The 70,581-nt window shown below is 51.3% G+C and overlaps 1 protein-coding gene and 2 long non-coding RNA genes across 5 annotated transcripts; all 3 read left to right on the top strand.

The window, feature by feature from the left end:
- Positions 1-16,012: 16,012 nt before the first annotated feature.
- ARRDC4 (arrestin domain containing 4) lies at positions 16,013-30,578 on the top strand. The gene is made up of 8 exons (XM_066239045.1): positions 16,013-16,461; positions 20,913-20,979; positions 22,144-22,291; positions 24,276-24,378; positions 25,320-25,576; positions 26,097-26,259; positions 27,148-27,302; positions 27,845-30,578. Exons 1-8 carry the CDS (start codon positions 16,173-16,175, stop codon positions 27,899-27,901), a joined length of 1,239 nt encoding a protein of 412 aa, XP_066095142.1. The 5' UTR covers positions 16,013-16,172; the 3' UTR covers positions 27,902-30,578.
- Positions 30,579-39,681: 9,103 nt separating this feature from the next.
- On the top strand, positions 39,682-48,443 carry LOC136310508 (uncharacterized). 3 transcript variants are annotated; one of them, XR_010726577.1, is made up of 3 exons: positions 39,682-42,937; positions 43,413-43,630; positions 44,713-45,191. It is a non-coding gene; the product is annotated as an uncharacterized lncRNA (long non-coding RNA). The 3 variants fall into 3 exon arrangements; XR_010726578.1 differs by lacking the exon at positions 39,682-42,937 and adding an exon at positions 46,374-48,443 and having other exon boundaries at positions 43,313-43,630; positions 44,713-44,961; XR_010726576.1 differs by lacking the exon at positions 39,682-42,937 and adding an exon at positions 46,374-48,443 and having other exon boundaries at positions 43,313-43,630; positions 44,713-45,098.
- A 1,452-nt stretch (positions 48,444-49,895) lies between these two features.
- On the top strand, positions 49,896-54,674 carry LOC136310509 (uncharacterized). The gene is made up of 4 exons (XR_010726579.1): positions 49,896-50,027; positions 51,194-51,407; positions 52,308-52,360; positions 53,738-54,674. It is a non-coding gene; the product is annotated as an uncharacterized lncRNA (long non-coding RNA).
- The last annotated feature ends 15,907 nt before the right edge of the window (positions 54,675-70,581 follow it).

Raw genomic sequence — 70,581 nt, 5'->3', positions numbered from 1 at the left:
CGCGACTGGACGGGGCCTCCCAAGGAAACTCGGGTCAGCAGGATGGGTGACCAGGCTCAGCCCATAAAGGCCAGCTGGAATTCTTCCCAACCATGTGGCAGGAGACGGGTAAAGCAGGAGTAATAACAGTTTACAGGCATCTCAGGAGAGCAGGACACGACGTGAAGGGTTGGACTCCTAAAACTCGCCATTGTACTGGGAAGAGCGTACTGGGAAATGATGAGTTGGAAACCAGTTCTTCCCGGAATGGCTGTGTGACCTCCTGAAAAATATTTCACCTCTCAGAACCTCACCTTCCCCATTGGTAAAACGGGAGGGTGATCGTTGCCACACCGTCTTGTTGGGATAGTAAATACAAAACGGCCCTGCGACCTGGCAACCTATTCCGAGAGAAGTCCTGTCTGTGAGCGACAGTCTCGTTGGTGGCTTTCCGGAAGGACTTGTGAAATGGGACTCCGTCCGTCCTTGCAGAGGTGTCCCGGGAGGACCAGGGGAGCGGGGACACACGCTGAGCCCTGCGCAGTCCTGGGTGCTGTCCATGGTACCGGTCCGGTTGGGATCAGGGGTTGAGCCTCTCGGTACAGAGAAGGGACTCGGGGGAGAGGGCGGGATGCGAGAGGCTCCCTCAGGGGCCCTGCCCAAGAGGGTTTAGGAATGACGCATGATTAAAGCCAAGTATGCAAGGGAGAAATCTCCAGTTTTTGGCAAAAGATGTCACCAGGACGTCGGTTACTTCATAATACCCACTGGAAACGAGGCGCGGCACCGCCCCCTGCGGACGCTAGGTGGCGCCGCTCAGCCAGGCAGCCGGGGGCGGTGGCCCTGGCGCCGGGAAGGGGGCGGCCCCCTCAGGAACGGTTCTGCTGGGTCCCAGCCTGCCCGTGACTGTACGCTGGGTCCAACGCCGTCATTTCTCTTTCAACGCTTCTATTATCTTTCAACCCCCAACAAAGACGTACAGGCCAAACGGAATGCACATAAGGCTTCGATGCATTCATCAGTTTTTCCTTGGTTAAAATGGGAAGTTGAAGAACTGCTCACAGGGAAGCCAAAGCATTATGAAATCATTCTAAATTTTTGTGACACTGGCCTGTGGGCGAAGTCTGCATTGGGCAATGAAGGCTTATAAAGTGTAAATGTTTTCTTTTTGTTGTTGTTGTTGAGAACTGGATAAAATTCCCTAGATCTCTTTCCAATGCAATTAAACAACAGCCCTCCCTGGGAGCCGAGCATTCTATGTTCCTAGGGAGGAGCGCTGAGGCGCCCACTCGGGATGTGGTCGGAAGACGGCAAGCAGCTTCATTCATAGCAGCCCAGAGCTGGACGCCATCCAAATGCCTATCAACAGGAGGGCAGATGAACACATCGTGGTGCGTTCATAACATGGGATCACACCTGGCTATACAAATGGCTGATCTACTGATCTGTGCAGCCGCGTGCCTTTGCGTTGAGTGAGGGGACCCAGCAGCACCCAGCACTAACTACTCTAGAATGCCACTTCCACCGTGCGCTAGCACAGGCAAAGCAACCGCACTGATGATGGAAAACAGATGGGCGGTTGCCTCTGGAGGCACCGAGTACCTGGAAAGGGGCACGACAGAACTTTCTAGAATAATGGAATTGTACAAGTTCACGGAGCTGTACGCTTTGGCACAATAGGTGCGTTTTGGTATAGAAAATGGTACCTCAGTTCAGAGAAAGAGACAGTAGATGGAGCAGTGAAGAGAGATGACCCACACTCCTGCATGGCCTGTGTTGATTTCTGCTACTTCCAGAATGTCCCTCGGGTGAAATGGCCCTTGCCCCTTGTTAGAGGACAGGTTGGGAAGATGGGCATTTGGGTCAGGTAGCTGGGTGTCTCTGGGCAAGTGGGCCAACTGCTCTGATCTTTCTCAGCTAACCAGTGGGAGCAGTGAAGCCAGCCGAAGACATTGAGCCCCATGGAAACTGTCTCTTTACAGAAACAAGAGGTTGAGCTTGAACCACTTAGTGACTGCGAGGCTGTAAAACCCTCCTGCCCCTGTTCTTATATCCGTTTTATGGCTTGCTCTCAGCAAGTTTTTTTTCCCTCTGACGTGAAGAGTATAGCCCATTTCTGGAATCTTTCCCTCCCCTCCAATTTTTTTTTTTGTTTGTTTGTTTTGATTTGACTCATTTAGCTAAAGTCTTCATTCTTTTTTTTTTTAAAAGTGCTTATGCTCCCGGCTAATGAATGTCCAAATACCCGTCATAGAACTTGCATTCCACTCATTAGCTCCTTAATTGTCGAGCTGCTGCAATGTTTCTTATTGTTTATTCTAACTGCTATTAGCAAGGAGTGCCAGAATTATACATAATTATCAGTCACATAAAAATGATGAGGGACAAATAAAAGTTCTTTTCCCTGAAGTTGTTCACCAGGGTAGGGAAGGGTAGGGAAGGGACACGCATAAACCAGGCTGCTTTGTGTCGCTGGCGGGAGAAGCCCGTCCCTGGGCACTTGACTTGGCTTTCTTATCCGAATTGCCCTTTCCCGCGCTCTTCGGCCACTCGGGGCTTTCCGAGATGGCTCCCGTCTTTGCTCCTATCCAAACCCACTCTTGGAAGGATCTGGTGTTGGTCTGCATCTCTCCATGCCAAGGGCACTTCCACTGGCGACCTCCCCCCCCCCACATCAGTGGTCTGTGGTCTGTAAGAGAGATGAGGTCGCCGCACTCAGGGGCCAGGGGCCAGGAACCTGGAGCTCATGACCTCAGACTTCTGGCCGGTAGAGCTCTGAATGGGTGCACTGAACAAGGTCCTAGCGAGGGGTGATTGGGGGCCCAGCCCAAAGCCGCAGACCCAGGAGCAGGACTGGGCTGAGAACGTCCTCTCCTCCACCCACAGGGAGGGTGCCTTTTCCTCGTGCCTGCCACCCACACCCAGGGTCTGCGACTTCGGGCTTCACTCATGCACATTAATAACAGAGGTTGGAGGGGGGGGAGAGAGAGAGAGAGAGAGAGAGGAGAGAACCAGGGTGGGACCCAGACATCGGTATGGTCACCGGACTCTGATCAGGACTCATGGCAAGAAAATATTGACAATTGGCAGGGCTGGCTTCGTTAATACCCACTGTGCAATCAATTGAGGAGAAAATTTACAAGGTTTTGTGGGAAAGTAAACAAGGGTGGGTAGGTTTTATATCGGTAGGCACGTGACGATCATAGAGAAAAATGATCCCAACTCCTAGGCATCCACGCGCTATGGTTCTCTTGAAGCAAGTCTCGGGGACTTTAAGGAAAGGTTCTGAGACCCAGTACATGAGGGATTCTGGACAACAGGAAAGAAGGTGCTGGAAATAAAGAAAAACCCAGCTCACTGCAAGGAGAGCTGTCTCTCCCTGAACATCCGGTGTCATTCTGGTTAATCGGACAGAAGCAACCCTAGGACTATTAAAATACGAGTGCAGTTAACGTGTCCGCCACCAGAGGGTAGTCTAACATGATTTCTCCAAGAGTCCGGGATGCTCAAGGCTGGGAGGTGGGAACTACTTCAGGCTTCAGAACATTCCGAGTCCCACTTAGCGGGCTCTCTCTGGAAATAATGCAAATTACGGGGTTGGGGGACACATCCTTAAAAACAGCAATTGCAAGTAAACATGCAAGAGAAGAACACTGGAGGCCATGAGACCATTCAGTGATGAAGAAAGAGCAGGAAAATTAGGATGTGTGTGAAATCCTAGGCTTGCTTTCATCAAAAAACATTAAACAGAATGACCGCATTTAGTTTTAAATGCTGGGTTGGGTACGAGGAGCTAGACATGAGCACTAAATTTATTTGAATATACAATTAAAATGGCATTACTCTGGGAAATAGGGAAAGAAAAGATAAATATTATAAACCTTGATAGTATAAAGAATGAAGCCAGAGTGATCACACAAGACGTGCAAGGCAAGAACAACTGTAATACAGAGTCAGAAGTTTAAGTGTACATTAGAAGGGAAAAGTCAACCAACTAGAAAGTTTTGAAGTAGCGCTTCAATTTTTCCTGGTTGCTTTAAAAGCAGAGTGTCAGGAAGAAGAGAATGAGTTTTCCTAGATTTGTGGCATTAAAAATATACATAGCTAAATAAGGAAAAACGAATGACTACTTACATCTCATCTGAGAAAGTAAGAAAGAACAATAAAATATACCCATAGAACAGCTGGAACAAGAAAATAAATGTAAGAGCAAAGATGAAAGAAAACCAAACAGAAAAGAAAATGGAGCATTTTATACAAAAACAAAAAAAAAACCACACAAGGTACAAAGTTGACCACAAAACAGAGAAAGAAACCACAAATTAAACAATCAAAGTGGAAAAGCAACAACAAAAAAAGAAATAAAAAATTATTATAGTGTCCATGGAGAGTTGCATCCCTACAGAAGAAAACTCTGCAATACATTAAAAGAATAAAGTTGCTTTGAATAAGTTGCTATTAAAATAACTTGTTTTAAAAAAAGGAAAAAATGGGCCTTGGCTGGTTGGGTCAGTGGTAGAGTGTTGGCCTGGCATGTGGAAGTCCAGGATACAATTCCCAGCCAGGGCACACAGAAGAAGCACCCATCTGCTTCTCCACCCCTCCCCCTCTCCTTCCTCTCTGTCTCTCTCTTCCCCTCCCGCAGCCAAGGCTCCATTGGAGCAAAGTTGGGCCGGGCGCTGAGGATGGCTCTGTGGCCTCTGCCTCAGGTGCTAGAATGGCTCTGGCCTCAGCAGAGCAACGCCCCAGATGGGCAGAGCATTGCCCCCTGGTGGGCATGCCGGGTGGATCCGGTTGGACGCATGCAGGAGTCTGTCTCTCTGCCTCCCTGCTTCTCAGTTCAGAAAAATACAAAAAAATAAAATAAAAAAGGAAAAAATGCAAGGTGCAGAATGGCAGGTACGGTATGATCTCCTTTGAGCGAAATTTCAAGGCTCATGCAGACGTGTCTTAACACACGGCCCCTTTAGCTTAATATTGTGACACAGTGGTTCCCATCACTCATTTCGTTGCTCTCTGCCTTCTGCGTCCCCCCTGGTGAGCACCACGGTTCTGCGGGGCTAGGTCACCGGCGAGCACCTGCTTTCCGCCCCACACTTCTCTCCTCGGTCTCTGTGAATCTGTCACCTGCACCACGAATGATCGGCAGAAGGTGACACAGAGGTATCTCTGTGGATCAAACTCTTATTTAAACCGGATGGCCAAAGTCCAGTAGAATTCAGTTCCCAGGCATGCCCGAGGAAGTTTCTTTCTTACGGCGTCAGTCTGTGCGTCCAGCGCCACGAGCACAGGACGAGGCGGCCCCTCTTCCCTTCCACACGTACTGAGCGTGCTCCTAGCCAATGAGGATGAAACAAATTCCAAATCTATTTCAGCCTTCTTTCCTTGGCCGTTTTCTCCTCCAGATGGTAAGATCTCCACTCCCACGCCTCTGTCATAGTTAGGAATCTCCGCGTGACCCGGTTCAGACCCACAGGGTGGAAGGGAAGCCTGCTGATCTCTTCAGACCCCAACGCCTGCCGGCCTGGAATGTGGGGACACAGGCTGAGCAGCTGCCCCCGTGTAAACAACAAGCAAAGCCAAGAGAATTTTGGAGATTTAATCTAGCTATGTTTTTTTTTAATTCATTTCTCGGTATTGATTTTAGAGAGAGGGAGGAAGAGAAAGAGAAAGAAACATCGATTTGTTGTTCCACTTATTTATGCATCCAAGGGTTGATTCTCGTGTGCACCCTGACCGGGGATCGAACCTGCAACCTTGCACATTGGGATGATGCTCTAACCAACACAGGCACCAAGCCAGCGTCTCACCTAGCTAATGCTGAGCTGCTAGACCAACGATGTCAGCTGCCCACTTCTAGACTTCTTATAACATGAGGAAATCAAACTTCCTACTTAGGGCGCTTGCAGCCAGATTTCTGCTACTCAGAGCCAGACGCACGCCCTAGACTAGATTTTAGGCTGCAGTGACATGACCACCTGGCTTCCCAGAGTGAATAACACCTTAAGGGAGGCAGGTATCTAATCAATGAACTAAATAATGGAGCAGAATATAAAAAGTCCTAAATCAAAATTGGCAAAATTTCACAACACGGAAACAGAAAGAAGAATTTGGGGTTACCTGTGGAACCCAGGAAACCCCAGAAAGACACAGAAGCCAGACTCTGAGAAACTGAAGAGGATTTTTCCCATCCAAGGCAGGTTGGACCCTCTCCCTAGCCCCCCCCCCCCCCACACACACACCAAGGACCCAGCAGGAAGAAATGAATGGTGGCCTTTGACAACATGGTTGGCTTCAGAGTCGCCCCAGCTGCCTGGAGAACTGGACTGTGTTTAAGGGCCACAGTCAGGGCTGGTCACCCTCTGATCATCACACATCATCACAACAGGGCCCTGGCGGCCCTCTACCACCTCACACGCCTCCTCCTCCTCCTCCTCGCTCTGTGCCGGAGTCCTCTCCACCACAGGATCACCCACTGCGAGAACCCGGCACGAGTAATAGTTTCCAATAACTGCTCAGTGAAAACTTAATGATTCCTTTTATGGCAGCGGTTCTCACCCAGAAGTGACTTAATTTGTTCCTCCTGGAGGACATCTGGTCACTTCTGGAGATTTGCGTGGTTGTCACAGCTCAGGAGAGGAGCTAGGCGCATCTAGCAGGCAAGGGCACGGGGGCCCAGGCCAGCCCCCAACAAGGAACGGTCCAGTCCAACACGACAAGAGCGCCGCATTTGAGAAAGGCTGTTTTTGTATAATTTGATGGTGACGCACGGAGCGGCCAGCCCGTGGCTTTGTATCACCAAGCGAGTTCGTCGGAGGGATGTGAGTGGGCAGCGGCGTCATTCTGAGACGATGAGAAAAGGCCAGTGGCCACAGCACGGTGTGCCACTGCATTCTCCAATCAACACTGAACCAAGCCTCACTGACGGAAGCAGCTGATAATGCCGCTTCCTACTCCGGGATTCCCTTTTACATTGAAACCCCTCTAACGAGATTCGGTAATAAATATTTACTGTGTCGGCTAATGAAGAAACACGTGCCCATCGCACAGGGCTCAGAAGCATTTCTTTCATACTGAGGTTGGCTGGGGAGGGAGCCCAATAGATATGGTAGGTTACAAAAAATAGATAAAAAAAAAAAGGCCCTGGCCGGTTGGCTCAGTGGTAAAGCATCGGCCAGGTATGTGGAAGTCCCGGGTTTGATTCCCGGCCAGGGCACACAGGAGAAGCACCCATCTGCTTCTCCACCCTTCCCCCTCTCCTTCCTCTCTGTCTCTCTCTTCCCCTCCCGCAGCCAAGGATCTATTGGAGCAAAGTTGGCCCTGGCGCTGAGGATGGCTCCATGGCCTCCGCCTCAGGCACTAGAATGGCTCCAGCCACAATGGAGCAACACTCCAGATGGGCAGAGCATCGCCCCCTGGTGGTCATGCCGGGTAGATCCCAGTCAGGTGCATGTGGGGGTCTAATTGCCTCCCCACTTCTCACTTCAGAAAAATACAAATATAGATAGATAGAAAGATAGATAGATAGATGATAGATAAATAGATAGATAGATAAAATAGATTAAAAAATAAAAACAATAGAGTAAGGTTCCGTTTTATCAGCTCTGAAAAATTTTAAGCCTTTGCAGGGGGTGCTAGATTCAGAAAACAATTGTAAAGCCCACCTTTACTGTTTCATTCAAAAGAAACTCCAAGCCAAGAACGAGCGTGTCTTAACAAAAGTAGACTTCTTGGGATAATTTTTTCTAAAAACCGTGAATGATGGATTCAGCCCTTCGCAGAGAATGGCGTTCCGACCACAGATGGGATATGGAGAAGTGAGCTCAATCACAGATGGTCTATTTTTTCCTATATTTCACAAAACAGGCCGTTTCTACCACTCTTTTTTTCCTTTTACATTTTGCTCTTAGTAATCCTGTAAATTGAAAGAAGAAAAAAAATACGAAACCGAAAGGAAACATGGAAACATTTACTTTTTAGTGTTGTTTATAATCTTAGTCTTTTTGTGGCTAGAAACATCAATGAATAGTCTGTGCTGTAATTTACTTTAAAAAAAAAACTTCGAGTGTAATTCATTTTAGGTGAGCAATTTGTTTTATGAGCCATGTATGTTTATTTGGGGTTGCGTTGTGGTTTTTTTTTTTTAATTTTATTTTTATTGAGTGCAATAAAAACTCTTCTTATCAATTGATTTGTTGTATCAGCAAAGGAGTTCTTTCCAGACTGAAGCGTGGCAGCTTTTTCGAGGACATTACCCGGCGTATAATTCCACTGCCGATGTGAATGCGGGGTCATTAGGGCCCACGCGCACGGCCCACTGGGACCGCATTGTCACAATTCCTGCTGGATGGTGGCACTATCTCTTCCCGCATGCAGCCAGGCAACGTGGTTGTCAAATGGGTTCTCTCTTTGTGATGGTTCATCACAGGCACAGTTTTGCATTGGGGCGACGGTTTATTGCAGACTGCTGAAACCGCGAGTTCAAGAGTTCACTTCCAAGCCCGCATGATGTGGAAACTTCGAGTAGCAGAGAGTGTATGCTTTCCATAAATAATTCGTTGCAACGCAGGGCAGAGACTGGAGGGGTTGGGTTTCTATTTGGAGGGTGTGTTTTTTTTAAAAAAAGAACCTGTTGGGAGGGAATTCTTAACCCAAATGTGGGTTTGCACATGAAGCAAGCCACCCGCCTTCTAACTCACAGGGCTTGATGAATGCTGTCCATTCGGGCTGGGCTAACTCCCCATGACTCCCAGGTCCTGGGGCACTGTGCAGGGTCCGGCACCAATGCCCTCCTGTGGGCATGAGATCACGTTAGTGTGCATATTTCCAGAGCGAGAGTCGTGTCTCGAGATGTCAATCACGGCTGGTGCAGATCTCACAAAAGTGCCTATCAAATGACCAGGGAATGCTCTCCAGCACGTGGGCCTCGACACGCATGAAACAGGACCTGAGTGATTACTCCCGGCCCGCAAGCAGAGCCCTGGGATTGAACAGCTGTGCAAACAGGGCTGGAGACCCGCAGATCTGAAAGCTGTGTCTTTTAGAAAAGTCTTTCTTTGCAACCCCCCAAATGTCGCATCCAGCGGCATCGAGCTGTCACTATGACATAGTGTTTAAGATGATTTAACGGAGAAGGATCTCGGAGTCGACATAACGACACTGTCAGGGTAGAGGATGTCACTGTGTAAACCATGTTCTGACAGAGCAGATGCGAAGCTGCTCTTGATGTCAAATAACTTCCCAGACACCCTTTTTTTTTTTTTACTGTAGTCAGTATAAATAGAGATATTCGAACGTAAACAGACAATATAGAGAGGCAAACACGAAGAGGGGCTTTGTGACAGAAATTCAAAGTGAGCAGTAAACAACAAAACATAGGAAACTGTCCCCTGTTGAAAATGCGTGTGTATTGTGTGTGTGTGTGAATGTGAGACGGTCACATTGCGAATGTGTCCCTTATCGGCCACCTGGCTGAGCCTCAGCCAGCGAAGAGGTAGGCCCCCAATTTCACCGGGGGTGGGGGTGGGGGTGGGGAGGGTTCTTGGATTTGGCCACTTCCATCACATTACCCAAGTTGACCCTCTATAGCCACAAGCAGCTGCCAAGCATAGGCCAGAATATTCCATTTTCATTCTGAAGAACCAGGTGTCCAAGCAAAATCCTCTCATTATGAAAGAATGCCGCATTGGCCCAAAAGACAGGCATGCCAGTACTATTTCCATCCTTAACAGCTTTCTTAGGAGATTTCTTTTTTTAAAAATCTGTAATTTGACAATGAAGAGGTTAAGTTCTAAGTAGAACACAGGTTTCCACTAAGGGAACCTAATAATAAAGGGCAGGCTCAGAATTTAAATTTAGTGTGTTCAACAACAATGAGAAATTCTTTTCACTCCCCTGAGCAGTAATGGTATTTCTGGAGGGAGGGAGGGAAGAAAGGAAAGAGGGGGGGAGGAGGGAAGGAAGGAAGGAAGGAAGGAAGGAAGGAAGGAAGGAAGGAAGGAAGGAAGGAAGGAGGGAGGGAGGGAAGGAAGGAAGAAAAGAAAAAAGGAATTGTTCTCGTGATAAACTTTCTCGGATCTTTAAAATATTTTGGTGCAATGTGCTAAACACACACACACACACACACACACACACAGAAAGAGGGCAAAGCAATTGTTTATTATCTGACAAGCCTCTCTTCGATTTTTGAATCTTTCCGGCTAATCAATTTTCCGTGATGCCCAAACAAACCCGAGGGCACCTTCACTCAAGGAGCCTCACCCTCGAACACAAAGTGGGCTGAAAGGAGACCGACCAGGAACAGGGCTACCAATATGAGTTACAAAGAAGTTGAAACCCACCCGTGGTCTTAATTTCTTAATGGATCTGGGGGAAAGAATGATTTGAAGGAGAGAAAAAAAAAAAAGTGACAGCAAATTTTATCTTGCTTCTTTTTCACACCGTGCATGCAATTCCTGAAAACCTTTGATTAGACCTCTAAAAAAAAAAAAAAAACCACACTCGTAATTGGCAGGAAAAGGTTAATGGTGTTGTTACAACGATTATCCCATTTAAAATCATTATCCTCTTGGTTTTTATGGCTGTATTACCTTCACCCTTCCGTGAACCCACTTAACCAGCTGTTCCCCTCTGCCATAAAGTTTGCGCAGCGCCGGCGCAGGAGCGGGAGAAACGCCAAGTTTTATCCATCAGGCCTAAGGGGATCGGCAACGTCTTCTAACCGCAACTGTAAAGGGAGTTTACGGCAAGCCTCTGTTTTGATTTGTAAAACTGTCCTTAAGTAAAACACGTACCTGATGCCAAGGTACAGAACGCGCAAACGCCAGACGCTGTTGCCTCAAGGACTGACAGCGTCCTCAAGTTTGATGGGCTGAGGAATGAGACAGCTCAAGGCAGGCGAGGGGGGCAGTGCAGGCTCCGCCCCCTGATGGACCGCCCTCTCTTTTCTCTCCACACCAGCTCCCACCACGACGGGCAACTCGTCTTTTAAGAATTTGTTTGCACCCCTTTCCATATTTACTGTCAACGTGTGTGAATCCCTGGACAGTGTATTGCTCACATTTGCGCGTGCGCATCTTCTAGCGGTGGGCTCCTGCAGCTCGCTCTCGCTCCTTTGACCTTTACTTATTGACACGCAGCTGCCCTCAAGCCACTGCCATTGCTACCCGCGGCTCTGTGGTAGGACTTTATTGCATTCCTTCATTTTCCTGACCCTCGGAAGCCGCGTGAGCTGATAAATGTTAACTGCTGTTTTAAGCCTTTAAGTTGGGCCTCAGCTGGAACAACATGTCTGCATTCAACATGTGGGTCCGGGCTTGTTCACATGGCTGGAAGGGGTTCCAGGGACAGGAACACATGCTTATGAGCCCACCCCTCCCCCCTCCCCAGAGTCCTAGCCTCAGAAATGGCCTGCCACCTACCACAGGCTAAGCAAATCCCTGGGCCAACCCAGGTTCAAGGGTGGGGACACAGCCACTTCCCCCACGTGGAAAGAACTCACGTTAACAGGGCATGGATCAAGGGAAGGGGTGACTGGGTCATCTTGGCCTTCAAGCTGCCATGATAAGAGTGTCACTTAGAACTGTCCCCACTTCTTAGTCCCACGACTGGGCACTTGACCAAAGCTGGGAAAGTCCCTGTTCTCCGGCCCAGGAATCTCAACGGGATGACTCAGAGGAAGATGAGTGGCTTCTCTCTGACACGGAGCAGTTTGAGGAGGCAGAACTGTAGTTCCTGACACTGCGACTTCTGGAGCTTTCCTACCTCCTGTCCTGTCTGGCTCTTGGGCTTTCCCTTGTGTAAGCCCCCACAAGCTTTCTTATAAGCCCCCCACCCTCTCCTACTCGCGTTCTCTGTTGCTCGCAATGGAAAACCCAGGGACCTTGGCAGCACTCGGCTCCTGACTGCACGGTCCCCTTAGGAAGTGCCCCTCACCAGCACCGCTGCCCCCTGCAAACAGCTGGTGCCATAAGCAAAGCACCCGGAGTCCCCTCAGGTGGTTAACGGTACTTAAAAATACTTTTAAAAACTCGTGAAGCATCCTTAAGGACAGATGTCACACAAACACAAAACGACAGCTCTTCACACTGTAGAAACGGCCCTGGAAAGGCTGAACTGTCTGGAGAGGCCAGGGCTGTTGGCAATTGGAGCCAATGTTCACATCCAGGCTAGGAAGGCACCTGTCTCCTGCTCTCCGCCCACCACGGCAGCACCGGGGCTGCTGCGGCACTGGCTCGCCAACGGCGGTGTAGTCTGCTGTCGCTCTGGGCGTGCAGGGTGTAGTGATGGCCGCTTTCTGCTGGTCCTGTTTCCTCAGATTCGCTGTCCCAGTCGGGGGTGATGGAAGGTACCAACTCCCTTCTCGGGTATTTAAACCACGAGCAGTCAGTCACCTGTACGCACAAAATGTGGCCACGGATGTGTGAGAACTCCGCTCATGCAGAGCTTGAAGCACAAACCTTGCAGAATCCCCTGGAAGCCTCCCCCGAAATACAGTTACCCAACTTATGCTCAGCGGCTTCTAAAAGAAACTCATCAGTGACTTTTTAGATTGAAGAGCACAGCCTTTTAATCAGAAAACTGCAAGTTCCAATCTCAGCTCCTTTCTGGGCTTCCCTTTCCCCTTCGGGAACATTGTGTCTAAAATACAAACTATCCCATAGGGTTCTTCTGAGAATTAAATGTAACAGTATATGCAGCGTTAGTCCAGAGCCTGCACCACAGGAAGCACCCAGGACATGCTCATTGTAATTGTATACACTGTCACTGACGATGATGACTTACCATGCCGGCAGCTTCCAGGCCTGGGACAGCAAGGCCCAGCCCTCACGGGCTCACGGGCTCACCGAGTCGCAGGAGCAGAGCTAATGCTGGCCCCGGCAGCACCGCACCAGCCCCCAACGGCAGCCCTCTGGGAAGGCGGGGCCCGACACTGCCTCTAAGTTCCATCACCGGACTCTGTGTCGGCATGTCACCTTTACACTCCACCCAGGTCAAACCAGCCGCATCAGAAGCCCAGAGAGACTTCAGAAGGAAGAAGTCAAGGACAGGGCTGGGCCCTGGACCCCAGCACAGGCCTGGAGGCCGGGCCGGGAGGGGGCAAAAGACCCAGGAGCCTAAGGGCCGCAGACTGATTGATGCTCACAGACCACCCAGGTTCAGGTCAGATGGCACCGGCTGGGGCAGCAGGAGGTCCCCAGCCCTGGCAATCAGCAAAAGAGAACGACTTTTCACCCTGCTGCCACGACCGGTTCTCCGACTGTGGGGACACTAGCATCCCCTCTCGGAGCTGAAAGGAGTCAACTCCCCGATGCAGGGACACCACGGGGCCCACAGTGCACACGCGTGCAGCAAGTCAGAGCAGGGCTGGAAACCGGACACGCCCCATTCAGGGCACCCAGCCCTGAGGTCAGACACGGCCCATGCATCCCAGCCCCGGAGTCATTCGCAGTAGAACCTGCTGGGACCTTGCTGGGCGCAGCGGCGCTCAGAGGGAGACAGAGTCTGCAGTGTGGCCAGACGCCACGGACCACAGGCACATTCCCTGGAAGGAATTCTGTTAAAATGCTCTTTCTAATCGATTGGTGGAATCTTACTTGATGAGCTCAAACCTCTCAGCTCTCTCAAATCGAGGGGTGCTGAGGGCTTGGCTCGTGCCCCTCATTTCAGAAACGCCTAACAGTCTCTCCGTGGCCTGCTAGAGACATCTGGCTCGTGACAAAGTTCCCAGGTAGCCGCAACGCAGACAGCGCCAGCCAGGTGGAGAGGGAATTTGGAGAGGAAGCCAGTGAGGACATCCGGGGAACGAAACAGAAATCTGGAGCAGGAACGGGGTGAGATTTCCAGGATGCACCATTTGAGCCCTGACTCGGATGTGGATGACATAGCCTACTTCCTTCCCTGGTTGATCGTGTTGGGTGTCTGTTCTACTCCACCAGTCGTGGCTGTGAGAAGTCCGGGTTTGCTCAGCAGTGCTGTGGTGCACCAAGGGAAGGTGACCTTCTCTGCATCAGCATGGCACGCGGCAGCCTCCATGGGCCCCGGAGAACCGGAATGGGTGGCCCGAGCGGTTCGAGAGTGTGAGAGCAACAGGAGGGAAATGAAATGGACCCTCCCTCTGTAGGCTTTCTTGAACACTGTGTCTTTGGGCGGACATGAATTTCATGGAGGTGGTGGTTTTCCCGGCAGTTCCTAGAAGACTTTCTGTCACTGACTTCCTTTAAAAATCCCCTGAAAGGGAAGAGCCCTGTTCCTCCATGCCCCGAATGCAGAGACCCTCATATGCTCAAAACTTGGCCCCCAATTTCAGGGGCTTATGGAACCCTTAGGAGCCTGTGGATCTCTGATTAGGAACTGACTCCTGGCACCTGCCGTCACAGTATTATTAAGTGACAACTGGGCAAAGAGGGATGTGCAATTCTGCCCTTGGGGCACTGTGAGGGCCACTATCCCTTCCCAGCCACTTAATTTCGAGGGGGGAGGGATAGAGAAGGGCAGATGTCTAAAGAGGGTGAAGAGAAGTGGAGTAAGAGGCAGAATATGGCTTATTTACTGCAGAACCAATAACACTGCATGGGTTGGGAGTCAGTTAGTCAGCCAACAACCACTGATTGCACATGTATTTCAGGATGAACTCTGTGTGAGGTACCAGACGGAACAACAATGAAGAGAATAAGTTCTGTGGTTCAGGTGGGGGTGATGGACAATATGCAAGTAATTAGATACGGTCAGGCTGTGTTATGAAGGAAAGGGGCAGTGTGAGCACATGCTGGAGGCTATTCTAGATAAATAACACGGTTGGAAAACAGCTATTTCCGACCTTCACACAGGGCTGGACTTGTGGCCTCTTCTATGTTCTTTTGGAGGAAATAAGAAAACTTTGAACTTGTGAAGTCTAACTAAAGTTCCACAGTAATAACCTAAACTCAGAACAGTAGAGTAACTTTTCCTTTGGGGTCCTTAAAAAAAAGAAAAGAAATAGCTACACCAGGCAAGATTTTAAGAGATTACTCAATCTGTAACAGCTTGCAAACATGGAATTTCTGTACGGGAAGAATTTAAAAGGGTCAGAAAATGATGGTTAGATGGTGGCCACTATGCTAGATGGGCCAGATAAGGAATGGAAGATAAAGAAGAAAATCAAACCGAGTACGGGGCAAAAAGAGCCCTGGGCGTGGACAGGTCATTAAAAACAACTGGAAATCTCAGTGGACTATGACACTGAAGTCACGAAATCCTTTCCGGTGGGCAGAAACTAGGGTAGCCGGTGTTGCTTAGAAATAACCTGATTCATGACATGACCCATTAGCAGCAGGAAGAAGGGCCCTGAGCCATTCCCATCTTGGAGAGGCTGTGAGCCCAGGGGTCGAGCTCTTTCGGGGTCATACCTGGCTGAGAACCACAGCCTTATTCCCACTCTAAGAAAGGGTGAGGATGCTAAAACTCCAGAGAAGGGGCTCAGGACCCTGGAGATTAGGACATGCCAACTTGCCCATTAAAGTACCGAGGCGGCCGGCACCCAAATCTCACAAAGAAATATTGCTGAGTTCCATTTTCCTGGACATCTATTTCCTCTCGGGCATTGCAGATGTAATCACAAACTCAACCAGTTCAGCCACAATAGCAAGTTCTAGGACGAACCCAGTGACTTCTGCAAGCGATCCTCACTCTGCCGCAAACCCCGCCCCCGTCCGTAACCATAGGAACGCTGACACGCCGCCATCCCGGGATTCCCGCTTCCGCCCCCTCCCGACCAAACATTGTTTCCCACTATCTGTCCACATGGGCGCACCACCTCATTATTGGTCAGTGCTCTACGACTGTGCCTCGTCCCAGCCAATAAACGGCCTGTGCACGTGCGCAGCGGTGTGTCCCGATAGGTCACAACTGCCTGATCACGCACTGCCTACCTGCGCCAGCCGGCGCGTGGGGCGCCAATGAAATGACTCAGTAACCGTTTACCACCAATCGGCACCGGCTGGGCCTCGCAGACGACCTATGGGCGCGCGCCGGGGGTGGGCTGTCCCGGCCCGGTTGCAGTCCCGGCGGGGTTTGTTAAAGCGATAGGCCCCAAGGCGCGGCAGGGCTCCACCGGGCAGCTCACGGGGGCCGCTGCGGCCCTGGGTGTGCGGCTTGCGCCGGTGACAACGGCGCCGCTCTGCTTCCGATCCTGGGTCCGGGCTGCAGCCGGCGGGATGGGCGGCGAGGCGGGGGCCGCTGCTGCCGCGGGCTCCGAGGGTCGCGTGAAGAGTCTGGGTCTGGTGTTCGAGGATGAGCACAAGGGCAGCTACTCCGGGGGCGAGACGGTGGCGGGGCACGTGCTGCTGGAGGTGGCCGAGCCCGTGGCCCTGCGCGCGCTACGCCTGGAGGCCCGCGGCCGCGCCGCTGTCGCCTGGAGCCCGAGCGACAGCCCCGCGACCCCGGCCTCCGCCTCGGAGGTGGAGTACCTGAACGTGCGCCTGAATCTGCGCGAGGCCCCGGCCGGTGAGCGCGGCGACCGGGGTGGGAGGGGGCGCGGCACCGGGCGATGTCCGCCTGCCGGGGGCGCCGTGGGGAGGGGGCGCGCGCGGGGTGGCGGAGCCTCAGCCTGGCCGCTGGTGACGCGCAGGGAACGACGCGTGCGCCCCCAGCGCGCGGCATCGGGCGCAGGCCCCACCTGGCGGCTCGGGACCTTCCTGGACCACTCTGGGAGTGAGCCGTTGTCATGGGAACTGTGATACCCAGTCTGGAACGCAGCACGCGGGGATCCAGGTCTTGTCCCCTCTGCGCTGAGGACTGGAGGGTGGCACCGAGTCTGGGAAGTTCCGTCTGGAGCCCATGGTTCAGGGACCGCCCCGCATCCCCTCCTGCATCTATAGGCTCGTTCTGGTTCTCGGTTCATGATGAATTAGCGGCATCTCTAGGAAGAGGGTAGGAGCCCCTGACCGGTAGCGGTTCAGAGGACGTGTTCCTCGGCCATCATACTTGGTGTTACTCTCTAGGGAACGCGGGTAACTTAAAGAGTTCTCTACTATACATTCTTTTTATTTAATTTTTTTTTCTTTTGTTTTCTTTTCACCTGCTTCCATCCCTGTGGGGTGGCAGGGGTCTGGGCATGGTGACAGTCTTTGGAGGGAAGATCACTCTTGTGGAGGAGTCCAGTTAAGTCTGTAGGCTTTTCCAGAAGTCTCCATGTGAGAACCTGCTGCACTGAGTACAGTTAACATTAGGTGCAAACACCAATTTCCATTAGTCATGAAATTACTAAGTACACTGAGTCTTAGCCTTCTTTTGGTTCGTGGAAGCTGTCTTACCTTTGCGCCTCAACAGCTTCTATCTAAAATAATGGTGCAGCTCCGCCCTCCAAGAGTAAAATGCACTATGTTATTAACCCTTGCCATGTGCTATACACAATCAATAAACTGTGCAGTTTTGCTGTGTGTACCCAGGTGTAGACTGCCCGCAGTTCAGTCCTCAAGGTCAAGGTGTGTGAGAACAAAGTGATCCCAGAAATTGCAGTTAGGAAAACCATAATTGGAACCGAAGCTGTCTCTCTGATCAGCAAGTGCAGTGGGTTGGGGGACTGGGTGCTGCCTTTGTGCCCTCGTGTCATCAGCGTGGCCTCCAGGATGGGCCAGCTTACGCCCGCCTCCCCCAGAGGTAACAGACCACATGGATTTTAGGGAGGGCTAACCAGAGAGAGAGAGAGAGGGAGAGGGAGAGGGGAGGGCCAGGGAGAGAGAAGGCAGTTGGTTTTGGTCCAGGACTTTGGACTCTGTCTCTGGGCCAGTGACTAGACTGAGTCAATAGTTAGACCTGCTTAGCAAATAACTTGTGAGGGGAAAATGATTTGGTACAATTTGGGCTATCAGCATTTTGATTCACAAAGTCAGATCTTTTTTCACTCTGGTGGGATGGGATGTCCAAATGTAAACAACGTGAATAGTTTGTTTTTAGAATGTATTATAACAAATATTGGCCAAAAAAAAAGTTTTTGGCCCTGGCCGGTTGGCTCAGTGGTAGAGCGTCGGCCTGGCGTGCAGAAGTCCCGGGTTCGATTTCCGGCCAGGGCACACAGAAGCGCCCATCTGCTTCTCCACCCCTCCCCCTCTCCTTCCTCTCTGTCTCTCTCTTCCCCTCCTGCATCCGAGGCTCCATTGGAACAGAAATGGCCCAGGCGCTGGGGATGGCTCTTTGGCCTCTGCCCCAGGCACTAGAGTGGCTCTGGTCGCAAGAGAGCGATGCCCTGGCCCCGGAGGGGTGGAGCATCGCCCCCTGGTGGGCAGAGCATCGCCCCTGGTTGGCGTGCCGGGTGGATCCCGGTGGGGCACATGCGGGAGTCTGTCTGGCTGTCTCATGCAGGAGTCTGTCTGGCTGTCTCTCCCCGTTTCCAACTTCAGAAAAATACTATACAAAAAAAAAAAAAGTTTTATTTTTTTAAAAAAACAGTTTTAGTTGATTTCATACAAAAAAAGAGAGAGAGAGAGATGACTCCTGATATCTGTAACTTTGCAGAGTTGTAGATTGCCAGGGTCATTAAGTTGCAGAACCTCGCTGAGCTTCAATCTCCTGAAGAGATTTTTAGCATATTGAGAGTTTGGGAAGTGTGGCTGTGGGGTCTATTTTCGAAATATCTCTTCAGAGAATTCTTTGGCATTTTTAATCTAACCCAACTACTTGCTGTCATTGTGACTGACTTTCTTCATACTTTTATTGAGACTTAGGTAGAGAGATAAGATGGACCAGAGCACTGGCTTCTGTTCTTGGTAACACCCCCCCCCCTCCCCTGCAGCGTGACCTCGTGGGAGCCCCGCATCCTTCCTGAGCCCTGAGCCCGGGATCCCACTGCTCCAGGGGGCCTGGGTTAGGAGCTGTGGCCACAGGACCATTAGCAAATGGATCATCTCCTTGTGACCCTTGTGACAAGGTAGTCCCCCCATGCATAAGGACACACAAGTCGGCTGGGGAACTTTTTTTAAAAATTCTAAATAAATATATGAAAAAGAAAGAAAACAAACATTAGATCCCAAATACTGTAGCCCACATGTATCAACTTTCTCAAGTGTTTTTCCTGTTTATGTTCTGACGTCATTAAAGTCTCATTATAGATATTTATTTCAGTTCCTGGGTTGTTTTGTCTGTGAACTTCGTCTCTGTCTCTCTTGTCCTCCTTCAGTCTCCTGGGCCACTGTGTGCCCCCTGCATGTCTGTGGTACCCTGCCTCCGGCTGTTCCCTCTCTGTAAGCCCCTCCCCACCCGTCTGGGTTTCCCCCCTGACCTTGGCTGCCAGGTGCCAGTCTCCAGGCCCCCCCCCCCAGGGCTCCAGCACTCCTTGGTCACTGCTTGTGCACAAAGGCCAGCTTCACACGCGTCCAGCCTCCTTCCCCTCTGCTCTGCTGGAGAGTTGAAGTTATTCACGTTTATTCTCCACTGACAGAAACGCTATAAATTTCAACCTCAGACGAAACCCACAGTTTTAAACATTGTCAAGTACTTTGTCATAGTGACCTGGCGACTGCAGATGAGAGCTGTGGCCCAGTGCACAGGGGTCCCTGTGGCTTCCCTGGCCTCTGGGGCCAGAGCTGCTGCAGAGCACACGGCTCAGGCCCTGGGGGCAGCTCCGGGCACAGGGTCCTGGCACGCGCTCTGTCTTTCAGCGTGGACTCACATACCTGGGACCTGTTCGCTGTGCCTCCAACTCACCCACCTGGGGATTAGTTCTATTCGAATGACCTCCAGTGACAAATATTCTGTTGACTTCCCCACAATATGTCCCACCCTGAAAACTGGGGGCAGGTTAGGAAGACAGGCCAGTAAGCTGTTCCTCTTCGCCAAAAGCTCAGGGTGTAAATGTTAACTGAGTTGGGTAAAGTCTTAGAAATCCAGCACTTAACTGAAAACAATATCCCACCTCACTGGTGAAACCTGCCTTTAAATTTTTTTTTTTTTTTTTTGAATGGAGACAGTAGAAGTCTTCACTTTAGTATCAAGTGACCATGCACATCTCAGAGAAAATTCTCAGTCTCTGCCATTCTTTCTTCATGTTAATCACCCCACTCCAGATGGAATTACGATGTGAACTTGACCATGGGAAGAAGGGAAAGTTTTCAAGTATCTCCAGAGAGCCCTCCCACCAACGCTGACACCTGGCCTTGGCTTTGCATCTGAATGACATGGGTGATGTCTGGTGCAGCCCTCAGAGGCTCAGCAGCACCCCCCACCCCCAGCTGGCTGGCCCACCCACAGTTTGCATCCTGGCCTTCCCACAGTCATCCATGAGCCTCAGCATGAAATTAAATGGCACCTGGCTGAACCAGGGCAGGAGGAGGGGTCGTGGTCATGCTTGGCGAAGCCCCTCTATATCCCAAGTTCACCAGCAAGTCACCCCCATTAGTCAGTAGACCCTGAGTATAAAGACACGACTCGGCTTAACAGCTTGTCCCATTGGATTGACTGTTCAGTATTATGCTCAGTGTGCACATTACAAATGAATTGTTCACCTCCTCTCCACCTCTGCGCAACAAGTGACATGCCCAAAATAAGTAGATCTATTTTTTTGCTTGATTAGTTTCCAGTCAAAATTAATATTGGTATTTGGTGTTAGTAATAGTGTACTGATGTTAATATACTCATGCTAGCATAAGAGTGGGGTAAAAAAATCTATACACATGTATGTGAGTGTGTGTACACATATTAATGTATCTGGGAGCCCTGGGCTTTGCCACTTTGTGGTTATAACTTAAGAGTAATTGTCTGTTTGACAACAGAAGCTATATATAGTACAAACCAATTCAAATTTTAATTGTCTAAATCTCAGTTTAATGAGCTTTTTGGAGTATAATAGATATTATACTCGGGAAAATCTCCTTTAAGAAAACATCTGCTCTAGGTGGGGAAACTTCCTGATCTAGTACTAACCTCAGTTAAAAATAGAATGTCTTTTTCTCCTCCTATAGATGAAGGCGTCCTCTTACTACAGCCTGGAAAGTACGAATTTCCATTCAGCTTCCAGCTTCCATCTGAGTGAGTAGAACCTCGAGAACATCTGTGGTCTCTTTCCTGCCACACGTCTGTCTGCGTGTGTGGGTGCCCGGTACCTCCTGACGCTCGGCCTCTGTATTCCAACGAACCCCTGGATACACTGCCCCTGCTCACACTCATTTCCCCTGGATACACCGCCCCTGCTCACACTCATTTCCCCTGGATACACCGCCCCTGCTCACACTCATATCCCCCTGGATACACCGCCCCTGCTCACACTCATTTCCCCTGGATACACCGCCCCTGCTCACACTCATTTCCCCCTGGACACACCGCCCCTGCTCACACTCATTTTCCCCTGGACACACCGCCCCTGCTCACACTCATTTTCCCCTGGACACACCGCCCCTGCTCACACTCATTTTCCCCTGGACACACCGCCCCTGCTCACACTCATTTTCCCCTGGATACACTGCCCCTGCTCACACTCATTTTCCCCTGGACACACCGCCCCTGCTCACACTCATTTTCCCCTGGATACACCGCCCCTGCTCACACTCATTTTCCCCTGGATACACCACCCCTGCTCACACTCATTTCCCCTGGATACACCGCCCCTGCTCACACTCATTTCCCCTGGATACACAACCCCTGCTCACACTCATTTCCCCTGGATACACAGCCCCTGCTCACACTCATTTCCCCTGGATACACAGCCCCTGCTCACACTCATTTCCCCTGGATACACAGCCCCTGCTCACACTCATTTCCCCTGGATACACCGCCCCTGCTCACACTCATTTCCCCTGGACACACCGCCCCTGCTCACACTCATTTTCCCCTGGACACACCGCCCCTGCTCACACTCATTTTCCCCTGGACACACCGCCCCTGCTCACACTCATTTTCCCCTGGATACACCGCCCCTGCTCACACTCATTTTCCCCTGGACACACCGCCCCTGCTCACACTCATTTTCCCCTGGACACACCGCCCCTGCTCACACTCATTTCCCCTGGATACACCGCCCCTGCTCACACTCATTTCCCCTGGACACACCGCCCCTGCTCACACTCATTTTCCCCTGGACACACCGCCCCTGCTCACACTCATTTTCCCTTGAACCAAACCAGCACGTCCGGAGCTTTTCCTGGTTCTGTTAAACTGAACGATGAAACATGCGTTCGTTTCCTTGGCTCCATTCAGCCTCCTCGCCACCTCGTTCACCGGGAAGTACGGAAGTATTCGGTACTGCGTGAGGGCCGTGGCGGAGCGGCCCACGCTCCCCGCCCAGAGCGTCAGGCGAGAATTCCACGTGGTCGGTCACATCGATGTCAACACGCCAGCGTTACTAGTGAGTCCTTTCCCCTTCCCTCCATCCCCCCGGCCCCCCTCGTCCCTTGCTCTCAAGGGCGGTGCCCACGTTTAGCCGGTTGAGTGCGAGCCTGCCCTGTCGCTTGCTGTCTCATACCGTCGTGGCACGCCCAGGCAGCCATGCTCAGCCTGTGCTGCGAGGCTGTGGATTACAGGCCGTGTGTGTCCACACGTCCATCACCGAGTGTGTCCACACGTCCATCACCATGTGTGTCCACACGTCCATCACGTCCTGGAGGCTGCTCTGGGCTCCCTCTGCCGACACGCTCACACAGGCTCCAATGCATTCATAAGGCTGCATAATGATAATGCTTATGCGTGTGCAGTACACACACACACACACACACACACACACGAAGAGTTGTCACTTTTACCACAACGGCCACACTCCTGGGGCTATGGCATTCTAAGCTCTCCAATAATAGCAGGTTGGGGACCAGTAATTACGGAAGAGTATTAATCACGCCCAGCCTGTGATTGAGGCTCCGGCCATTATTCCGTGGCGCCCCCCATTCTGCGTGTCATTTTCTCACATTAAGTAAGTGCGTGCAGCTGTCTGGGGGAGCCTTCACTTATCATTTCCTGTGACAGATTTGGCCACATTAAAGCATTGAACTTCTAATAATCCCCAGAAACCCTGGAGGCTGCTGAGAAAGATGAGGCTGTAAGTAACAACAGAATAGGCAAAGATGGAAGCTAATGAGCAAGATTCTTTCATCTAAACCCGTATTATCAAGATAATATAAAATTATACCTTGTGCTTTCACGATAGCTACTGGGACCTAATGGTTCTTCATTTAAATATGAATGATTTTTTTTTTTTTAACTTCATAGAAAATACAAGCTGACTGAAACTTGCCGTCAGTGACACTGGCACTACAAAGCCACCATTTTTAGTAGTGGAGGTTTCTTTTTAGAGCCATTGTTTTTAAAGATAAGGAAAAAAAACCAGGAGTTAAAAGTTGTTTCTATTTTTGCATGAAAATAGAATAGAATGTACGCTAATGCTCACCTTTAAGATTGTGAATATGCAACCGATGTGGCCCAAGTCCTAAACTAGCTGGCCCCCTGCTGACCTGTTGTATGGCTGGCTGACCACCTGCTTTAATGCCTGTTTGTAAATTGACAATGCTAAGTGTCTTTGAACTACTTCTAAACTCTGTGGGGCTGGCCATTGTGGCAAGTGACTAGAGATTTTATTTCACTTACTTTATTTGCCAAAAAGAGATACTATTTATCCTCTATTCTTTCTATAAATAAAGAAGAACATTATAACTTTAGGTTTTACAGTGAGCTTGTGGTTGGTGCACCTTTTGTAACCTGAGCCTTTTAGCTTGTGTCATTTCTTTTGATACAATTGAGTATAAAGTGGGGTGGTGCATTCTGTCATCTCTGGGTTTGTAACACTGTGTGTCTTCCTACCTTTACGCCAAACCACAGACCATTAAAGTTAGACACACTTGAAACGACGTTCTGCCTGATCATGCTTTTTTTTGAAGAGGGAAAAAGGCTATTTGCGTATTCCACCTTTTAAATGCCAATACAGATGGAACATTCTGATTGATTTTTACACCATTTCTCCTTTGACTTGATTTACACATAAAAAGTCCTAAAAGAATAGCTCTGACAGGGTAACAGGTACCACTAGTGGTTTTGGTTGCTTTTCTAAGGGGTGCAGTACCATTTCCCAGAAACACGACGGCTATTGGGCAAAACAGTGGTGTCACCCTCATGTGAACCTGAAAGTTCATCCGAGTTTCCCTAAACAGGGAACGGTTTTGAACGCTTTGTGTTTCAGTAAGTAAAGTATTTTACCTACTATGATGACACATAAGAAAATTTCATTTGTTTTTTTGGAAGACATTTCTTTCTAACGGCTTAAATTAAGAATCACCTACTTTTAAGTTGTGTGAATCTTCTAGACTGGTTTCATTAATGCTGTCGTCTTGTTTGAAATTCTCAAGACCCCTGTATTGAAAACCCAAGAGAAGATGGTTGGCTGTTGGTTTTTCACTTCCGGTCCGGTCTCACTGAGCGCCAAGATTGAAAGAAAGGGCTATTGTAATGGTAAGCAAAATGTCGGAAAGTTCAGATTGGAAGATTCATTCATTTTATTAGCTAATTTGAAGTGATTTTAAATCCTGTCCATCGTAATTAATGAAATATATACTATTTTAAAACATAAATAATAAGTGTTTCTGTCTTTAATATAAATAACTGATATTCAGATATTTTTGAGTGGGTTAGTAGATGTCAGTAAAACTGGTATTCCCGCCCTCAATCCTGTGACGTCAGTAACAAGGACAAACACTAGAAGCGTGGGGAAATGCTGGCATCTTATTTTAATGTTGTGGAAAAGTGTCCGCAGCTGCGGTGCCCGGAGGAGAGCTCTTGTACAGTGAACGTGCTCTTAGGCACCGACTCCCTGCTGGGAATACCAGCACGGGGGCTAGGACGCAGACCTTCAGCAAACTGACAGTCAGGTTGGTATGAGGACTGCCACTTATGAAGGGCCCGATTCCGTGCGGTTTATCTGGCCTGTGCTCCCGGGCCCTGGCTTATTGAAAGTCAGTGGGAGCTGTCTGATGGGGATGGAGCTTCCCTGCTCCCTCCACTGGATGCTTGCTTCTTACTCTGGAGTCCTTGAGAGCAGACGCTTTGTTCTCAGGTTGGGCAGATTTTAATTGGGTGGGTGCTAATGAGTTTGTTAGTGACCTTTTGTGTTTAATGTGATACTCAACCATTTACTTGCAGTCTTATCTTCATTTGGAAGGCACTGGTTAGGACCATAACTTTAGAATTGGTGAGCAATGCAGTAATCAGAAAACCTGCTGCGACCTGCTGGATTGACAAGAGAAGTTTGGAATCAGGGCTTTCCAGTTTGTTGCAGTTTTGTTGTAAATCTTTCAGCTCTAATTGGTAACAGCTCTGTTCCACCCCGGTGAGAATTTTTTGGGAAGTCTCTGAAGGATTCTCTCTCCCTCTCTCTCTCTCTTTTCTCTCTTTAGGAGAAGCAATTCCAATCTACGCAGAAATAGAGAACTGTTCCTCCCGACTGATTGTTCCAAAAGCTGCTATCTTCCAAACCCAGACGTACGTGGCCAGTGGGAAAACAAAGACGGTCCGGCACATGGTCGCCCACGTGCGCGGGAACCACATCGCCTCGGGCACCACCGACACATGGAACGGGAAGATGCTGAAGATCCCGCCCGTCACCCCCTCCATCCTGGGCTGCCGCCTCATCCGGGTGGACTACTCCTTAGCCGTAAGCAGAGTGCTTTTTAAAATTCACCGTGTGCAGAATGGAGCTGTCACGGTGCCGTTACTGGGAATGTGCACCTGATACTGAGCAAAATGTCATTTTAGGTCAACAGCATCACAACAAATTGTGAAATACATGAAAATCGGCCTTTGTAATTCATGCAAAACTCTCCCCCCCCCCCCGGGATTTAATTAAATGACATAAAGGAATTTAGGTGCATTATGGGTGCTTGTCATGTTGAAGATACATCCTTCCTTTCCTGTAGTTCTTGTGGGAGCCGTGCTCACTCTCAGTGGAGTAGGCTGAGGCCAGTGCCCCATCACAGAGTGGTCACTGCATCTTCCTGTGGTTTGCTCTGCACATCACTGTTCCAGACAGTGTATAATATATTGGGGGGGGAGGGGTGGTGGTGAGTGACAAAGGCATTTGTTTCTATGAAAAAATAGATGAATCAGCTATTTTTACTATGAGGTTTAAATTTTTTTGGTGCCTCTCTCTTTTTCTCTCCTTCTTGGTATAATAGGTGTACATTCACATTCCCGGTGCTAAAAAGCTGATGCTGGAGCTGCCCCTCGTCATTGGCACGATTCCCTACAGTGGCTTTGGCAGCAGGAACTGCAGCATGGCAAGCCGGTTCAGTGTGGACGTGAGCTGGTGGGCCCTGACGCTGCCGGAGCGGCCAGAAGGTACGGGCTGTGCGTGCTCAGCTGTGCACAGAGGGCCCGGGGCCGGGCACGAGACAGGCCGCACTCAGCCGTGCACAGAGGGCCCGGGGCCGGGCACGAGACAGGCCGCGCTCAGCCGTGCACAGAGGGCCCGGGGCCGGGCACGAGACAGGCCGCGCTCAGCCGTGCACAGAGGGCCCGGGGCCGGGCACGAGACAGGCCGCGCTCAGCCGTGCACAGAGGGCCCGGGGCCGGGCACGAGACAGGCCTCGCTCAGCCGTGCACAGAGGGCCCGGGGCCGGGCACGAGACAGGCCGCGCTCAGCCGTGCACAGAGGGCCCGGGGCCGGGCACGAGACAGGCCGCGCTCAGCTGTGCACAGAGGGCCCAGAGCTGGGCACAAGACAGGCAGCGCTCAGGTGGTAAATCCTGCAGCCCCCAGAACCCCCCTTGCTCTTCCTGTTACTAAAACCCACCGAACATCATTCCTGGAAGGGACTCTGAGTGTTGAGCTCATCCCGGATGCACAGCTGCCAACGCCAGATCCAGGAATAAAACCTACATTTCCTGATTCTGCTTTAGGATAGCAGAACAGCAGACAGTTGCCAGAATGCAAGCACAGAGTGTCCTGTATTTTCTGTAGCCACATTTCAACGACTTCGTTTTACGTAGACTGTAACACACGTCTCCAAAGAGTAGAATATAATCAATGCTAGTAGGAGTAGTTTCATAAAAGCAGAAGCTTCCCAGTGTTTTGTTGTAAGGGGCAGAGAAACTGTCTGATTGGGGGGAAGGCTCACTATTGTCTTGTCTTCCACTTGAGAAAGACGTCTTGCTTGTGTCAGCGTTGAGGGGCCGATGGGGTCTGGCCTGGTGCGGATTTCTGAGATCACCTCCGTGTTTGTTCCAGCGCCTCCAGACTACTCCGACGTGGTGTCAGAAGACGAGGTCTCCAGCCGCACCCCGCCCTACCCTCAGCCACCCCGCTGGGAGGGGGGCGCCCGCTGCCCTGTGTTCGCTTGTGTCCGGGACTTCCGCTTCCAGCCCCCACCTCTTTATTCAGAGGTAAACAAAACAAAGAAAAATTTGACTTGCATTGCTCTGTTTGTAAATAACCCTGTGTCAGTGTCTTGCTAATTTCTAATTAGTGGGGGATACCTATTTCAAAAATACGTTTTTTACTGTTGCATTTCCACCTTCACAATATTTTCCTTGTGCTCTATAGCAGCAGCTGTCACCCTTTTTACGCTGGGGGACCAGTGAGAATAGGGGAATTATTTGGGGGACCGCTAAGGCAGAAATCACTCTGAGCATGAGCAAATTTGACTAAGATGATTCGGTCTATAATTTTCACACATCAGGGTGGTTAACTCTTGTGCAGACCAGCACAAAACTTCCGGTGGGCAGGTCTGCAGACGGGCGGTTGCTAATCACCACTAGCGTGCTGCAGCACAGGTCAGGCTGGTGGCCGGGCCTGCGCGTGATGGAGCACCGAAGCGGGCTCCGGGGACTAACAACCGCAGGCTCTGAGCCGTCACAGGATTAGAACTCGGTCCTGGAGTCGCCGTGCAGAGCGCTCCCATGGTGACTGGCTGCTGTCTTTGCAGGTGGACCCACATCCCAGTAACGTGACAGAGACCCGGCCTGTTCCCTTCATCCTCTGAACACGCTTCAGAGGCCACTGTGACCACCACCAAAGGAATGCTGGCACCTTCCCCTGCCCTCCTGGGGACGAGGGAGGGAAGGCTTGCTTCAGAACAGAAACGAACGTCCATACCAAGAAAGTAAAGAACACGTGGGCTTTCCAGAGGGCCAGAGAGGTTGTCCAAGTTTATGGTGGGGCCACAGTCCCTTTGAAGAATGGGTGAGAAATACAAAGTCACAGAGTAACGGGTCCCGGTGGTGACAAGGGTGAGAAGGGAGCCTGTGCTGACCTGAGCAACCGGCCTCCATGTCAGCAGGAGGGGACTGGGCTGTGTGCCTTCCACAGTGTTCTCAGGGTGGATGGAGTGTGGAACAGGTACTGACGCATGTGGACATCCGGGGGCGGGGCGCCTGATGGTGGGGACGTGGGCAGCACAGGGACAAGCAGGGACGCGAAAGGCCACTCGGAACACACAAAGACCCTCGGGTGCCGGGTCGGCCTGGTTCCTCCCGGACCCCATGGGTGCCGGGGTCGGCCTGGTTCCTCCTGGATCCCATGGGTGCCGGGGTCGGCCTGGTTCCTCCTGGATTTCATGGGTGCTGGGGTCGGCCTGGTTCCTCCCGGATCCCATGGGTGCCGGGGTCGGTGTGATTCCTCCCGGACCCTGAGGGTGCCGGGTTGGCCCAGTTCCTCCCGGACCCCGGGGGACGGAAGTCCATGCAAGACCCTCCCCAAGGAGTGTGGTCTTAGGAGGTTCCCATGAAGCGACTCGGTTTTCACTCCTTCCAGGGCAGTGTAGAATGTAGCATATGACCTGGCGCTGGAATGTTACAAAACCAACAGAAACAGGCCCTTGAAAGGCTTGTCAGCCCGAAGGGGAAACACGTTTCGTCGAAGGCGGTGACTTTGACCCTCTTGAATCACTGTGACAGGACATGTGATTGCTTTTCCTCATGTCTTACGCACCTAAGAGCCTTTCAGACAGACGGAAGGAAGGTCGCCCCTTTAGGATACCTTCAACTACCCGAGGAGGAGAAAGGGGCCTTTCCCTCACCTGCCTCTGGTGGGGATCAGGTTGTCTTAAGTCTCAGCCTGACCCATCACTGCACCCGAAACCAACCCGGGGGAATCCCTCACGGGCAGCAGGAGGTGCAGGCCAAGGTATGTCTACCACAGGGTGTTTCAGAAGAAACACAATCAAAGTAGGGCAGAAATGCCATTAGATTAGATTCTAAAAGAAGAAGGTAGCCACTGCCGGTACCTTGTCAGAGTGACCCTGTTAAACTGATCTTCCGGTTTGGGTGCAGTGTTCTGATGGCATTTCCCCCAAGGATGCTGAGACCAGCAGGGGTTTGTTGCTGCTGGGTCTGAGGAGTGCTGTGCTGCCCCTCCGCGCTCCTGTGCAGTTACACGCTCCCTCGCTGTGCCTCTCACACTGTGGGTTTGTGAGCTGAGAGCACTTCGGGACAGGAGGGGCGGGAGGCAGGTTCCTGCCATGGAACGGGGGACCCGCTGAGCGGTGGGTTCCCTCCGTGTCATGAAGGTTGGATCGAGAAACCCGGGTTCCCATGAGAACACTGCCTTTCATTCAACAGCACGGCTCTCTCTCGGTCGTACACTCAGTGAGAGCCTTCTAAGGTGAAATTCTGCATTTAAACATTAATTGGCCATTTCATGTTTTCCTCCAAACATGTAAATGCATGTTGTCCCCTTCTGGACAGACCTCCTCCCCTGTGGTTGTGTAAGTGGCACACACATTTCCTCTGGTGTAAGCCGCTGTTTAAAAACCCCAGTGCACGACGGCTCCACCAACACATGCGACACTGAACTCGTCACAAAACCGTTCACTGCTCTGGTTTTTAATTTCGCTTATTTCCGCGCGTGTTTGAAAACAGCTTGTGTGTGTGTGTAAGTGCTGTTGAAAGGGTTTTATTTTTCCTTTTAAAAAGATTCTCTTCCACTATTTATTAGCTCTAAAACTGTAGCTACACGCCTTGTCAAGACTGTCCCTCACCGTGATACTAGAACAGTAACGGCAGGGAACAGGGCGGGGGAAGAGAAAGTCTAATTACTTGGCTCCAGGTAGAAGAGCAACTACTTACTAGGATCCTTCACTGGGGCTGTCTGATCGCCGGTACTAGAGAAGTCACGAGGGGAACCCAGAAAGCAGAAGTGAAGCTGCTACTGTCACACTTAGAGGACCACTCAGATGTGTGGTCTGCCTCACTGTGTTCCTGCCAGTCTGTCAGACCTTCAGCGGTGGGTTGAAACTGCAGATCTTTCCTTAAGAAGTTATTTATGATCATAGAAGATTCTACATTGAGACAGAAAATACTTGGAAATGAAGGTAAAAATTCAGCTGCTCTCTGCTTGTGTGTTATTCTCAGGCTTAGTTTGCAAAGAAACTGTGGCCTTAGAATTTTCTTTTCAATGCAAAACTTGCAATATTCAAAACGTGCGGCTCTGGCACACGGAATCCTGTGGCAGATCTACATTTTTGTTCGTTTGTTTTGCACAATTAAGAAACTCAATGGACAGGGGTTATGTTTCTGATGAGTTGACTGTGAAAGCTTTTTTTATTTGTTTATATTAAAAATGTAACACTTTAACCCACAGGGAAAAAAATGAAGATTGTATTTTGTACTTCTGTTTGAACCCTATGGGTTCTTTTTGTTAAATAAAATGATTTCACTGAGGCTCTGAGTTGCTGGTTTTGTGTTCATATGACTGACTTGGATTGTTACAGACTTAAGGTAGATGGGTACGCAAGTGACAGCTTGCAGCTGTTGAGATGCTGTGTCTGTGCTGTCATGGGCCCTGCACATCCCGAGCCTGTGCTCATAGTGGGCTCGGTTTCCCCAAGATGAAAAAGTAGTTAAGATGCATAAATAAGCTTAAGCTATACTGGTGGTCGGCAGAGCATAGCCACCTTTATTCCCCAGTGACAGTGGCCTCTTTAACGCTTCTGGAGTCTCCATGTTCCTGGGCCAGAATCACCCCAGATTTGATTTAGCTGGTCTGGTGGGAAGTCACTCGCCCCACACTGGGGGACACTGACCTAAATAAACCTACCCCTTCCACCCAAATACTCATGGACAAAAGCTGTGTGTTTTCTACAGGGAATTAGAAAACTGACCAGACCCCTCTGTCCTGGAAAATTAACCTTATCTAATTTACCACTAATTTATCTAAGTGGTAAAAGTTAGCCCAGTAGTTTACCCTCATCTGTTTACAATACTAGAGATGGTGTTAAATAATAAATAGGTCATCGCTGCATCCACATTTGCAATATCATGAAATTCAGATACTGGTTTCATACAATAAACATTGAGGCAGAATTCACTGAAGTATCATGGTTTACACTGAAAAGCAGTGACTTATAAAATTTAGGGCTAAGCGGGACACTACAGAGAATCTAGGACAAAGTCATCATATTACAAGTGAGGATACCCAAACCCAGAAGTCTGACCTGGAAGTCTGACCCACATTCTCTGTGATCTCTGCTCACTCCCAACACTTACTGATTCCACCGCGTTCACAAAAGTCATGGAAACAGTAATTGCTTTGAATTACACGGTGCAAGCTTCGCAGACGCGGTTGGTGCCAAGCATGGCCAAATTGGATTTTCCGTGTTTATATCTAAAAGCCCAGACTCCTGAAAGGTTACCCCGTCTTTGCCTAAATTGCTTCCAGAATGTTTCTGATTACTAGCTGGAGCCCTTTTCTTCAGCAGACACATTTGTTTCTAACTTTATATTGTGAAATAATTCTACACTCAAGAAGTTACAGTAATAGCAGAGCGATCCCGTGTAGCTGATGCCCGGTCTACCCCATAGGTTCTCAAAATCAGGAAACTGATGTTGACAGGATACATTCAATCAAGGAGAGAGTTCAGGCCTTACTTGGATTTCACCTGGTTTTGAATGTACTCCTTGTTCGTGTGTGTGTGTGTGTGTGTGTGTGTGTGTGTGTATAGTTCTGTGACATTTGACCACATATCTGAGTTTACATCATCACCACAATCAAGATAAATCTATCACTACCGGAAACTCCTGGCTGCCCATGGGTCACACTCCCCTTCCCTAACCCCTGACCCATCTGTTCTCTCTCTGTGATACTGTCATTTGGAGAATGCTAAATAAAAAGAACCATTCAATACCTATCTTTCCAATTCGGTTTTTCACTCAGCATCACCTTGAAGATCTAGGCAAGTTACTGTATCAATAGTTGGTGCCTTTCTGTTTCAATCGAGACATTTTAAAAGAAACAAATAGACTTAAAGTTTTGTTTTATGACTTGCGAAGGAAACCTGTAAAATTTATGTGCAAAATCTGTAACATTTATGTGCACCGGATACCTTCGTCAATATTTTGGCTTTGAATTTGGGAACTACGGTTTTATGTTGGAAATAGCTAAATGCAGGTTCACACAAACTTTTAAGGGCTCATTTATAGCTTGCCTAAGCACTTGAAGTATTTTTCCTTTAAATAGCAAGCTCTGCGTTATACATGAGCAAGTTACAGCTGTGATGGAGTATAAACCACAGAGAGACTACCTTGGACTGTCATACCATCAGTTTCTGCGTGTGCTAAATGTAATGCAGATTGTGCTGGGTGGAAACGACATTTGCCTCTGTAGTAAATCTTTTCAGTGTTTTGTTTTCTTTTTTTCTGTCCTTTAATTCCCTTCTTTCCAGTCCCATTTCCTAATATCTGAGATGAAAAGCCCACTTGTAAGCTGAGAAAAATTAACTATAAAATACATGCTTCTTCTCAGTGAAATAGTATTATAAATCACGGGCTGACTGCCTGACCTGTGATGGCACCGTGGGTGGTGTGTCGACCTGGAGTGCTGAGGTCTCCGGTTCAAGGCCCCGGACTTGCCCAGTCAAGCACATACAAGAAGCAACTATAAATTCATGCTTCCCATTTCTCCCCTTCACCTTTCTCTCGCTCTCTCTTCTCTCTCTAAAATGAATAAATAAAATCTTTTAAAAATAAAATATGGGCTGACTCTTTGAGAGTATTAAGGTTTTTTTGGACAGGAGAACTCATTTTATAGAAGCCATAACATACGGACCTGAGGAATTTGAGGTGTCAGGAAAATATTAAATGAGTAAACTGAGGGTCTCAGGTGCCAGGAATTTATCTTCATCTTAAAAAAAAAGTTATCGCGTGGTACAAGAATCACTGGGCCCCTCTGCTCCCAGCCCCAAATCTGTTTACGAACTAAAACGCATAATGTTCCAAAACAGAATAACACCCCTCGTGTATATGATGTTTACTGTGTTCTTTATACACAAATTCACTTTACCTTTATATAAAGATGCCATGGGTTGCTTTTTTTTTCTTTTCTTTTTTATTTTTGGTCTTAGATGCTGGAATCAAAGAGTCCATGTGATAAGAATTTAAGGTATGAGGGCTTATCTTTATTTGCTATCCCTGCAAATACTCAGACTTGTCTGGACTGGTGTATTGATTCAATGCGAGTCAAGTATCAAGGTTGATGGTCCACAGTTAATTAGCTTCCTTCAAAATACGGCGCACAGACTCAGACAGGCTGCTTCGGGAGGGAGCGGAGACTTTGCCCACAGGCAAGACAGCTCATCAAAAACTGCTTTGTTTACACACCTGGGGACTCTGGAGAAGGCACATCCTCAGCAGCAGCCCCCCACCGTGGTGGGGACAACACGAAGGGTGTGCCTGAATTTTGGTATTTGGCGCACTAGTAGTGGGCAGTGAATAGATCAAGGGTGAAGAACAGGCTTTGAACAGGACAATCCTGTATTTCTTACACACCCTGAATCACTGTAGTACAGGAACTTACAAGCAAAACCCCAAGGTTGGAGCACAATAGTCCCTGGCGTAACTAGGGAGGCTCTGGGAGCCCAGGTGAGTGTGTGTGAGAAGCCCTGGCCCAGTAGCTCAGTTGGTTAGAGTCTCATCCCGATAAGCCAAGCTTTCAACTTCGATCCCGGGTCGGGGCACATACAAGCATCAACCACTGAATGCATAAAATAAGTGGAAAAACAAGACAATGTCTCTATCTCTCTTTCCCCCTCCCTATCCTTTCTCTCTAAAACCAATAAACAAACAAACTACATTGTTATAAATCAGTTTCAATAGTTTATTATGGAGTAACAGTTCACAAGCCTAATCATTTTTATATATTTCTTCTCCTGCCTAAATTAAAAGGAGTTTAAGAAGTATGTGTATGCCTGTACATAGGAGGACTATGATATTAAGAAAAAAAGTCTCTAGCCTCCTTTACGTGCCTTAAGAGAGGATCAAGCCGAAGACACCTGGCCACTCTCCTAAAGAGAACCTGCTTCTAAAGAGGTGGATTTAAAAGCAAGTCTCAGGGTTTGTTATTCCGGCCTTTGAGATCAGTGCAGAATGCCAGGGCCCCAGGAAACTGCAGCAATGAACGCCCACTTGGACCTTATCTGACATAACAAAACACCTAGGTAGAGATGTCAGAAGATAACCTCTCTGAAACCCTAATGGCTGCCATCAGCAACAGCTGCTTCCCTAAGTGAATGGCAGGATCTCAACGGATAAAGGGGAGGTTTTAAAGAAAATTCATAGCCTGACCAGTCAGTCGGTGGTGCAGTGGATAGAGTGTCGGACTGGGATGCGGAGGACCCAGATTCGAGACCCCGAGGTTGCCAGCTTGAGCACGGGCTCATCTGGTTTGAGCAAAAGCTCACCAGCTTGGACCCAAGGTCGCTGGCTCGAGCAAGGGGTCACTCGGTCTGCTGAAGGCCCACGGTCAAGGGGCCTTCATATGAGAAAGCAATCAGTGAACAACTAAGGTGTCGCAATGAAAAACTGATGATTGATGCTTCTCATCTCTCTCTCAGTTCCTGTCTGTCTGTCCCTATCTATCCCTCTCTCTGACTCTCTCTCTGTAAAAAAAAAAAAAAGATAATTAATTGCATTGTACTCGAAGTCATTTTCAAACAACTACTCCGGCACTGTCCTCCCAGAAACAAAACACCCCGCCGCCAGTGGGAGGGTGCTGGAGACGGTATCGACCCTCCTGGCAGAGGGAGTTTCTGACAGTCCCACGTTTGCAGAAGTCTTGGGGGGGGGGTTGGGGGGGGGGAGGACTGAGTTGGTGGCAGCCGGACACGTTAGCCGTCCTCCTTCAGCCTCACCCGGCCCTGGACGGACACGTTAGCCGTCCTCCTTCAGCCTCACCCGGCCCTGGACGGACACGTTAGCCGTCCTCCTTCAGCCTCACCCGGCCCTGGACGGACACGTTAGCCGTCCTCCTTCAGCCTCACCCGGCCCTGGACGGACACGTTAGCCGTCCTCCTTCAGCCTCACCCGGCCATGGACCCCAGGGCTTCAGCTGTATCCTGACTGATTCCAGATCAACAGTCCCTCAGCGGCTCCAAGGTACATGCTGGTGGGAGCTGCTAGGTGTCTCATGACCCCAAGTCTCGTCTAAGCCTGGGCACCTGAGCACCCACCCGCCTTGCTCAGCCACCACCTCCCACTGACTGTGTGACCCACATGGAGGACCGGGCACATTGCACACCACTCCCCAACCATTTTCCAGGTATCACACCCCTCAGTGAGCTCTGGCTCAGGGTCCATCCAGCAAGGGTCCTTCCCTCTGCACCATGATAGGCAGAGTCACAGAAAAGCAGGGAGTGTCCGAGCGAGACTGCAGGAGGGACTAACACCCAGCTTCCACAGACACCACCAGACAACCAACCACTGGCCCCTTCGAATGAGACTAGACAGAGGATTGTCAAATTTACACAAACAGGCCTTCCCGAAAAACCCAAACCCTGCAGAGAGGCAGGGGACACAGGATGAATAAATATATCCTTTGGCGGAAGAAGCACTTCTGAGCCTATGGGTCACTGTCAGAGGAGGTCAGGCCCCGGGGTCCCCAGGCCATGAGGGGTAAGCTCGAGGTTGCTCACCTGGGTGTCCACAGGAAGGAAGGGGGCCCTGATGGAGCCATGGCCTGGCTGTGCCCTTCACCTTTGTTCTCACTGCCTGCTCCGCAGCAGCCTGGCCCCGGGGTGGACGGAGCCCTGTCAAGGATGTGGCACTTATATCTCTCATCTGAGCTTTCTCTCAGAAGGCATCCCTGTGGGCCTCGCAGAGACTCAGAAACCCAGGGAATTTTTATATTTATTACAGAGAGAGATGAGCATCCATTCAGCCTGTTTTCATAAACACAGACTGGCAATTAACGTGTTTGGTTCAAAAGCCTTCAAACGTTCATACATCCATTTGCACGCTGAAATGGCTCCGTGGCGCAGTCAAGCAGGTGGTTAACTATATGTATATTAAATTCATAGAGAAACTGGTAATTTTCAATTATAATTGTCAGTTCACAGTTTACATGGTAAGAATTTTTTGAATAGACCCATTAGCTGATTTAGTGAGCCGGGGTTTTTATAAATCATAGTTTATTTGCTTATTCTACTTATAAAGGAGAAGTTTTTAGGTTTCTCCCATGAATCAATAAATATTTACTTTGGTCTTTATTCGGCCCAAATGCCAAGTTTGACAATGGATGAAATATCTTCGGGTTTTTCTTGAACAGCTGTTTGAATGCGGCTGTCTTAGCTATTGGTCTGTTTAGTATTATTACTCAGATAATGGTCTGAAAGTTTTATTCATTTGCTATTAATTTGTTTTTTATAAATAAAAGTCAAAAGGGGGCTGAATCGCAGTTTCTGTGGGATTTTACAACATATTGTACTTTCCTGGTAATATCTTTTTGACAATAGCAACTTTTGAGTCAATGAAAATCTGTCCCATTTGTCTAAATGATATCCTTTCAAAGCAAAACTCGGAAATATATATCTCACTGACTCGTGCCTAATAAAATTTGATCATTTTTTGTCATTGCGGATAATATTTCCTTGTTCCCTGTGGGTCCAGCCAGATTTTTTTTTTTTTACGCTAAACAGAAGGATTGTGAGACGGGGCACAGCCACTCGACTGCGGTGACTGACGTCTTCGACGCGGGCACCCAGGAGCCACACTCGGAGAAGAAGCTGAGTTACTCTGGCTCCGATGAGCACACGGCAGAAGAAAACATGAAGAAGAAAGACTGGATTTCGGATCCCTGGGAAACGTCACGTGTCCTCTGGTAAACCCCCCCCCCATAAGCGGCCAGACATTTTGAACAGACATAAATCTGTTGTCTTCCTTTAAAAGTCAATGCCTAAAAGGCTCGCTCCCGCTAGTCCCCGAAGAAAGCATTCCTTGCAGGGGACAGGAAGCTCCACTCCGTGAAGCGACCCAAAGTTCCCTCTTCGCTTAAGTCCGCTGAGTAGGAAACCGCAGAAGTTTCCTTCTCGAAATCTATGCTTACGGGCAACGGAAGAGCCTTTCCTGGAAAGAGAGGTCAGAGTCTCCTCTTCATCAGAGGAAAACGATCCAGTCAGAGTCACTGAAGAGAGTGGAAACACCAGCCAGCCAGACACCGGCTCCCCGAGCACACAGCCTCAGGCACGTCACCTCACGGCGCTGGGCCGCCTCCGTATCTCAGCAGTGGGAACCCTAACACAATGTCACCGCTCGTTCAGGGTAGTGATGGGGTTGCATCTGCAAAGCACAGATTTCATCAAGTGCAAAGCCATGTGGATGTTCGGTAAGTGTTAGGCAAGTCTGGGAAAATCCGGGCATTCCTTTGTTTCAACAGTGAGATGAGTGAAATTTGATTTTTGGAAGATCTGACATCCTGACAACCCCCACCCTGCACGGTCCTGAACGGTTCCCCAAACCAACCCTGAGTCTCCTCCCACAGCTGCTGCGGGGTCCGGAGCTGCCACCCTATTGGACCCTGGTGGCCTAATTCCACCAAGTACTTGCGTTATCAGCAGCTGATACACTATCAGTGTTGGGCAGAACATGAGAAAAATAAATAAATAACACCATGGTCACCCCTACATGAGGAAGAATATCTGCAGAAAAAAAATAAATGGAAGCTTTTTATATATATATATATATATATATATATATATATATAATACTTTTTAACAATATATCTGGATTTTCAGGATCGTGTCCGTTGTAATTCCAGATAGGCCAACGAAGTCCCTACCACATCCCTTCTGAGCTTATTGCTGGAATCTTCTGGGAAGAAACATCTGGGCACAGGTCAAACCTTTGGGCAGGTCGGTGCTCGAGCCCCAGAGGGTGCCGGGCATCTGGCTAGAGAACTCGTGAGCAAACCGCAGTCCGCTGTTCGAGCCAACAGTTCGTGTATTTTATCTCACTTTAGCCCAGAGACGGTGTTGCCAGGGGCCTAGGATCGCTGTCCTTTCCCCCGTGAGAAACCCAACGTTCAGGGGGCTCCGGAAGCGTTTTGGAAGTTCTCCAAATAGTCTGTGTTGGGATTTCGTGTAAAAGCCAGGCTTCGCTGACTTCACAGCTGATGGTCCCCCCACTCCCCTCTGGTGCCTCCCAGTGGCGCGAGGGTCCGAGCAGAGCCATGCGCCTGCGGTGGCCTCAGGCCAGTGGACAGGGCGCACGCACCACCTGCTGCCCGGGCACACAGGGGGTCACCGTGGGGAGGGGGAGGCGGCTCACGGGGCCCGGGGCTGGAGGCCACCCCGGGGGTGGGGACAGCAGCAGGCAGGGACCCCTCAGGCCCCTGCAGGACAAAGGCCAGCTGATTCGTGTCACAGCAGGGCCACCTGGGAGGGTCTCCGGTCTGTCCTTGTGAGAGGCTGAGTGGGTGCCCGGGGACCCCTGCTTTGTCGCTTGTGAGAATCAGACGGGGCGCACGCGTGCACCAGCAGGAGGCCCACGGGCTCTCCTTCCTCAGTGAAGACGCCCCGGTAGGCAGGTGAGTGAAGGAGGGAAAGAGTTAAGATGCACGCCCTGCGCGGGGAGGCCGCCCCAGGAAGGTCACTCTGGCAGCAGGGACAAACAGATAAGGCCCTGTTGTTTTCTGTCTCAGCTCCGTCCTTTCTCGTGACTGTGTACCTTTCCATATTTGCACTGTGGAAAGGGATTTTTAAACAAGCCATGACCTTCACTCTCTTCTGACAACGTTGGGCCTCTTCCCGTAGGTCGTCCAGGCATGAAAAGGGCTCCTACCCTTTACCTCTGGGCAGGGGCACATCGAGGAGACCCAGGAGACAAGGGGAAGCAACGTATCTGTTTACAGGTTAGGGCACCCAGGCTAGAGGTGTTGAGGAAGTTGCCCGAGGTCGCCAAGCATGTCCTCTCCTCTGGCCCCGTCTACTGCTTAATCCAAGCACGGCTGTTCAGGTGTAAGCAGAGGAGACACACGACAGCCCTTCAGATCTGCTCAGGAGTCAGAGACGGCAGTGCCCCGTGGGCTCACTGGCACAGCTGGCCCCTGTGCCAGGTCCTGGGGGCGTCCTGGCTCTTTGCGGACGAGGCTCAGGAAATTCACAGTCGGCAATGGCCAAGCCCCAGCTGATGCACCGGTGACACCCGGGGACTAGAGCTCGGGTTCCCTGTGTCTCACCGGCACCTGCACCTCCCTGGTCCACGCCATCTCCCTGTGTCCCCACAGGACCCTCTCTGGAAACTCGAGACACTGTGGTTGGCCATGGGAGCTGTCAATCAGTCAATCGTGGGGCTCTTCAGTTTAGTTCATCTAAAAAAAACCAAACTGTCTTACTCTTATCATTTCAGATGCAAACTCTTTAAAAGTTAAGATTTCCAGCAGGCAAAGCCTAAAAAAAAAAAACAAACAAAAATCTCAGGACAGAGACATCTGCAGTCAAGTTTGGCGCCAGAAAACACTGGCTCGGACGTGCCACGAAGAGATCTTGTGTGGTGAGATTCTTCCCCAGTATTTCAGACCAAAGAGCGTCCTGACCTGAAGAGGTTAGGGGTGGGGGTGTCCCCTGTAGGGACCATCCCTGAGGTGAAGGGAAGTGTGCGAGTTCTGAGGTGCTGTCGCTGCCCTTTCTCGTCCTGTCTTAACGTGGGAAGCACCCAGTCCCAACTAAAAGAGCCTCAGTTACAGCCCTCCTGCATCCTTGTGTGGAACTAGTTTCTCCACGGAGACAGAGCTACGCCTAGCTTTTCGCAGGGCCATTTCCCCAGCGGAGAGCAGTGCCTATCAGTGGACGGCTCACCAGAAATCCCTGCCGCTTGCTGTGCTGACAGCCATGAAACTTTTGGGTCTCTTCATAGTTTAACAGGTCAACAAGAACAAGCAGGAGTCACTGTCCACGGACACGGGGCGCTGGCCTCCGGGTGACGCGCTGCTCAGTGTGTTTCCCGCTGTCCTTGCCGACCTCCGAGCCCATCAGGCTGGGTGGGCCGCTCCTGTCTCTGGGGTGCCACGCTATCTCCGAGGAATCACACAATCGCAGGTCCTGGAAGGACGCCACCTTGTTCTCAGAGCTCCTTCTCCCCGGTTGTTTTTCAGACTTTGGGTCGGTTTCTATCTCTGGATCTTCCTACCACCGGATACTGGGTTTCAGCTTTGGTTCCCTCCGTGGGACGCGGCACAAACATGGGCAACGGGGTCACCCTCTGACTTAAATCACTGCTTGTCTCGTCGTGAAAGGTGACCGGCTTGACTTTCACGACAGGAGCGACCAATGTCAAGTCCGGAAACCTGAGCCCACTTCCCGGGGATCTGATCCTTGGGAAACGGGTGAAGTCTTTAACAAGGGAAACAAAGAAACTGAACAAAACATCAGGCAATAGAGCAGTGTTTACATGAGAATGAGGTTGCTGTGCACAGGAGTCTCTGCGGGCCCACGGACACCCTTCACAGAGAGTTTCACAACGCCCATCTTGGGACTATTTTCAGAGCCAGATTAGAGGCTTCCCACGGGAACACACGCGATGGCTCTTCCGGAAGAACCCGTGTGGCTCAGCCGAATCACTCATTCTTCACTTCACCCTATTTGGCTCCGTACAATGTTGAAGAATTTACTGCCATGTAAACGATTCCGCTGGAGGGCTTTCTGGGAATTTCCAAAATGCTCTGAGCGCTGAGTTCATGGGAAATTTCCCATCCAGTCCGCCAAGAAGGCGTCCAAGCTGCATGTGCCTGAAACAGGCTGGAAGGGCTGGCGATGCCTCGGTCCCATAGAGCACACAGCTGCCTGCAACTCACAAACCAACTCCTCCCGCCCCCCGAACGGCCCACCACGGATTCCCACCTGCCTGCCCACTCTATAAGGCACAGCAGAATTCAATAGGTCACCGAGTCTTTGAAATGAGACGGCACCACTGCACCCCGGGAAAGAGAAACAAGACGCATTGCTCCTGACAAACCCCCAGTGGGAAGCTGGCAATTCCCTAGAAAAGAGCGACTCTGACAAAAGGGGCCTCTTAGTGTTTTGGGAGGAAAAATGTCTCCGTCTCTCTGACTTAAAGCTTCCTTAACATGTGATAAAAACAAAGTCTTTTAACAAAATCACAGGAGAGGAAGGATTTAAATGGCAGCTCAGTGAGCAGCATGTCTAGGCAATAAAAATCAACGCGCGCTCTCTTTCTCAACAGGAGTCACACCTGGGGCTCGCCAGGTTGTGTCCCAGCCGCCGCCTCGTTTTAAAGGGGACGTCCCCCCGGTGACCACGGTCCACAGACAGATCGTGGACGGCGTGGCCCTGACGCCATGAGGGGGTCCGCGTTGGCACCTCAGGGCCCAGTTCCGATGGGTCATCCAACCGGGTCTGAAGCTGGGAGCAGACCTCTACTCTAATGGCAGAGAAACAAAGCGGCACATTCCCGTGGGTTTCCCTGGAGTACTCGAGGTGACTACGGGGAGTCTAGGGAAAAATGCTCCAGACCAAACCGTGGAGTGGCTCACTCCGACCAACCCCCGGGCCGCCCGTCGTGAGAACATCCGTGGGAATCGGTTTCTAGAACCCTACAAAGTGGTCCAGGCCACGAGGAGGCGTCAGTCCTGCTGAAAGTGTCCCTTACGTCCGCTGTCTTGCCTGCGCCTTCTCTCCCAGCCTCGTCACCTTTTATTCAAAGACGAAGTCAACTTTGAGAGGTGACGGTCACATGAGCCTCCTTGTACAGGAGTCATCGGGGAAATTAATCGCAGGCCCAGCTCCCTCCAACCTGTGGCAGTCTGTACCTCAGTTGTGCATCAAAACAGCCAATAAAGATGAAAACTATTCTCTTAATTACCCCAGGGGGCAGGTCACGAGACAGGGTCAACCCAGCAGCCTTTGTCCCCAAGGACATACTCCCACTTAAGAGCGGGGCTGCCGAAGAATGAAGAACATGTGTGCATGCATGCATGCGCATGTGCATCTGCATGTGAGAGTCACGAGGGCACAGCATGGCTCCCGGCCGTGTCCCAGGGCGTCTGCTGGGCCGGGAAGCAGGGAGGCCGCTCTCTGTGACCTTGCTGCTCTGGGTACCCCTGGGGTTCCCCACGGGCCCCTCACTTTCACTCAGCTGGGAAGCATGAGGCAGAGGAAGAGGGGTGAGGAGCAATCGCAGGGACGAAGGACCGCTACCGCCAGGCTACCCACCGTGGCAGCAGCCGGCTCCTATCAGGCACGCAGCCTGAACAGGAGGCTCGAGACCAGGAGCGTGCGAACGGAGTCACAGAAAACCACCTGGCAATGACCAGACGGGCAGAGGACACGAAGGTCAAACGTTATGCTCAAACACTCCGGAGACTGGAGGGTCCCTCTCCCTCCCTCGGGCTCGGGACGGGAGCCGCGCCCCTGAGAGAAGCTGCCGATCGTCTTTAGCCTGGACCCCGGGTCCTGTCCCACTCGACCTCATCCTAAGGTCAGGGGCCCTGAAAGCTGGCGGGAGAGGCATGTTGACAAAGGATCTGATCAGATCGTGTGACCAGAGCCACAGGAATCAGAAATCGGTTCAATCATCAACAATCAACACACATCCACAGAGTGTGTCCTAAGTGTCAGGCCCTGTGCTGGGTGTTCGTTCCTCAGGAGTCAACGAGACGAGGGCACTGCCCAGGGCGGGTTGACAGTTCTACCTGGCAGGCGGGCGTGAGCCTTGAGACTGGTGCTTGGGGATTTGTCCAGGTGTTTGGGGAAGGATGGCTTCCTGGAGAGCCTCATGCCTGAGCTCATTCCCAAAGGGTGAGTAAGAGCTGGCCAGATGCTGTCAAGGGGGCAGAGCCTTCCTGGAAGAGGCGGGATTACGAGAAAAGGTATAACAACCTCTGGTGAGCTGCAGGCGTCCTGCTTTCCTGGGCGCGGGGCCCACGCACGCGGTGAATCAACACAGGGCTGGGGCGGTGGGCGGACAGGTCAGAGCGGAGGTGTGTGGGCAGGCAGGCAGGCAGGCAGGAAATCCAGGCTGTTGTTGAGGCTGAATGGCAGCGGGCGGGATCAACACGAGGCGAAAGGAGAGGAGGGCTACTCAGCCCACCTGGGAGCGGACCGGCTCCACTGGGGCTGCAGGAACGGACGCGTCGGTTTGGCTCTCTCTAGGATAAGGCATCGGGTGAGAGGGCGTGCCCACTGCCTGCGGGAAACACTGGGTGGCATGATGCGTGGCCCTCGGTGACCTCTAATTGTACAGAGTGTGGCCACCTCCATGACTCACTCACAGGGGCTGATTCAACTGAGGTGTAGAAGAGGATGGTTTGTTCAGTCAGCCTCCCTGACAATTAAGCCGACAGAGCTACCGTCCACATTTGGGATGGGCAGGAGGGAAGGTCTGTTTTAAACCCAGAATAAAGGAGGACACCGAGAGAGGACTAACCGGGTTTCACAAACAACAGGACTTCCATGCAGGGAGGAGTCGCAGGAGTCTTTGGGTAATTGCAGGTTAGTTCCCTGATCCACCCTTTCAGGGGAAAAAAAAAAAAAATTAAACTAGAAGTTTCTCTCCTTTCTTGCTCTATCTGCCCACCCTCCTCTCACTTCTAGGCGCCTGAGTATCAGCCCTGATGCCCACTCAGAGCGGTAAGTCCCGAGGCGCCTCGTGAGCCGATGTGGCTCCATGACTCTGAGCCCGTCTGGTCTGTGGGTTTAGTGCTGTTAGGCTTGGAATTGAGTCTGAAGCCAACACTCCCTGGGAGTTCCTCCTCGACGCCGCGCGGACGCTATACTTGTGACATGCATGGTGACTGGACGCGGGTTGGTTTTTCCCGTACATCAGACCATTCTCTGTGATGCCAGCTAGGTGTCCCATAATTCCATTCAGTTCTCCCACTTCCTGCCCAGAGACAGGGTCCGACCCCACAGGTGAGGGGCTCAGTCCCTCAGGACTGCTCCCGCTCACATGCCAATGGCCAGGCCTAGGTGGCCACCTGAACTTCCCACTGACTGCCATGATTCAGGGTCCTCGGGGTCCCCAGGACCCCCGCCTTGGGCTCAGTACGTTGCTAGAATGGCTCCCAGAACTCAGACCCACGTCGCCGCACACCGGTTTGCTATGAAGGATGCAGAGATGCGCAGGGCAAGGCGCAGGAGGGTCCCGCGCACAGGAGCCCGGGTCCCTGTGGAGTTGGGGCGCTCCATTCACATCAGCCCACAGCCCACCCAGAGGCGCTCTGAACCCTGTGCTGTTGGTATGTGGATGGGGCTTCATCCTGCCGGCGGGATCGCCATGAACTTCCAGCCACTCTCCCCTTCTCAGAGGGGACAGTGAGGGGGCCCAGAGGGTCCACACTTCTGACCATGGCTGCGTCTTCCTGCTGACAAACCCTCCTCACCCTGAGGCCATCCGTGTGCCCACCTAGAGTCACCTCCTCAGGACAAAAGACACCTCTCTTCTATCACCCAGGGAATCCCAAGGGAGTTAGGAGCTCCGTGCAGGAACGGGGGGGGGGGGGCACAGAGGCCAATATATATACTTTCTATTACTTCACAAACCCCCATCATTTCAGTCTATTCTTACCTCTTAGGAAAAAAAACCCACACAGGCCAGTTTCCCTCCAATGCCGATTTCAGTGGAAATGACCCCGTAACAAGGAGTAAGTGTTTACGGTTATGTCAACCAGGCTGACAGGACACGAGGAAAACACCAGCACTCAGTCACCCTCAGAAAGAGACGGGCCCTGATGTGAGGAGACGGAGGCAGTTCATCCCCAACAGCAACAACAACAACAAAGGAATCACAGCGGCTGAACCTGAACCAAAAAGTTCCTTGACTCGTGAGTCTGCCTCACCCCAGAGATGTCACGTACACACAGTCCCCTGTGTCCCCGGTTTAGTACGAATGTTCCCTGTTGTCATGATGCCTCAGTGGCCTTGGACACGAGGAGACCCAAGGTCTCCACCCTGAGAGACGGTGAGCACCGCAGCAGGGAGCCCCAGGGCTCCACCCATGACCGTGTGGGGAGGGCCCACGTGACTCACCGAGCGTGGTATCATCTTAAATCCTTCTAGGAAGCCTGACCTGTGGTGGCGCGGTGGATAAAGTATCGACCTGGAAATGCTGAGGTCGCCGGTTCGAAACCCTGGGCTTGCCTGGTCAAGGCACATATGGGAGTTGATGCTTCTAGCTCCTCCCTGCTTCTCTCTCTCTCTGTCTCTCCCTCTCCTCTGTAAGATGAATAAATAAATAAATAATTAAAAAAAAAAAATCCTTCTAGGAAGCCTCCTGTCGTCACGGCCGCATTGCCAGGCCCTGCCGGCCAGACACGCCCTCTCCCTGAGCTCTGCCATTCATCCTCTGGGCGTTGGTGGCAGAGATGTGAGGAGGAAGGGACAGGTGTTTCCAGTCACGGTTATCTTAAGTTATGGGCCTTGCATCATTTAAAAAATCAGTGTGTCATTAGAAGTTTAATCACATTTCCCGTTTCGAGAGTCCTTTGTCTTGGCGTGGCTGAGTCGAGTGCAAAATAAGCACCATCACAAACCATAAGGATGAGAACAACAGCAAATGTTTTCTGGTCTCATTTAGGGTCAGGTTCAGGACCAGTCGCTTCCATCTATTAACTTATTCGACCTTCATCCCAGAAGCATTGAATCAATTTGTAGTTTTTGGGTTTTTTTGTTTGTTTGTTTTGTTTTATCTTAATGTGCTCCAAAGCACATGGTTTGAATTAATTGTTTTGAGTGTTGAGAGGAGCCTTCCTTTACATCAGTGGGAGGCACTCCTCACAGGACGTCTGAATGGTGCTCACCTCTCGGGGATGGGAAGGCATTTCCTGTCTGCTTCCAGGATGATCCACGTATCAGAAAGGTGTCCATTAATGGTCACCAGTGTCCCTTAATGGTCACCAGAAAGCTGCCTCTTTCTATTTTTGAAAAACCTATTGTGAAATATTTCTGACACACACGAGTTGTCAGGTGGGCCCTGGCTGGGTAGCTCAGTTGGTTAGAGTGTCATCCCCGATGCACCAAGGTAATAGGTTCAATCCCTGGTCAGGGCACATGCAGCAATCAACCAGTGAATGCATAGATAAGTGGAACAACAAATTGATGCTTCTCTTTCTCTCTCTCCCTCTCTCTCTAAAATCAATTAAATATTTTTAAAGAGTTGTCAGCTTGATGAAGGATGGGGGGTTCCTTTGAGGGATGGGGATGTGCCCTTTCACGAGCCCCTCACACTTCCTTCCAGCGGACAGGGGCTGAGGACCCTCTGCACTAAAGACTGGAGTCTACAAGGCAGAGGGAAGATCGCTGTGAGGCTGGGTGTCCGTTCCCGGTCGTGGTTCCTCCGTTCTACTCTATCTGTGTCCGGTCGGAAGAGAGGCCACAACTGTGCCCACGTCTGATGGGGACTGCTGTTTGCGTTTCCTGTACAAGCATTTCCATAAACCTGGTTGTTTCGCTCTTCCTCGTGTTGGCCTCTGCCTTGGATTCCCTGAGTTTATTCCATCCGGGCATCCTCTGTGTGTCTTCTTAAGCCTCCTTGAAGCCTTTTAGGAATGAGGCAAGGGTTACACAAACACTAGGACCTCTCAGGAGTCCCTCACCCCTCCGAGTTCACGCCCGTAGGCGCTTTGAGCTCTGGGCCGGTCAGGAGGCCGTTTCGTGAATTACCATCTCCACGTACCCAGAAGGCAATGGGCTTCCAAAGATGCGGAACAGACAGACCCTCGGCGGGGTGTGCACGCGCAAGAAAAACCAGGCCCGAGGCGTTATCCCAAATCTACACTCACGACCATGGCTTAGGAAGTACCTCAGGGCCCTCTGGTGTCAGAAAAGCTGCAGGAGTCGAAGCAGGTATTACTAAGTGGTTTGCTCGGGGTTGCTGGAGACTGTGGGGCCCTCTGGAGAACCGCTGGAGGAGAAGGAATTATGTCCTGCCATCTCCACCACTTGTGTTTTCAAGAACCTCTCATCGGACCCCTGGCACGGCCCTGAGTGCCCGCTAATCCAGTTGCTATAGCTACGACAATTAATTACATGCCTAACTAGCCTTACTTGGACATTGTAGCAATTCAATTAAAATCTGATTTTATTCTGCCTGTCCTTGCAAGGATATTTTTCGGCCTCCGGCTCTGAAAACTGTCCATAATATGGATTAAGGGGGTCCCGGGGGTTGTCTCGTCCATTCCCAGTGGCACCTTTGGTTCGAACGTGATGGGACCAGAGCTTGGCTGCCCTGAAACGGACTTCGGTACAAGCGCCAACCGTTCGGGAGATTTGCACCAGACAGCTGAGCAAACCATACAGCGAAGACCCAGCGGGGAGAGGCTGCTGCAGTGAAGAGATTCTTTTACCTTCTTAATTCTAACCACATATTTAAACTGGAATGAAGAGACACGGGGTTCCTAGATCAGTGGACAAGCCCAGCCACTGGCGTATGATATCTGGAGACACTGCCCGGGGGTCCGGCCGGGGAGCCGGGTGGCAGGAGGCACCTGCTCAGGGCTGTCCCGAGACTGGCGGGGGCTGAGAGGCGGCGGGACTGACCGACGCTCCTCGGCGCCCTGACACGGTCCGTCTCCAGGTGCCGGCTGGGAAGGCTGGAGCACCCCCCCTTCTGCCGAGGGCTGGCGTCAGAGCCCAGCCCCTGCCTCTCCTGGGAGGGGGACCGTTTCAGAGGGGTCTCGTTCCAGTTCGCAGCACTGCCCGGGACAGCTCTAGATAAAACCCACACTGGTGAAGCGCTGCAGGTAGCAGCTTTCCCCGCCTTTTCTTTTCCTAATCACAAAAGAGATTCTGTCCACTGAAGTGACGGAGCTTTTCTGATGTCCCTGTATGTCCATCTGTCCCTCTCCCTTTAGTCCCGTCAGGCTGCACTTCCCAGCCCCGGGCGATCTTCCTGCATCATTCGATTTTGCAGATGCGGAAACGGGGGCCCTGCGAGGTGCAGTGCTCACCCGAGAACACCGAGAGAGAGCTGTGGGCGCGTCCCTAGACCGTATTCTCAGCTGCTCCCTAACACCTCCTCTGCTCCGACCCATCCTGTCCCGAGTCAGCCCCCGGTCCCTGAGGATGGCCCCCCAGTCCGGACCCTGGCCTGCCTGCCATGTGCCCCTTCCGTGCCCCCGGTGCCCACTGCCACGTGATGCGCCCACGATAGCACCAGCAGCCCCCTCGGCCTGCACGTCCCCCCACCCACGCTCGCCTCTCCTCCGGCCTCACCTGGACCGCTGCTGGGGCCACCCTGCATGTCCGAGGGAGGAACTGGCCCCTGGACGCGCACCAGAGCGCAGGTTTGACAGGCGATCAGGGTGCACACGGGGTCTCCCCTGCCCCCCCCCACTCGGTGCTGGGGCCCCTGTGCTGTCCTCAGCAGGACAGGTGTTTGAGGGGGTCGTCCCCTTGGTGACGGCCAGGTGCCGCCTCCTCTGGAGCACTCCTACACCCCATCACACAGTCGGATGTAGCCTTCCCGTGGCCCGCATGTGGCAAGAGGTCTACCAAGAACCCTGAGAGCTATTTCCCATTCTGAGCACAAGTCACACATGGCAGGCCTTTAATCAAATAGAATATCTAACTCTGAGCCAAGAACTGGGTCTTGGGGCGCCTCCCGCTGGGGTCCTCCGTGAGCCTGCCGACTCCGGACTCAGCTCAGCTATGAAGCTGCGACTCTCTGACTTTATTTTTTAACTAACAGCCCCCTCCCCTTCAGTTCAGGACCAAAAAGACACCTCCAGGAGCCCCAAAGGCATCTCTCAACCTATCCAACGCCACCCCTGAAAGGCAGCAAGAGCAGCCGCCCATCACGGACCCAAATGCCCAGGGGACCCAGGGGGCCAGGGGTCCCCGGGAAAGGGGGAGCACACACTGTCTTAGGTGGACTCAGTGAGGTGAGCCACACTTGTGGTGGCATCCTCCACCACGGCAGGGGTCACTGAGGTGCCCTGGAAGGTCCCCTGCGCTTTTCTCTAAGTGCTGCTCACGTGAGAGCAGGCGCAGTCACACCACCTCTGCTGAGGGAAACGAATGGGGAAGATGGCCCAGGGACAGCTATGCCCTATGCAGTCACTATGGCAACGCTGCCATCACAGGGCAACCCACCCAGGCCAAGGCCGTGCAGAAGACAGAATGGCGGAGGCTGCTTGCGCCTGCACCCTTCCTCCCCCCGCCCAGACTGCCTGGGGTCACAGGAAGACTGGAGGGCTTTCTCCTTTTTATTTAGAGCACCTTCTAACTTCTCCCCAGCCAGATCTTAGGGTGCCCAGGAGGCAGCTCAGCAGACCTGACCTAGGCCCCTGGGCGCCCTCCAGCTCCCCGCTGGGGCAGATCCTGTGCTGATGCCCACTGAGGGCACCGACGCCCTCTAGTGGCAGGCAGAGCAAGTCAGCCCTGTGGCCTGAGCGTCCCCCAGGCTAGACAGAGAGCAGGGACGGAACTGGCCCCATGGTGCACCAGCTTCTCTCAGGGACAGGAACCGCAAGCCAAGCTCCTCGCGGCTCCCAGGGTTTTAGGAAGTGGGTGAACCCCCCCTTTCAGCTCTCTCGCTCTCTGTTCATACAGCCCAGCCCCCCAGAGGCTGAGGATGCTCCCAGGTGGAACCCTCTCTCCCCACACCACCCGGCCTGTGTCCCGGAGTCACTCAGCCTGAGTCTGGCCATGCTGGCCCCCAGATTATAGGTCCTTCGTTTTAATTTTTTTTTTAAAATTGAATTTAGTGGGGTAACACTGGTGAGTAACATACACTTGGCAGGTGTCTGATCTTAGAGCTCCTGTCTGCACACCGCATGGCGGGCCTCCTGACCACCAGGGAAGCCACTCACAGAACACACGGGCCGGCCGCCGACAGGGGAGAAGGTGCCTGCAGACGAGGCCTGCGGGAAGTGGCTGATATCCAAAATAGGTAAAGAACTCACACAACTCAGCAACCACAGAAACAAGGAAACAGCATGATTAAAAATGGGCAGGGGACCTGAGTGGACACTTTGCCCAAGAGGACATGCAGATGGGTGACAGGTATATGAAAAGATGCTCAACTTCACTGGCCGTCGGGGGAAGGCAAACCAACAGGACACCAGGACACCGGCCCCCGCCTGTGAGGACGCCATCTATGAGGGAGGCAGAAAGGACCCTCGCGCACTGTGGCTGGGACTAGATACTGGTGCAGTTGCCATGCCAAACAGTATGGAGCTTGCTCAGGAAAATGAAGAGTAGAGCAACCATAGGACCCAACGATCCAGTATCTTGTGTATATCTACCGCAGAGTTTTTTGTGTTTTTTTTTTTTTTTTGGTATTTTTCTGAAGCTGGAAATAGGGAGAGACAGTCAGACAGACTCCTGCATGCGCCCGACCGGGATCCACCCGGCACGCCCACCAGGGGGCAATGCTCTGCCCACCAGGGGGCGATGCTCTGTTGCGACCAGAGCCACTCTAGCGCCTGGGGCAGAGGCCAAGGAGCCATCCCCAGCGCCCGGGCCATCTTTGCTCCAATGGAGCCTTGGCTGCGGGAGGGGAAGAGAGAGACAGAGAGGAAGGAGAGGGAGAGGGGTGGAGAAGCAGATGGGCGCTTCTCCTATGTGCCCTGGCCGGGAATTGAAGCCGGGACTTCTGCACGCCAGGCCGACGCTCTACCACTGAGCCAACCAGCCAGGGCTCTACCGTAGAGTTTGAAATACTCATTGGTAAAGACGGAGTGCTGCTGTGCTCGCTGTGCTATTGTTATTCAGAGTAGCCAAGATTGGTCGGATGAACACATTTTTTGTTGTTTTTGACTGAAAACCACTCATTTAAGCAAAGGCATGTGGTTGAATAATCTGAGGAATCTTCTGGTCTATGCAGGAAGAGCTACTACCCACATGGGCTTCCCCGAGGGCTTGACCCCTTCACCAAGGTGAGGGACAGAGGCACATTGCTGGGCTGGTGGGACATACTGTGACAGACTGAGTCATATCCCTCCAAAGCGCAAAGGTTAAAGCCAGAGTCACCATATTCAGAGGCAGGAAGTAATTTCGATTCAATGAGGTCTTAAGGGTGAAGTTTAATCACAACAGGATTAATGTCCCTTACAGGAAGGGACACAGGAGCTCTCTCCCCTTCCTGCCAGGGGAAGACACAACGAGAAGGCGGACTTCTGCAAGCCGAGAAGAGGGCCACCAGGAACTGAATGGGCCAGCACCGTGAACTTGCGACTTCTCGCTAGGATGACCAGTACAACAGCGAATGGAAATGATGATAATTCTTGTCTTATTTCTAATCTTCAAGAAATGCCTTCTATACCATACCGTAAAGTATCATTTTTTGCTGTCGATTGTTCTGAGGGGCAAAATTGGAAGGTTGTTTTTTTCTTTCTATTTCTTGTTGGCTGAGTTTTATAAGCAGTTAATAATAGGTTTTATCAAATGGTGACTCTGTAGCGATTGAGAGCCTCATGTCATTTTGTTCCTTTACTCTGTCAACGTGAGAAAATATACTGATTGATTCTCCGGTGTAAAATGAATCTTCTATTTCTGGAATGAAGCAAAATTCAATGTGATATATTGTCTTCTTTTTTTTTTTATCTATTGGTGGATTTGTTTTGCCAAGATTTTATTGAAAATATTTGTATTTATGTTCTTGAGATTGGTCTCTAATTTTTCTTCCTTGTAAATGTTCATGGCATGTTTTAATTTCAAGGTAATACTGGCCTCAAGCTGTGCCTGCAGGTTTACTTGTGGGAATTTTGTTTGTTACACATTCAATTTTTTCAATCAATACAGAATTTCTTTTAGACATTTTCTTCTTGTTTCCATCTTGGTAAATTGTGGTTTTCTAGAAAATGTCTCGCTTCACCTGTATTTTAAATTTTTATTGACACAAAGTTGTTCACAATATCCTGCCATCATTTTTTTTAATGTCTATAGACTGTGATAATTCTTTTTTGTGTTCCTGATATCAGTAGTATGTCTTTTATCTCTTAATCACTCCTCCTTAGGATTTAATTTTTCAAAGCATTGACTTTGACCTTTGTAAGTTTTCTAATGTATATTTGTTCTATATTTAGCTAATGTTTGCTATCAAATTATTATCATTTCTTCTTTCTCAGGGTTTAACTTGATAGTCCTTTTAAGTTCCTGTTCTAGAAACAACCAAGAAAATGAACACATGATTAAATTTTACTTGTCTTCTTTCCTGATTCACTTTAAGGGTGATTTTCACTGCCTCTCACACATTTCAGTGCATCATATCTTTATTTTCATGTAAGTAAAATAACTTTAAATTTTCATTATGATTTAATCTTTGTTCATGGATTATTTAAACAAATATTAATTCCCAAATATTTTATCATCTTCTAGTACACTTTATAACTGATTTCTAGCTTTATTTCACTGGAATTTTGTTAAGATTTGATTTATGGCCCGGCATAGGGCCAATCTTGCTAGAGTATTCCGTGGGCTCTGAAAAGTCATGTCAGTTTTGAAGTAGGCTGCCCAGCTGGTAAATCAGATTGATTAAATGTAATGCACCTGGAATAATTTGCAATAAAAAAAAAAGAATGTACAAAGATATGAATTGTATCATTATCCACAGAGTGAAAAATTAGAAACAAGCATAAAGTCCAAGATTAAGAGCCCTGGCTGGGTAGCTCAGTGGTTAAAGCCTTGTTCCAATAAAGCCAAGGTTGTATGTAGGTTTGATTCCCATTCAGGGCATATACAAGAATCAATCATTGAATGAAAAAATATGTGGACCAACAAATCAATATTCCTCCCCTCTCTTTCTTCTCTCTCTAAAATTATTATTATTTTTTTTTTTTGTATTTTTCTGAAGCTGGAAACGGGGAGAGACAGTCAGACAGACTCCCGCATGTGCCCGACTGGGATCCACCCGGAACGCCCACCAGGGGGCGACGCTCTGCCCACCAGGGGGCGATGCTCTGCCCCTCTGGGGCATCGCTCTGCCGCGACCAGAGCCACTCTAGCGCCTGGGGCAGAGGCCAAGGAGCCATCCCCAGCGTCTGGGCCATCTTTGCTCCAATGGAGCCTTGGCTGCGGGAGGGGAAGAGAGAGACAGAGAGGAAGGAGGGGGGGTGGAGAAGCAAATGAGCGTTTCTCCTATGTGCCCTGGCCGGGAATTGAACCTGGGTCCCCCGCATGCCAGGCCGACGCTCTACCGCTGAGCCAACCGGCCTGGGCTCTCTCCAAAATTAATTTTAAAAATTCTTTTAAATACAAAAATAAGGCTCTGGTTAAGTAAATTATGACACATCCATAAAATGGAATACTCTGAAAACATTTAAATGACATTAATAATGAATTTTTAGTAAAAACATTATATTACATATATGGAAAACAAGATGTAGGTTTCTATATATTGTGGGATTTTATCAATAGTTAAATAAATAAGTTACTTTTCTAACAGGAAATCCGTAACTAAGTTCACTCTCTTTGTCTGTAGGTAAAAGGATTGTGGTGGTTATTTTTCTGTAATTGAAATAAATGATTTCCATATGGGACTTTTTCCTTCTTTTTTCTTTATCTTACTTAAACTTATAAATAGGACGGATGATACAAATTGCAGCTCAGTTAAGGACACAATTTAAGGGCTTAATGTTGTCGTAATTGTCTTCCACGCAGGGACTTTTCCCATGAAAGGAAAACATAGAAACATACCAAAGAGACCATTTACGTTGTCATAAAGTGTGCCCAAGTCTCCAGTCACTGAGAGGAACGTCCCTCGTGCAAGTCGCCAGCCACCAGCACCTGACCCTCATCACGTTCTGTTCGGAGGCGGGGGAGGGAGGTGGGCTAGAAGACCAGGGTCTGCCTTCCTCCATGAACAGTGTGCATCGCTTCCTAAACTTCATTAGAGGTGGTGACGACGTGTCCCCAACAGGAATTAATTTTATGCTAATCACACATGTCAGTGACTCTCAGAGCTGCTGCCCGCAGAGGCAAGGGCTGTGCAAATTCATTGCTTTCTTGTTTGGGGGAAGGTGTGGAACGGGCCAGGGGCTAAGTAAGGCATCGCTGGGACTCGTGTCAGTGTTTTCAGACTTGTTAATTAGCCCAGGAGTCCCCGTTTTATCATTTCATCCGGAGATGGTTTGGGGCCTCAGCCATCCCGGGGTCACGGAGCCTGACTCAGCTGATTAACACGGGGCTTGTCAGATAATTGGAAAGGTCACGGAACAGTGTCTAGCCTTTCTCCTAAAGCTAAAATTACTGTCAGAAAAAGAATGTCTGAGAGATAGTCCAGGAGCAGCTTCCTGGAGTCTGGCACGTCTGAACTGGAATTCTTGGGGGCCTGCCTTCTTGTGGTGTGTGGCCTTGGGAAAGAGCTTATTTATCTTGGTGAACCTGAGGTCCCCTCTCTGTGAAAATGCCAAGACAAATGCCTCTCCCGGAGGGAGGAATGAGACAGCACACACTCAACTGAATTTACAGACCAGGGAGGATTTGCCTTAAGCAAATCAAACCAGAAATCAAATGTGCTGTCGGACCCACAGCAAGGGTGCAATGAATCTTCATTGGCTCAAATCTTCCTTCAACACTTCCTGGAATATCTTCCCTATTTGGCAGGACCAAGATGAAATGTCCGAACTATCTGGACATCTTGTACCCCTGAGCTGCAAGGTGGGACGCCATACAGCCGTGGACATGGGGATGGGTGGGGAGGACGGAGGGAGAGGGGCCAAGTCTGGGGGGATTCGGATTCAGGCAAAGCAGCCCAGCGAACTGACGGTGTGCAGTCGTTACATCAGTCAAGCGACTCTGCTTACTGAGCAGCTATTATGTGACGGGCACTGAGTTTATTTTAGAGGATACAGTGGGGAACTTGATGAGCCCCCCCTCTCTTCAGGGAGGTTGGAAGAACTTTGGAGAAAGAAGAGGAATCGACTGTTTCTTTTCTAGGACAAGAGAAATCCCCTTCAATTCGCCCTGTCTCCTCACCAATGCTACAGGGCCAGCAGGTATAGCAATTATTTTTGAGTTCCTGTCTGGCAAAGGCAGGACATGGGCAAGATCTCTCAGGCCCTGCACGGGGACTAGAGAATTCCTCAGGGCATTTCTGCTTCTCCTGTGGTCAGAGTTTTCATTTTTCTAGTGAAATCCTCTTGGCTATTTTCAGGCTAACCACAAGCAGATCTGGGAAGTGTGACACAGGGTGTGTTTCTCAATGGCCCTTTCTAAAACTGCTGTGACCTTTTGTTGGAAGGCATGTTTAAAAGTCTTTCTGCATCAGCCCTGGCCGGTTGGCTCAGTGGTAGAGCGTCGGCCTGGTGTGCAGGAGTCCCGGGTTCAATTCCCGGCCAGGGCACACAGGAGAAGCGCCCATCTGCTTCTCCACCCCTCCCCCTCTCCTTCCTCTCTGTCTCTCTCTTCCCCTCCCGCAGCCAAGGCTCCATTGGAGCAAAGATGGCCCGGGCGCTGGGGATGGCTCTGTGGCCTCTGACCCAGGCACTAGAATGGCTCTGATTGCGGCAGAGCGACACCCCGGAGGGGCAGAGCATTGCCCCCTGGTGGGCGTGCCGGGTGGATCCCGGTGGGGCGCATGCGGGAGTCTGTCTGATTGCCTTCCCGTTTCCAACTTCGGAAAAAAAAAAAAAAAAAAAAGGCTTTCTGCATCTGTTTGTGCAAAATATAAATGCTGAAACTTCTACAGGGGTGACGCTGACACCCCCTAAAGCAGAGGCTTCGGAAAGTCAGTCAGGGACCAGTGATGGAAGGGTCACAAGGCTGAGAGGCTGGGGGTGAGGGACAGTTTGTGAATTCCCAGGCCAGGGGGAGGGTGGGCAAGGGCGCTGTTCCTCCCCATGTGGGCAGTGGCGTCGCACTGCGGGAGTGATGTGATGGAATGGGGAGGAGCCACAGCAAGGTGTTCCGTTTTCCTCGCGGGCCCCACCCCTGCGGACGCCTGCCGATCTCTCAGCACCCCGTCCCCCCCTGGGCAGGGCAAGGGCAGAGCCTTCCTGGGGGGTTCCTGCCATTCCTTACCCAGGGAGCTGGGGGGAGCCAGAAACAGCCACTTAACCAGAAAGTAAACACCTGAGAGGACCGTCTGGAAACCGGTGTTGGGGAGTGGGCGGGTGTCTTTTGTTTTCTGAACAGCATGGGCCAGAGACAGGGTGACTGGGGGTCTGTCTGGGCACCCAGAACCTGGGCTCCTTGAAAACGGTTCGGCAGAGGCCCCGGGCCGGGAGTCCCCTGCAGCCCCAGGGGCACACGGCTCGTGTCAGCTGCAGGTGCCGCAGTCGGGGAGTGACCTGAAGATCTCGATGCTCGGAGGGGAGGTCGGCACAGAAACAGCTACCTGCAGAGACGCAGGGGCGCTGTCCCTCCTCCCCTGGGGTTCGTGGCCTGGTGTTCACTGGGGACCCTGGGGACCTCGCCGTGGGCTCCACTGAGCCTGACAGCATCCGGTGACCAGCTCACACTGCCGGGAGGTAGAAGCCTAGGACGTGCAGTCACATGGGACTCCACACCCACAACGTGTCATCTCACCACAGGTGGGCTTTCGTTTAGGCTAAGGGGACCCTCTCTAACAGAACACGTCTGGGATAGGTCCGCAGAAGCAGACACACAGGCAAAGCACGGGAGCAAAGCAAGGCATTCGGTTCCTCCCTCCCCTCCTTGGAAACCGCGGCTCCCCTCTGCGGGTCCAGGAGCAGGCGGATGTCCCTCTAACCCAGGGTTCCCCAAACTACGGCCCGTGGGCCACATGCGGCCCCCTGAGGCCATTTATCCGGCCCCCGCCGCATTCCAGAAGGGGCACCTCTTTCATTGGTGGTCAGTGAGACCACCGCAAAGCCGGTGTCGCTCACGTGCAGTACTACTTCTAGTGACGCGGGATGCTCGCCTCACGGCTCTGGAAGTACGTCATATCACTTGTTACGGCTAGCAGTGACAAATACGGAACCGGACATTGACCAGCTCATTAGCCAAAAGCAGGCCCATAGTTCCCATTGAAATACTGGCCAGTTTGTTGATTTAAATTTACTTGTTCTTTATTTTAAATATTGTATTAGTTCCTGTTTTTTTGTTTTTTTTTTTTACTTTAAAATAAGATATCTGCAGTATGCAAAGGGATTTGTTCATAGTTTTTTTTATTTTATAGTCCGGCCCTCCCTCACAGTCTGAGGGACAGTGAACTGGCCCCTTGTGTAAAAAGTTTGGGGGCCCCTGCAACCGTCTGCCCGCCCGCCCGCTCACGCCCCCTCGTCCGCATTGGCTGTGAACGTGACCTTCCTGGGCCATCAAACCGACGTCTGCAGGTGCGAGGAGAGAGCCCCTGGTCCCTGAAGCCGGAGAAGACATGGCTGTGAAGAACTGATGCTTGTTTCCGTGCTGGCGCGACGCCCCCAGGGCCTGCCGGTCCGTGCCCCGCGCCTCAGAGGGAGGGGAGCGTGGGAGCCCGGTGCCACCTGTGCCACCCGTGCCGGCCGCGCATCTCAGGGGGTGCCTGGGCCCGGGAGAGGCAGGGCGTGCTTCCCTCTGATGCTGTCCCCCAACACCGACACCCTGCGCCTTGATTTCTCTGTTTCCCGGTTCGCGTCGCTGTGATTTGATCTAGTTCCAGAGGCACTCACTGCGTGGCTCCGGGAGGCCTCCTTCCTCCACAGACCGACACGGGAATGCAGGCACAAGCGCAGCAATAACCCTGCCCTAGGCGACGCCACAGACGACCCAGAACATTCTTCCCGGAGAAGCCGACCCTCTGGCTGACCTGCAAAACTTGGTGCCCTCCCTGGTGAGCAGTCAGCAACTGGAAGCTTCCAGGGGCTGCTCCTCAGAACCTGGTTCTCTGGACCCTCCAGGCAGCTCTGGGCCTCACCCCTGCAGACAGAGGCGGGGCCTGTTCCCTCGCACCCCGCTCTCTGACGACGACGATGATGACGGCGATGGTGGGTCATGTCATCCCGGCCCCTGCTTTAGACTTTACAACGATGGCCTTCCACTTCGCCGGCCCACGCTTGCAGGGTGAGTTCTAACGAACAGCATGCTGGTTTGATAAGCCTGACCCATTTGAAATATAAGAAGCCAAGCATCAAAGAGTCATTTTCTCAAGACACACAGCCAGCCAGGTGTGAAGACGGATGGATTCTCGGCCAGTGTCCCAGGATGAGATGACCCGGGGAAGCAAGGGGTGCGCACACACTCACCCCACACACTGCTGCCTCCCAGGGCCGGCCCAGGGCGCTGACGGCCCAAGCCACCTCTGTCTCTGCCTGACTCCCTGGAAATCACGGGGTACCGAGGAAAGGAGACTGAGCATCTCTCCGCGTGCAGACAGCACCATGTGAACACAGGGCAGTCGTTTACCAAGCGGGCGCACCTTTCTTCTTTAATTCCTTCTCTCATCCACAAGGGAGAGTCTGGGAGATGTGGTCCAGAGAGTTCCTGACTTGGAGAAGGGAGGGAGGGAGGGAAAGAGGGAGGGAGGAAAGAAAGAGGGAAGAAGGAAGATAGGAAGAAAGGGAGGAAGGAAGGGAAGAAGGGAGGGAGGGAGGGAGGGAGGGAGGGAAGGAGGGAGGGAGGAAAGAGGGAGGGAGGAAAGAAAGAGGGAAGAAGGAAGATAGGAAGAAAGGGAGGAAGGAAGGGAAGAAGGGAGGGAGGGAGGAAGGGAGGGAGGGAGGGAGGGAGGGAAGGAGGGATGGAGGGAGGAAAGAAAAGAAAGAGGGAGGGAGGGAGGGAGGGAGGGAGGAAGGGAGGGAAGGAGGAAGGAAGAGAAGGAGGGATGGAGGGAGAGAGGAAGGAAACGAAAGAGGGAAGAAGGAAGATAGGAAGAAAGGGAGGAAGGAAGGGAGGGAGGCAAGGAGGGATGGAGGGAGGAAAGAAAGGAAAGAGGGAGGGAAGGAGGAAGGCAGTAAGGGAAAGAGAGAGGGAGGGAGGGAAAATAGGAAAGAGGGAAGAAGGGAGGAAGGAACCAGAGATACTAAAACGACACAGATGAATCTCAACATCATTCTGCAAAGCAAAGGCAGCTGTTTGCTAATGGCCACAGCCTGGAAGGTGCCAGTTGTACAGCATTCTGGAAAAGGCAAGACTAAGGGACAGAAAACAGGTCGGTGGTCACTGGGGGCTGGGTAGGGGAGAAAGGGAATGGCTACACAGGAGCAAGAGGGACCATTTGAGGTGACTCAGCGGTTGCTATGCAACTGAGAGAGTGCCCAGAAGTGCACCCGCAAAGGATGCTCCTGCCTGTGTGACAATTAGCCCTTACTCTGTGTGACAGCTCTGGCCTGCTGGGGGAAGCCCGGCTGGCTAGGTGGGCTCTGTTTCCTGGAGGGAGTAAAAAGAACGTTTAAAAAACACTCAGGCGGCTCCCTGGGAACACACCAAGTTATCTCCCTTCAAAGATGCCGCCATCCCCACAGAGTCGAGCAGGGGCCCGGGCCCAAGCACGCTGCCTCCAGGGGAAAGCGTTTTATGCTGTCACCTGTCCCCAATACAGAGTGACAGTGTTACCTCCTCACACGGGGCAGAGAGGTTTCCAGAGCCAATGTGATCTTAATTAGATGCTCCTCTTGCCAACTCGGTTATGAAGACGGCAGCACCAAGGTCAGGAGGAGATGGGGGGGCTTTGATTGAAGCCCGTCCCGGGGGAGACAGTGTCGGTGCCATTGGAGACCCCAGAGAGGGTGTGACAGGTGCGCTTTCTATCGCTGCGTCCCTTGCATGGACAATTATGGCATCTATGTTCTGATTTTCCAGGATACTCATAACATATTGCAAATAATAATAATAATAATGTCTTTCAAACAGTTCATTTGAATGATGTTCAGTTTTAAATAGAGGCCTGAAGAAAACACACACAGACCTATGCTGATGCCCTGCTAACCTGCACTGTCTTTAATAACCCTGAGTCACTAGCACCCCTGGGCGACCTGCCCCGTTACTCTGACGGCTAGGACGTCACATCTGTGACTTGCATCAGTCTTCCCTCTTTGGGCCAGGAGAAGAACAAGCAGGTTCTGCACAGCACTTTCCAAATTAACTCGAGCTCTGCATCTGTCTGCAGCACAACAAGTTTCGACCGTGGGGACAGACGGCGCCTGGGAGGTGGCAGGCACGAGGCAAAGGTTCCGCTTAACTGGGCGCCATTGTCACGGGGAGCCAGGTGTCACCCCTCGTGACATAAACAAGAGAAATAACTTAATCTTCTCAGACAGACTCAATGAATCCACGCTATCCTGAAAAAGATAAATTAGTACATAAAGCACAAAAAGGAGTCCCTTCATGTGACATCTGCCTCCTGACTGTGAAACCGGAGAGATTTAAAACTGATTATTAGCATGCTCAAGTTGAACACGGTAGAGGAGGAGGAAGAAGGGAAGGAGGCGAAATTATTGTTGAAGTTGAGGGTGGAGACAGAATTAAAAACCAAACCATCATCTCGTGGCTATTTCAGAAATGCTTCCTCAGAACCAGCAGTCTTTCTGGGAAAAGGGCACAGGGTTTGCGGGGGGGGGGGGGGGGGGGGGGGGAGGATAGGACACCCAGGGACCCTGTGGTTGACTTCCTCCCAAACATCCACAAACAGAAGTCAACATCCGGGATGATCTAGGCCCAGACTTTTCTTTATTCCATAAAAAAAAAAAAAAAAAAAAAAGGCAAATGCCAATAAAACAAATTACTGTGAGCTCATGGGACTGGCAGATGGGACCTGAAGGCCAGATGTCCCCCAATGCCACTAAAATGGTAGAAAAGGAATTTTTACAGAGGCTGAATGACAAGGGTAAAGGGAAGGAGCAGGAGTCGTCATCGTGGAGGAGAAAGCATGAGCCTGGAGGGGGCCAGGCGGCCTGCAGAGCCCCGGGACCGCGGACGGAAACTCCGGCACCTGCACTAGGAGGGGAGGCGGGAGCCCAGAGTTCTCTCTGACCCGGAAATGAAGGGGCTTTGGACCCAGGGCCCCACCCGGCGTCACCCATCGTCCACCCTCCAGAACCTGCAGGTTCCACGAGATCGTCATGTGCCGAGTATGGAACACGTGATAGTGCCTATTATACAGATACCATGTGCCTTAAGAATTGCAATCTCACCTGACCAGGCAGTGGATAGAACATCGGACTGGGATGCAGAGGACCCAGGTTCAAGACCCCGAGGTCGCCAGCTCGAGCGTGGGCTCATCTGGTTTCAGCAAGGAGTCACTCGGCCTGCTGTAGCCTCCCGGTCAAGGCACATATGGGAGAGCAGTCAATGAACGACTAAGGAGCCGCAACGAAGAACTGATGCTTCTCATTTCTCTCCCTTCCTGTCTGTCCCTATCTGTCTGTCCCTCTCTCTGACTCTCTCTATCTGTCAAAAAAAACCCCACAAACAAACCCAAGTTATAATCTCATAATCATGAAATGCAACCACTTAGACATCTCCCCCACCTCTTGGCAGAAGTGATTAAAAAAAAAAGAAGAAAATTGGAAGTATAGACTTATATAGTCATAGGGTAAGAAGAGGAAAAAAAACACAAAATATATCAATGTTAATCAGAAAATACTGTAGATAAATGTATCCCTAAATCTGGGATGCTCAGCTCGAACTCGCCCCTGAAGGGTCTTTCATTGTTTAAAAGGACAACACACACACAGTACTGAAGATAAAGTAATAAGCACGTATGTAACCCTGAAAAGAACAGGTTTTCTCAATTCTCCTAAGTGGAGAAAGGGGCCTTTGAAGAAATGTGTCCGGTGGTGCCACCTGGTGGACTCATCCTAGAACTGCTCACTGTTCTAGCTTGTAATCAAATTGACAGAGGACGATCCTAGTCCATAAGGACGCATTCAGTCCCCTCATTTCCCCCCCACACTGTAGATTTGCTTGCTTGCTGGGCGTCCTCAGCCCCCTTTCTATCCCACTACAACCGGCGGGTCCTTGGAATCTCCCTCCCCCCATCTCATTTCATGGCCGTTGGGCTGCATTAGAGTCTTTTAACAGCAAGATTTACAACAACGTCAGGAGTCAGGAAAACTGCTGTAAACTAACCAGGGACAACCTTATAAACCGGCAATAAAACCAGCCATAATGCGCAGCTGGTATATATGTAGGCCACCTGTTCCATTTCTAGCCACTTGTGGCCAACTGCTTTAACCCTGTTCCCTGAGCTTTGAAAAGACCTTTCTCTGGCCTCCTCCTCCTGCTGAGGTCTTCAGAAGCAACAGTCATTTCCAGGATGCGCAGGGGCCCCACCTCAGGCCGGCCTTGCCGGTCTGGTCCAGGTACCCACAGCCAGGACCAAGAGGCCCATCATGGCCGATCCTTGCTCTGAGCCTTCCAGTTTGGCCAAAACCCGGAGATCTCAGACACAAGAAAATGCCACCAAAACTCTCAAGTCAGCCACCAGGTCCACTTGAATCCAAACACACAGATTCTTGTCAGAAGAATTAAATGAAAGAGTCAAGGAGCCACGGACTGGTCACCACCCTGGAGGAGTCGTGGAAACTCAGTGAGCAGGAAGGCTTCCCATTTTAGGAGCAGCTCTCGGCAGAAGCTGACACTTTTCCTGCATTCTCACCATCGCTCTGCAAGGGTGGTTGACTCCATCGCGACTGACCTCTGTGACATTGGTAAGAAATTCTCTCAACGTCACATTAGGAGCTGGCCTATCGACAGCTCAGGAATGGGGTGAGTGTCCAAAGGAACAGTTAGTCACCAGGCTAAGATGTACCAAACTCTTATTCTGTGCCAGATGTCCTCATGAGAACTCTTCACATATCAATTCATGTTATAGGTGACAATGCCCCTGTTGAGTGAGTGTTATTGATATGCCCCATTCATAAAAGAATGCCAACATACAATGAAGATGAGTGACTTGCCAAAGGCCACAGTTAGTAAGTGACAAAGCCTAGATCCACTGGACCCTAAAGGACATACATACTCCAGGCCACAAGGTCCTCTTGGCAGCTAATTGTGACAACTGTTTTAATGACTAGTTTTTGTTTTCTTTTTAAATTGATGAGTGAAGTCAGCATAAAAATTGGAGTGAAGTCTTCCAAAAATTCTCTTCTCCATAAAAGGAATGAGAGAAAGTTGACAAAAATGGACAAGACTCAACTTTTTTCAAAACTCCAGAAATTCATCAGAGTTCCAGCCACTGGGAACAGATGTATTAAAAAATTTTTAAAAATCTAAGAACAGTGAGCTCTGTGGTTTTCAACTTGCTTTAGTTCCACAGCTCCCTTGCCAGCTCAGCGGGCGTCTGGAGACGTGGTAACTCACTCCCCAGTGCAGCCCTGGGCCCCGGAGGGCAGCCATGGAGCCAGAGCTGTTTTGAAACCTCCCTCCCCAAGAACTGTTATTACCTGACCTGTTTGCTCAGGTGTGTCAGCTGCTTTTTTTTTGGAAGACTCTACTTGCAAGGCTATTTTTGTTTGATGTGATTTAGAGGTGTGCTGGCTCTGGGCATTTCAGGAAACCTCTGTTGAGTCAGCTGACTGTGAAGCAAGTCAAGTGGAGACTGCAGTGACCAGAAGACTAACAGCTGACTTTTCATCAGAAGCCACGGGGGCCAGGAGGCACTGGATGACATCATCACAGTGCCAACAAGAAAATGAAATTGTCGGCCAAGAATTCTATATCCAGCAGAACTAACCTCCAAAAAATGAAGACAAAACTAGCATATTCCCACGTAGACAAAAACAGAATTTACTGCTAAACTCACTCTACAAGCAGTCCTTCAGTCTGAAATGAAAGGACATTAGAAAATAACTCTTTATGCCCACATGAGGAGAAAAAGTATACCAGAAAAGGTAACTATAGACATACCTGGAGATACTGAAGGTTTGGTTTCTAGACAATCACATTTAAGCAAATATCGCAATAAAGCAAGTCACGCATGTTTTGGTCCCCAGCGCACATAAAACTTATGTTTATAACTAGATCATGGTCTATTAAGTATGCAATAGCATTTAAAAAATACTTACAATCATTAAAAAATGGTTTGTTACTATAAAATTCTTACTAGTACCTGAGCCATCAGCAAGTCATAATCTTTTTGCTGGCGGTAGGTCTTGCCTCGAAGTTGAGGAAATATCTGCAGAGCACGATAGCGCAAAGCCCAGTGAAATAAGGCACACCTGCCCATAAATAAATATAAAGTACAACAGAAGTGTATTTTTGTTTGTAACTCTGTGTCTTCTACCCGGTTTAAAACCAAACTGCATAGTCATAATCATAAGTTTATGTTGATGGACACACATGTATCAAGATGCCATTTCTATGGTAACAACAGCATGAAGGAACATGGAACATGTCTATATAGAGCCAAGTCTTTGTATACTATTGTAATTAAGTTGGTGGCAACACAACTAGATTGACCTTCGAGTGTATCTACTGAAGTGGAACAGGCAAAACGTCGGTCCCCAATCATTTCCTTCCCTATAGAGGAGATCAGACAACTGTCCATAGAAGATGTGCAGATGAACTGTCCCCAGGAGTCCAGCTGTGGTGGAGGTCACTCCTGAAGACAGTGATGGGAAGGTCGTCTAGAGGAGGAAATGTCAGGTCAACAGGTATGTGACGGTGTCCTTTACCCGCTCAGCATCCTTCATACAAGCTACCAAAGTGGTCTTTCTAAAATCCGACCTGGCCACTCTGCTGCTGCTGAAACCCTACTCCATGGCTCTCCATGGCCCACGGCAGCCTGTCCCATAACATCTTACAACGACGAGCATTCCACAGACAACGAGCTCCCAGCCAACACTTCGTCTAACAACCCCTGGAGACGCAAATCGATCCAGTCAAGGCTCTGAGCATTATCCACTAAAAAAGGACTCCCTGACTTCTTGACTCCTGCTCCTCTCAACTGCAGTTGACCCCAGGACGCTTTTCCCCCTTAACACCTTTCTTCTCCCCCAAGCTGTTGCTATGCTGTGGCCCGCACCAGGAATGGCTGACCTACCTACTGGATAACGGAGAGTGACTAAGTCCTAGACAACAGGGTGAAAATGGAGGTGTTCTGTGCAGCACCTAATGAGAAAGGCAAAGGTCATCCTTTCTCCACCATCTTGCTGTCTGGAACCAGGGTGTGATGGCTGGAGCCCTAGCAGCCATTTTGGGCCACGAGGATCAGGTCACATGGAGCAAAACTGGAAGCATCCTGGGAGGCTGACAAATTCATGGCGCTGCCACCACTGCCAGGGAACACGCACCTCTGAGGCTGTGCATGAGAGGCCAGCATCTGATGTAGGGGTTTTGTTCTCCAGTGTGCCACCAAACCTCATTTGAACTGATATGTAAGCTTCGCCTCCTACCGTAAAAACAACTTCATATATAAAACCTTCCAACAGCCACTCTCTAGTTTGACCCTCACAACAACCTTGGCAATAAGCCTGCAAAACCCTTTTTTAAAAACACAGATGGGAAGACGGTAAGGCCCACAGCTGGCAGGAGACCAGAGGCACTGGTGAGGGCCGACGGAGAGCTCTGGCCCTGAGCCCACGCTTGAGCTCAGCCCCCAGCAGCCCTGAGTTGGAAAGGCTCATCCGTGACCGAACTGCTCCCCACCCCGAGACGATTGCTCAGGAAGGCCCCCGCCTCACCCAGTGCCTGCGTTCTCCGAGCAACACCCTGGCTTACTGAGCAGGGAGCTCTGCACGGCATCAGACAGGGCCACACCCTGCCCCAGCCCACGTGCGCACACCGGCCTTCCTTGGCCACAGCCGGAAGCCATGCTCTCTGCCTACATTCAGTGTTAGTGTAAGAAAGTACCAAGTGCCGCATTTCACCACTTAGTTTTTACCAGTGTGCAGCGGCCTGTTCCACACCAGCCACGAAGTCGTGACCACTGCTCTGACGTCACCTCTGCAGCGGCACCGCAGGCCGCGTGGGCAGCCGCTGGGGCAAGTCTGGGTCGGCCGAGACGACACAGCGGGGACAGCGCAAGACAGTCCCTGCCTCCTCCGTGCCGTGTCCCCAGGCCTCCAAAACCCAGCACCTGGCTGCTCTGAGCACGCTTGCTTCTGAGCCGCATGAAGGGATGCGGAGGCCGCAGAATGTTCAGTGAGACCCAGTTCCGGGCAAAATGTAAAGTGAAAGAGCTCTTCCCAAAGCCAGCGGGCGCCCTGGGGAAGGCAGCCCGACTGGGAACAGAGGCGGACAGACCGCGGAGGCTGAGCTGTGGGCGGGCGGGCGGGCGGGCGAACAGCGCGCAGCACAGAAAGCACCTTGGGCCACGGAGGGACCCCCGTCTGCATGCGAGGGAGCTTCTCAGACGTGCCTTCTGAAGCTGGGATGAATTAGCAGCATATGCAGGGGCCAGAGATTAATCCTCCTAATGGCCTCCATATTATCCCCTTCCTCGTTAGCGTTTCTGTACCTGGCTTGTGGCCTCGGTGTTTGAAGAGAGATGTCAGGACCAGGAGATGGACCAGGGAGAAGCAATAAAAATGATTAAAGGGCAGGGAAGCGGGTCTTGGAAAGGGTGAGCGGGGAGTCACAGACTGGCAGAGGCAAGGCCACAAGGGACTCCGGCGATGGCTTCTGTCTGCGCAGTCCGGTCGGAGCCCGCGAGCCCCGGGAAACTCCCTGCATCCCGTGGCCCCCAGTGGAAGCAGACGTCCGGGTATTTCCAGAGAGCCTCTTTGAAAGCTCTCTGCGCTTTTTTTTTTCTTTTATCTCTTTTCCATTTTCACTCAGCCATTGTGGTGCTGACCCACCCAAGCCTAAATGAAGTACAGACATTTGAAAGTTATCTCGACCATGTGTTGGCCCCTGGTTTTGGGTTTCATCAATTGAAATGAACGCAGGGACTGGCTCCGTCTCAAATGTTAGATAAAAGAGGGTGAGAGAGACATCAGAATCCCCAGCGTGGTTAGAGAACGGGCCTCAGAGACATGAGACGGTGCGTGGGCCGCGGACGGGTGTAGGGGTGAGCTTCCCGGCAACCAGCGGCGAGAGGGAAGGTGATCATCTCCCAGGTTCACGGAGCCCACACGGTGAAAACATCCTGTACCCCGAGGGTATGACTGCCTTTGTTGTTGGGCGAGGCCCAAGGGGTGCTTTTCCTTTGGGTCCTGAGAGAGGGTGGCCCTTGTGAAATGGGCGAGGACACCAGCATCTGACCCCGCGGGGTCAGTATAAGCATGAGCATTCCCCTGCGAGATGGCAGCGTCCGCCGGGAAGCACGCCCCAGGCCCAGGGCCACGGGGACAGCAGCAGGAGCGATTTGAAAGTCTGCCCCTTTCTCCCAACAACCCGCTGGACGTGAAACTCATCCTGGGCAAGTTCATCCTGAGTCCCACCTCCACGGAGAGAAATGGACAAAGACATTCTCAGCACACCTGTTGACACATCAGTCAAGTTACTATTTGTTTTTTTTTAAAGTAGGGACAACAATGGTGATAATCTATTGCATTTTTAAAACATTTGTGTGGCAAACCATTTTTTTTTTTTAAAGGGGAATCATTTTCATTTGGTGGAAAGGTTGGTAATAAATTAACCCTTTCATGCTCGTAGAAAATGGGTTTTTTTCTGTTTTTATTTCCAGATCTCCCCCATCAGCATTTGGAGAGACATATTTATGAAGAAAGCAAAACAGATGACCAGGCTGTCTGCTGGAGAACCATATCTGTGTCCGCGTCCTGTGAGCCACTCACCTCGGACAAATCCCCCTGTCCCCTGAGTGCACCCGGCCCGTGGCCCCCTCCCTGATGGCTGGCCTGTCCACACGGAGAGTGTCACTGTGGCCCAGTGGCACAATGCTCCCCACATCTCATGACCCCTATCCCCTCCTCCCCACCGACTCACCCCTGTCCGTTCTTCCCGTCGGTCCTCTGGGCGCCTCCGGCCCCTCCCAGGGAGGGGAGGTCAGGTCCTACCCTCCAGCGGTGTCTCCCCAGTACTTCGCTGCTTTCCAAGTCCTTCTTCTATTTCCTTTTTTGAAGGACTTCCACTGCTCCCGGGAGCCAAAGCAGAAATGGTGACACTGACGTGCCCTCCGTGCACCTGCGGTGCAGCCTCCAGGTGGCAGCCCGTAAGCACACTCAGGCAGGACGCCGGAGCCCCACCCTTCCCGTCACGCCCCCTCGGAGTCGGAAGGGCAAGGCCTTCCTGTTCCTCCGGACTCAAGTCCTCCGTGTCCAGCCCCCGGTCACGCCGAGGGAGGCTGTGTGAGCGTCACGGGCAGTCCTCGTGGCGGAGCGAGGGCCGGGCTCTCCGTGGAACCGGGGGCAGAGTCCCCTCGCCCTGGTCATTCCGGGCTCCGCCCCGCTGGCCTGTTCGCTGGGACAGTGAAGCCCACCCTCCGCGCTGCGTGGGTGCTGAAAGAAGACCCCGCCTTGGCGACTGGGGAGCCTGCGTCGGCAGACCGTGAGACGGGAGTCCGGCGATGGTTCATCAGGAGGCGAGTCTGTCCCCACGGGCGAGGGCTGCCTGGGCTCCTTCCTGCAGGCTGGGCAGTTTAAACACAGAAACTGCTGTGCTGTCTCTCAGCTCTGAAGTCCCAGAGCTCAAAATCAAGGCGCTGCCCTCGGCGTGCCAGCGACTGTCCCCTCCTGTCTTCATGCGGTCTTCCTATGTGTACATACGTTCCTGTCCCAACTGCCTCTTTTTTTTTTTTTTTTTTTTTTTCATTTTTCTGAAGCTGGAAACAGGGAGAGACAGTCAGACAGACTCCCGCATGCGCCCGACCGGGATCCACCCGGCACGCCCACCAGGGGCAACGCTCTGCCCACCAGGGGGCGATGCTCTGCCCATCCTGGGCGTCGCCATGCCGCGACCAGAGCCACTCTAGCGCCTGGGGCAGAGGCCAAGGAGCCATCCCCAGCGCCCGGGCCATCTTTGCTCCAATGGAGCCTTGGCTGCGGGAGGGGAAGAGAGAGACAGAGAGGAAAGCACGGCAGAGGGGTGGAGAAGCAAATGGGCGCTTCTCCTGTGTGCCCTGGCCGGGAATCGAACCCGGGTCCTCTGCACGCTAGGCCGACGCTCTACCGCTGAGCCAACTGGCCAGGGCCCCAACCACCTCTTACGAGGACTCGGTCACGACTGGATCGGGGCCACCACACGGCCTCGTTTTAACTTAGTAAGAGTAGGAACACTCCACGCCAGAACGAGCCGTTTTGGCCTGGAGGGTGATTTGGAGTCACTGCAGACAGAGGAGAAGCTTTGAACACAGAGGAGAAGTTTCCCTTTGGTGAGGGAAATCAACATTTTATAAATGTCTAACTTATCAGAAAAGGAGCTGGAACCAAAGAGATCCCATTTTCACCTGAGAGACTTACCTGTCTGGTGGGGCCACCTGTGTCCCCAATATTTCCTCCTGTCTCCTTCCCCCGGGTGCTCCCGCTTTGAAGCTCGCGCCTCCCCCCCCCCCCCCCCCCCCCCCCCAGCTCAGGAAGGTAGATAAGCCTCATGCTCTGGGCACCTTCTGAATCTCCTATCTCCACTGGACTCCCATGCATAAGTAATTCAAGTTCCTTTTCTTTCCCCCTCTCCTTACTCAGTCATTTGTTACAGGGTGGCCTCAGCCAGGAACTCAGCAGGGTAGAAGAAAATGCTTTTCCTCCCTTATCGCGCACTACCTCATTAAAGACCCCATCTCCAGACACGGTCGCATCCTGGGACACTGGGAGTTAGGACTGTAAACATGTGATTGATAGTGAGGACACAATTCGGTCCAAACAGACCCTCAATAACTACTCCCCCCCCAAAAAAAACCCCAACAATCCCAGGGCATGCTGAAATGACCCAGGGAAGGGAAGGCTGTGCTATGGATCCTGAGAGCCGGATGGAACTCAACCCCACGAGGAGTTAGTTCTAAGGGACAAGGGGTCCCTGACACACCTGAGAATGATCCCCACTTGGCACAAAGGCACTTAGGTATGGAGACACCAACTCCATCTGGGAACCCCTTCCTGGGGTTTTATATACGTAAAATGAAACCCCGGATTCTGAGAAAAATCGCGTGGGGATTCAGGAAAATGGGAAAGGTCTTGTAAACGTTAACGACGAATGCAGAGGTGTGCCGGGCCCGGCGGTGGGCCCGCTGTGTCAGAGGGAAAAGCAGGGGCCGCCGGGCTGGCCAGCAGAGCGGAGGCTAACATTCATGTTCACCGGGGCCAGGCAGCAGAGTGCGTGGAAAAGTGTCACAGCCAATCAGACTTGCTCTTCATAGGGCCAGGTGACAAGGGGGTGTGTGTTCCCGGTCCTGTCTACCGCTAACGCCATTCCTGCAAACACAGTGAGTATTAGCACATTTCTAGGCACAGTGTACCTTAGAGCCTGTGAGTGGTGCCAACGTCCCAAGAAGTAACCAGCTTCGGAAGTCGTTAAATAAGACGGTAAGTCGGACTTGGGCCCCGCCCCTCCTCCCAGGTCTGTCCTTCTTTCCCTAGAAGAACTCCCCCTCCCCCTTGCCTCCTCTCATTAGCATTGGCCATGATTAACATGTTCCCTCAGGCCTTTCAAGCCAGGGCCTCCTGTGGCATGAGCCTGGCTCTGTTGCCCCTCGACCTAGCAGGAGGGTGGCACTGCCCCTTCTCTCTGCC

The sequence above is a fragment of the Saccopteryx bilineata genome, chromosome 7 (genome assembly GCF_036850765.1).
Source record: "Saccopteryx bilineata isolate mSacBil1 chromosome 7, mSacBil1_pri_phased_curated, whole genome shotgun sequence".
Classification (NCBI taxonomy): Eukaryota; Metazoa; Chordata; class Mammalia; order Chiroptera; family Emballonuridae; genus Saccopteryx; species Saccopteryx bilineata.
The sequence above is the reverse complement of the archived record's forward strand: the minus strand, read 5'-3'. Positions and strand labels throughout refer to the sequence as shown.

Bases quoted from the DNA above. Each gene is read 5' to 3' on its own strand.
- ARRDC4 (XM_066239045.1), top strand. From the start codon at position 16,173: ATGGGCGGCGAGGCGGGGGCCGCTGCTGCCGCGGGCTCCGAGGGTCGC. The intron at 24,379-25,319 runs GTAAGCAAAATG...TTCTCTCTTTAG, and splicing joins AAGAAAGGGCTATTGTAATG to GAGAAGCAATTCCAATCTAC. The intron at 25,577-26,096 runs GTAAGCAGAGTG...TTGGTATAATAG, and splicing joins GGGTGGACTACTCCTTAGCC to GTGTACATTCACATTCCCGG.